This window comes from Mus musculus, chromosome 9 (assembly GCF_000001635.26).
Source record: "Mus musculus strain C57BL/6J chromosome 9, GRCm38.p6 C57BL/6J".
Taxonomy (NCBI): Eukaryota; Metazoa; Chordata; class Mammalia; order Rodentia; family Muridae; genus Mus; species Mus musculus.
The window spans coordinates 83,544,614-83,616,166 of NC_000075.6; the positions used below are offsets into that span (position 1 = coordinate 83,544,614).

The 71,553-nt window shown below is 44.7% G+C and overlaps 1 protein-coding gene and 1 long non-coding RNA gene across 2 annotated transcripts; one reads left to right on the top strand and one right to left on the bottom strand.

The window, feature by feature from the left end:
• Positions 1-3,724: 3,724 nt before the first annotated feature.
• Positions 3,725-55,679, top strand: Sh3bgrl2 (SH3 domain binding glutamic acid-rich protein like 2). Its single transcript, NM_172507.5, has 4 exons — positions 3,725-3,890; positions 32,823-33,008; positions 50,045-50,125; positions 52,612-55,679. The coding sequence occupies exons 1-4, from the start codon at positions 3,846-3,848 to the stop codon at positions 52,621-52,623; spliced, it is 324 nt and encodes a 107-aa protein (NP_766095.1). The 5' UTR covers positions 3,725-3,845; the 3' UTR covers positions 52,624-55,679.
• Positions 26,947-28,538, bottom strand: Gm39384. The gene is made up of 2 exons (XR_870963.2): positions 28,421-28,538; positions 26,947-27,433 (listed from the first exon to the last, which is right to left on the bottom strand). It is a non-coding gene; the product is annotated as a predicted gene, 39384 (long non-coding RNA).
• Positions 55,680-71,553: the final 15,874 nt, after the last annotated feature.

The following is a 71,553-nucleotide window of genomic DNA, read 5'->3' on the forward strand; positions in this document are numbered from 1 at the left end:
AAGGAAAAGATCCCATCTTTGTTTTGTCATTGAATAATAACTAAAGGACACCAGTGCCTTGTCTTAAGCATCTGAGCGGTCTGTAGTAGCAACACTTATGGCTTTGTTACTAAGATAAGTCTCAATATTTTCCTGTTTTCAGATTGTTGCTAATGTCTTAAATGTTTCCCCATTATTACTTCCCACCCATGGTGGCTACCTGTTCTGGCAGCAGAGCTTCTTCCTGAAAGCAGTGACAAGGAAGCATACACCTGTACCAATGTGTGCTTAAGATTCTGATAACCTTTTTCCATAGTAGCCTTTCCTCTGTACTCTGAAACACCATTATGAACATTTCTTTTTGAGAAAGGATCCAGGGACCCCTGGTTTTCTCCTTGAAATGCTGACGATCTTGGCAGATGAGCTAGTATGAGTTCTGAGGGAGATCAAGCCCAATGTGACACGGTTGCAACTCTGATATACTTGGTTTCCTGAGTCTTGTCCTCAAGTTTTACCTGACTGCTCTATCAAGAGATCAGACTCTAGGGAGCTCCAAGGTACCCTTCCAGTTTGTTTTCTAATGCTGGGTCTCTACTTTCTCACTTGGTTCCTGGGTTGAGAATATAGTTAGTGTTGCATATAATCTCTAGACACCAATTTTTTAAACAGAGGTAGAAATAAAAGCAGAGTTGTTATCTCAATGATCTTTAAGTCATCCTTGGACTATTACAGACTAAGTACAAAATTGTTTGGGTTCTTTGTGCAAAACAAAAGCCATTTGTGATGGCTTAAGCAAGTCAGAATTTATGATATAGACAGAGGTGTGTCACCAGTCTGTGATAACAGAACAGGCTAAACCAGAAATGGACTAGCAGGCTTTCTCTGTAAAGGGTGACTAGTGAAAGCAACAGACCAGGAGGACCATGGAGTCTTTTCTTATTCTGCTAGTAAGCAATATGGAATGTGTGCCAAATAAAACTTTATTTGTAAAAATGGGTGGAGGACAAACTTGACAAGATGCAGGTTGAGAACCCCTTAACTCACAGCATAGCCAGGGCTACTGTTGGTGCAGCTGTCAGTTCCTATTTGTGTTACTGCCCTCCTCTTACTGGTTTGCTCCTTTAGCACCTCTGGCTCTTATGAAGCAGACAACCAGACTCGGCTTCAGTTACAGCTAGGATTGTGAACATCTCCCAACAGCTCATTCACTGAAGCCTTGGTCTCCAGTCTGTGGGGGCTCTACTAGGATGCAGTGGGACTTAGAGGAGGGAAAGCAAAGCCACTACGGACTCTGGAGGCACATTGAGATCCACTTCCTTTTCTCTTCCTTTGCTTTCTGGTGTCATGAAGTCTGTGGTCTCGCCTCCTCCAGACTTGGTCTCCCAAGTGGTGGGATGCAGGCCTGTGCTACCACACCTGGCTGACCTTTGCCCTCTTTAAGTTATCCCAGGTTGTTGAGAGCTTTTGGTGCGACTTCTAGGAATTGGGTATTTGTCACTGGGCTTAGACAAGGAAGTAGGCCTAGATAAGAGTAACAGTGAGCATGGGGCTTTGTTTACTATTTTGCTGAATTATTTCCTTATGTGATCTTTTTGCATACTACTCTGCTTAATTACTTTCTTGTGTGATCTCCTTGTTTACTACTTCGATCCATTACTTTTGTCTTGGATATACCTAGAATGATCTGTGTGTGTGTGTGTGTGTGTGCATATATATATATGCAGGCTGGAGAGAAATAACGCTGCTTCAGCCTCCGTACAGGCAGGAGTCAGGTTATAATTTTGTCTAACTGTTTTTCTTCTTTTTAAATCCTCATTCCCTCGCTTGAGACCCTGTTGACTGATTGAGCTGGCTTGGTCACCAGGTGATTCGTCACAACAACAGGAAGATGACTAACACAGTTCCTCAGAGCCGTGTGTTCTATGTCACAGCTCCGTGCTGCCTGACTTCCCCAGTTGCAATTCCAATTTGCTGACTGAGGAAATGACTTAGTCAATTTCTTTTATCCATTTTCCTCAGAGCGCTTCTGAGTTCTACTGTTAAGCTGTTTATCTCCATTGCTACATTAATTCTATACTTTGGGGGGGAGGGAATGGTTCCTTTTGTAAAGACCCATATTTATACAGGAAATAATGTATCTACTTCTGTGAAAATTATTTCACATTTTATATGCCTTCATTTCCATGTTTGTGATAGCAAAAGCTAAAGAACAATTGCAGAGTGTTATAGCTACAGCAGAACTTATATTTAAGTTTTTAACATTAAAAAGAAATAAAGACCCACCAGGATTATATATTCTTACTCTACTAAGTTTAAAGAGGCCTATGACAAAAGTGGATTAAGATAAGCAATGAAGGGGCCACTGAGATGGCTCAGTGGGTAAAGACACTTGCTGCTAATCCTGACCCACACGGTAGAAGGAGAAAGTTGTCCCATGACCTCCACAAGTATGCTGTGCTAAATGGATCTACACAAACAAAAATATACATACATACATACATGCATACATACAAATAAAACTATTTAAGACATAAGCCACAGGAAAGGTTGGCAACTTGAAATATTAGTAAGTCTAAAAACCAAAGTCCTTCAAGCAACCATTTGTGCCAGAAACTTGCAAACGTGGGAGACTTCATCACACAATTTTCTTCTCTCTAGAATTAATTAGCAGCATTCCCTGAACGCTGCTAAAGTCCCTTGGTGAAATGAAGAAAGTAAATACAGTAGTGTGAGGGAAACTGGTTCACTTCCACAAAACTAGGAGTGGCTTGAGCCTTAGCCAAGCCAATACAACCTGCTAAAGCACTACTCGGAACCTATTAGCCACTTCATGAAAGCTTTCTCTTTAATGGTATCCTCCTGGGATACCGCGTTGGAATGCACAGCGATTTCGAAAAAGACACAGATTTGGCTCAACTGTAAATATCAGTAGGTGCACAGAGGCAAAGGCATTGTGCGGGGTAGGGGGTGGGGAGGGAGGGTTCTGATTCCCAATGTTGATAGGGGGATTTTCATTTCTATCAGTACTTATTCTTTTCTACTACAATTACAGTTTTGCAAAGAAAAATAAAATATCGGTCTTGTTCTCATTTGGCTTTCCAGTTTTCAGTGTCTTTAGAATAAAGTGAAAGCCTGTTTCATTTACCAAAGAGATTCCCTTTGCAAACTAGGCGTGGTGATGTATGCTTGTAATACCTGCTAGGGAGGGTGAAGTTGAGTTCCAGGCCAGCCTGGGCTACATAATAAAACCGCCTCCAGGAAAAATAACAACACTCCTCTTCAACAGTTTTTCAGGGTTGCAGGAGAAACAAAACACCAAAAGCTCAACCCACTGCCATGCCTGTCCAAGCCCGTGAACTGCCAAGGTCTCTGGGGCGAGCCTTTGCGTGTCTCTAAAACAGTGGGTCGCCTCAGCTCCATGGCTGTTTCTGATAGAGGATGCTCCACCCGTCTCCACCGCAAACAAAACCCAAGCTTGGACTATCCTCCACCCAACCCTTTGTCTTGTTTGCTGTGTTCTTGTAAACTGGCTTCCCGCCAATTAGCTTGTCCCGCTTCCGGGTCCTTCCTAAACCACCTGCGTGTACGATTAATTCCCGTGAAGCAGGCGCCGGACAGAAGGAGCGCAGTGCCTGGTCACTCTGGGCGCCAAGGAAACTACAACTCCCGTCAGCCCCCGCGGCCGCCTGGCCCCACCCGCCTCTCGCTCAGCCCGCGGCGGAGGCGCTGGGCTTTCATCCGCGGAGCGGCGGGAGCCAGACGCGTCGCTGCGGTCTTCTCCGACGGTCGCACGGGAGTCGGCAGCTACCTCAGTCGCGTTAAACTTCTGTGACCGAGTCAGCGGCGATCCCTGACGCAGCGAGAGGATGGTGGTCCGCGTCTTCGTCGCCTCATGCTCAGGCTTCGTGGCGGTGAGCCGAGCGGGCGGGATCGCGGGAGACGCGCAGCGCGTGCGCCCGTAGGAGACGCGCGGGCAGGTGACCGCCGGGCTCGGACCCGGTGGACACGCAGGGGTCACACACCCCGCACTGGCAACTGGCGAGGGGACCCAAGGGAGCCAGTCCCCTGCCGCAGCTGTCGGCTCCAGGGGCCCTTTGCTGAGTTTAGAGGTTCCGGACTTGGGACACCCCGTCGGCTTATGTTTCCTATGGCAGTTTAGACTACTTTGATTTGCTGACCTGGCGTCTGGAGGAAACCCATTTTAAAAAATTGCTCTACATCCTCTCGTCCCCAGCAAGTCCTTTTTAGTTTTACACCTGAGCAAACCACACTTGTCCTGTTAGGTCGCAGTTAATTTATTTTCTTTGTTGTTTTTTAGCCTAGGGTGTTACAAATACTTTTACATATGGTCCTTCCCTTGTTCCTCCAGTGCTGTGGTAAATTTCATTTTAAGAATAAATTGTGTTTTCTATTTTTAGCTACTCTGTTTGTCGAGTGTTGACTTCTTTTAGGAATATTGTTCTTTAGAAGAAGTTAAATAACTAGAAATAGTGCACATGTATACTAAGACACATGTAATGCGCCTGTAGTGTGTCAGTTATGTTTCATGTGATTGCTAAGACTTGATTTCCTTAGCCAAGAGTTAAACTACATCTCCAAAAATCTACTTTGTCAGTTACTTAATCAGATATAGAAAAAAGTACAAGAATGATTGGTTTAAAGTTTAGGCTGGCTGGTTGCCTGCTCAGTAGGCAGACTGTCTTAGAATTTAAGTGGGTGGGGTAGAAGGCGGAATAAAATACTACTTGGAAAATCCCCGTAAACTACTGAAGCTCTTAACCCAATCTTTTTTGATACAAGGACACAATAGCTGGGAAAATGCTGGCCTACCTGTATGTGCAGGCATGTCCTGGTTCTCAAAAATCCTCCCTTTTTGTTATTGCTTAGTCATAGGTGCCTTTAAAAGATTTTTCCCTGTTAAAGCTGAGCCTCATGAAATGTACTATCTCCTAGATAGATTTATTGAAATGAATTCCTTACTATAGAGCTTTTGGTCTTTACCATGAACTTACCAGCTTCGGTAATTATTTCAAAAGGAGCTTACTGATTTCAGAAGCAGCAAGCTCCAATGTTGATCTTCAGTTGTGTTGGGAAAGTCACAGGTAAATTACCTGTCTTCTCCATCATGTATCCAGACTTGCATCCTGTAACCAATTTTATCAGTTCCATAAACACACATGTATTTAGTGCCTGCCTACTGTGTGACTTGAGTCTGGGCTTTAATGTTTTGTGCACGGACCTAAGTTGAGGAAACAAGTTCTTGTGTGCTGCCTAGTGTGGGGACCAGTGGTGCCCGAGCTCTGCCCTTCTCTCTCTCCTGTACCAGGAAGGCTTTTGAGGCCCTCACAATTGTGCTGTCCTTTTAAAATGCTTTCGTCAGTTGAGTAAATGTGGGTACAGCTCATACCAGTCTATTCCATTTGAACTGCAGACTGGTGAACTTCAAAGTGCAGTCTCTCCACTTTGGTTTTTTAACCGCGTCTCAGATCCCCATGGTCTGATGTGGTTGCATTTGGTTGGGAGCTTATGCTCAGTTCATAGGCACAGCACAGTCTGTAAACACTCATTATTCACTTTGCTCTGCTGTTTGAAAACATACTCTTTTCGGGTCATAGAAACACCCATCGAGCCCCCCCCCCCCAAATTTTGTAATATCTCCTAGTTCATGTACAATTTTTTTTCCTTTACAGCAATATTGACATTTTAAGTTATATAAAGTTTATGCTTATCTGCCAGAACATTGACTTCTTAGCCGTAATGAAGGTGAGCTCTTGGTTGGGGAGGCTCATGGGACTTACAACATTAAGCTGTGTTAAGGTTTTGCAGGAATGCTGTGATTTTCTTCTGCTGGTGTCCGGTTGACTGGTGGCACTTTTTTTTTTTTTTTCCTATACCTGTCTGTGACCAGCAGGTCTATAGCACAAACAGTGTTAATGCCTACCTCAGTTTAATCCTGTACCTGTCTGTGACCAGCAGGTCTATAGCACAAACAGTACTAATGTCCACCTCAGTTTGGTTTTAGCTAAAGCATATAAAATGAAGGAATGTGGCAGGATTAGACCTAGCTAAGGAAATCCAGGCAGCAGGACATTTATGCAGTGTTGAGGGAAAACCCTCCTCTCCTCTGGTTCCCTGGGGCTCAGGAGCTTCTGTGGTAGCAATGACTAACATGAAAGGGGTGGGTGCCTCTTCATCCTCTCCAGCTGCAGGGGGAAGCCTGCTTGTACTAGGAAATAAAAGTTAGAGCACATTAGACCATGGGCATGTTACTGTTATAGGGAGGCCATTTTATTCACCTCTAAAAAAAAATAGAGCCGTAGAAAGGTCATTTAATATATGAATTTATTATGTATGTGTGCCTGACAAGGGAGGTCTTGGTAACTTTGTCCAGGAAATGTGTTAATGCAACTTTCAATTTAAAAGGTTATTTTCACTCTTGTGCTAAACAGAATTTGCTTAGGCCTGCCCCTACCCTACCCAGCTCTGCCCTTGATCTTGGCAGGGAAGCCTAGGAGATTGTAGGGTGTGGTCTCTGTTCTTGAGGAATCCACAGACCAGGTGAGGACATCAGCTAGAAAAGGTGCAGCCTTCAGTAACAACTCGAAGCTCAAGGACATGCCTCTCATGGGAACATTCTTACACGGCAGAAATGCCACAGGCTGCGGAGGGATGCGTTGTTGGATGTAAGATTCGGAGAGAATACGCTAGGATCATAAAATATGCATGTGGAGGCAGCCTGCAGGGAGAGGAGTGTGGGAGAGGGCTCCTGAGCCTGTTTTCTTAGGCTGGACGTGGAGGTGCATGGGGAGGAGGGATGAACAGCAGATGGCCCCTGTCATCTTTGGATGACAAGGTGGACTCTTCAAGTTCCCAAAGGAAGCCTAGGAATTCAGACTCCACAGTGCTCAGCATCTTGGAGATGTTTTTAGTATCTGCAGCCTGTCTGCTGCTTGGAGCCTTTTGTCCTTCAGGTAGCAGGGTACTGCCCTTCAAGGGGAGACTTCAGGCATGAGATTTTTAGACGACTCCTTTCCTGCTTGCCTTAGACTAAAATTTATCAAAAAACAAAGTCTTCACGGAAGCGAGATGTATGCTTTTTGCATGGATATCTTTTTTTACCACTTATTAGAGTTCTGTGGCTCAGTTGAGAGTTGGCAGGAAACCCACGTCTACAGAAGTGAAATTCAACCACACAGTTTCACTCAGAAGGAAACTTGGGCACAGAGGCGAAGTGATTTGCCCTAATGTCCTTTTTGAAGTCAGTGCACAGTGAGATGCAAGTGGAGGCTGGATTCCTGCATTGATTGGTTGATTGGTGCATGTGCTTATTTTAAGCATCGAAACCTCAGTGTCAGGCTGTGTGTGTGTGTGTGTGTGTGTGTGTGTGTGTGTGTGTACCTGTGTGCTGCTTTACACGCCAGTCTGCACAGGCCAGAGGAGAATATCAGATTATCTGATTGCTCTGTTTTATTGTTCTCCACCCTATTTCTTTGGGATAGGATCTTATCCTCAAACCTAGAGCCAGTAACTGTCCTGTCTCTCCTGCCCATAACATTGGGGTTACAGGTGTGTGCAAGGCATCCTTTCCTGGCTTTTTAGATAGGTGTTGAAATTTAAACCCAAGTCCTCATGGTTGTGCAGCAAGCACTCTTCCCCACTGAGCCCTAACTCTTGTACCAAGTCAGGTGGTGTTAGGTGCTCTATACCAGGATGGTCAGGAGAATGGACCAGGCCCAAATCATTGCTCTCTTCATCAAGCTCAGAGACTTGGCATGCAAGCCGTGCTGTCAAAGAGGACCAATGGTGGCTTGAGGGATGCTTTCATCAGTCGGGGAGATAGGCAAGGTGACAGTATATTATATGTCTCTGAATGCTGGAGAATCACCATTTGGGAACAAAAGAGAAGAGTTTGGAAAAGAAGCTTGGAAGTGGAGAGTTTGCTGTGGCCTTGTGTTAAGGTGAGGTGGGTGTGAAGATCTTGCTGCGGCTTTGTGTTAAGGTGAGGTGGGTGTGAAGGGGGAGGACAGACAGACACTGCTCAGAGTTGCCTAGCTCTCTGCAGCTGTGTACCATGCCTTTGTTGCTGTGCACAGTTGATTATTATCTTAAGCATGCAATTAGCAGCTCAAGCTGCTGCTTCCCAGTAGAGTGTGTTCAGGGAAGCTCTTCAGTCAGAAAGCCTCAGAAAAAAGTTCTAAAGAAGTCAGGACGAGATCATGCCCAGTGACAGGACTCCGGGCTCGTTTGCTTGACTCTCACAGGAGCTAGCATACAGATGTGTGGGCTCTCCAGGACCTTTAACTTCTTGGATCTTCACTGTCCTTTGGCAAGACAGTTATTGCTGTGTCGCAGATGAAGAAGCTGAAAAGAAGTGACGTAAACCAGAGCATGTTCAGTTGCTGTCCTGACCTGGAGTCAAACCCCGTTTGACAGCTGGCTGGCTCCTAAGTTTCTAGAACAGAAATTCTCCTTGTGGTCTCTGTCCTCATGTACATTGTACCCCGAGAGAGAGGGAGAGAGAGAGAGAGAGGCACAGATACAGACACAGAGACAGACAGACAGACACATCCTGCAGTTTGCAGGTTAATCTGCGCAAAGAGCTGCCCTGTGGGTCGGTGGCTCCCTGGCCAGAAGCACCGCTGCAGGGCACTGGTGGAGGAGTAAGGAGCAGGCTTCAGGACGAGGTTGTGCAAGGAGTACTCAAAAGAGGCAGCAATAACTTGAGGGCCCAAGCGGGTGGAGGTAAGGAGAGATTGTGCGCTTGTTTCCTAGGGCTGTGGGCCTTGATTGTATCAGAATTAGGTTTCATTCTTCTTGCTGCTGGAGCTTAGAGGCCCTAGTGTTGATCTTCTGAGAACTGTAAGGAAGAATGTGCCCCTCGGATCTGCTGGCAACTGTTGCCGTGTCTTGACCTGTAGACATATCACCCAGGTAGCCTTTTTATGTATTTATGTGTTTATGTGGCGTTCTCCCTGTGTGCATGCCTATGGCTTGTTTTTTTTGAGTCAGGCATGTTGCAGTAGGGCCTACTCTAACGACCTCGTCCTAAGGACCTCATCTGCAAAGATCCTGCTTCCAAATAAAGTCACATTTACAGATACGGGAAGTTCGTACTTAAGATCTTTGAGGTGCGTTTAATTCAGACTAGAGCCATATCCAGTCTGAGGGTTGAGCTGTACAGGCTGATAGAATTGTTCGCTTTAACTGGAAAGATTCTGGGCAGGTTCTTACAGTGTAAGTTAGCAGATAGCAACTTGCATGGACGTGTAGTCTATGTGAGGTTTTTGCTGGGAATGGAGATTTCTTACTATTGAAAGGGAAGTCCTGGCTTCTGGTTTTCTGCACATTTTAATGTTTCCCAATTTTGGCCATTCTACCAAAAACATTTAAATTTGTCCAAATGAGTATAAAACCAAGAGCATGGGTTCCTCTGTGAAAATCGGGACTTTTTAATCCATTTGTGTTTGGATACTTAGAGTCAGCATTTCAAACCATCTGGCTAAGCTCAAGTGTTGGTCATAGGAAATTCAGGGTGGTTTCTGCACTCCAGGCAGAATGTAAGACTACATCATTCTTGTTTTGGTTTTCAGTTTTTTAAAAATAAAACATGGGCTGGAAAGATGGTTGGTCGGTCTGTTCTTCCAGAGGTCTTGAATTCAATTCCCAGCAAGCACATGGTAGCTTACAACCATCTATACTGGGATCTGACGTTCCTCTTCTGGCATGCAGGTGTACATGTGTAGATAGAGTACACATATAAATAAAAAGATAAATAAATCTTTAGAAAAACCACACAAACAAGGAGAGTTAGTGTGAAAAAGACTCAAAAGTTCAGTGGGAGCACCTAAGAAAATGGGACTTTGTGTGTGTGTGTGTGTGTGTGTGTGTGTGTGTGTATGTGTGTGTGTGTGTGAATGTGTACAGGAGTTCACACACACAAATGTGGATGACCCCAGGTCATCCTTGGGTGTCTGCCTTTATCACCCCCACTTACTGTTTGAGAGAGGGTCTCTTACTGATTGTGAGCCTGGCTAGGGAGGATCAGGGATCCTCCTGTTTCCTCTTGACTCCCGTGCACTGGGATTGCAGGTAGTAGTCAGATTGCCTGGCTTTTTTGACACAAGTGCTGGACATGCACACTTGGGTCCTCATATGTGCCCAGTGAGCAAGTAATCTCTCCAACACAGTTAGGGTTTTGTTTTTTTTTAATATTTTATTTATAAAAAGTTATACTTCTCTCAGATTAAAACAGAATGACAGAATAGAAAGTCTATATTTGCCAAGAGGTTTTGCTGCTTAAAGTGAAAATTGGCCTGATTTACCAATCATTACATACACAGAAATGTTAAGTTTTTTATATTTTGAAATGCAGATTTTAGAAATGAGATCAAGAAATTATTCACCTGCCAAAAGTCAGTGTATGAAAACTCAGCAGAGTGTTGGGAAGAGGAGGTCACTCTCGTCAGTGGTACAGCTACGGGGTAAAGGCCCGTGCCTCAGTAAATAATCTCTGCCTGCTGCTACACACACACACACACACACACACACACACACACACACACACGAAAGGAGAACCTGTTGGGAGGAAGAAAGCATTCAGCAAGAAGTACAAGGGGATCCCGTGAGGGTAGTGGAGGGTGCAGCATGTGATCAGAATATCTTATATCCATGTATAAAACTGTCAAAAGATCAAATATTTAAAAACGAAAACCAACTGACTGTCTAAGCACACACAGAACACATAGGTTCATTATAGTTCTAAATAGGTTTGGGAAAGCAGCCTGACTCTCCTGCAGCCGTAGCCTGTCCCAGCGATGTGTCTGGCCTTTCTTTTCAGTTTATCGAATGCCCTATCAGCTTCTTGATCCCCAAACCCTCCTTCACCCTCCTTTCTAATAGATATACATGATAAAAATCCCACTTGTTTGTCTTTGAATTAACTACCCCATCTTTCAAATCCAATTCTTAAAATCATCTTTGGAATACCTAGGGAAACAAACAAACAAAACCATAAAATGGTCAGTTTGTAACTCTGAGCCAGAAGGCGACCTTCCTGGGCCTTGGCAGTCCTTTGGTGAGAACTGATTTCCTGGGGTTAGGGTTACTGTGGCTGCAGAGTGAGACACTTACATTCAGATTTAAATCACGCTGTGCATTCATTAGTTTTCTTGGATTGACCTAATATTGCCTATCCATTATGCAAAAGAGAACTTTCACTTCCCTAATTAGAAATTCACTGAAAATCTGCTTTTGGTGTTTTGTTCTGCTTTGGAATTTGATGTGTGTCCCTAAGGCTGCTAGAGGTGATGGGACTTAGTGAGAAGGGGTTAAATGGCCACTTGGGGGGTGGTGCTAGGAAGGGATAAAAGAAGTTGTTGTAGGTCCCCAGTTTGTTCTTGTCTTTACCTTATGAATTCTCCCATTTCTACCATAATACCATGATGTGTCAGAGAGAAGCAGACCTTGTTATAGGGTTCTGAACTGTAGGGACAGCCTGAAGTAGGACTTTAAGTATTCAAACCTCTAAGCAAATATGTGTATACACACATACACACATATATAGTATGTGTATATATATATATATATATATATATATATATATATATATACACACACACACATGTCTATTTGTATGTATTTACACTCTTTGCTCTCACAATGGGAAGCAGACTAATATATATGCAAAACAGTAAATTAACACTTAGGGAACATTTCTGCTTCTGATTATGGACATTTGCCTTGGGGGATGGGAGTCGTCTTCCTAGTTGTAGCTTAACAACCTGCCATAGTTTATAGTAGTGGTTTCTGGTCAGTGATCCCCACGTGCCTGGGTTTAGCGGATGCTTGGTGAGAGATGGGAGGGAGGGAGGAGAGGAGACGGGAGGCCTAAGCTAGCTAGCTAGCGACTGAGTAATCAGGGTTCCAGCAGCTTCCCTCTCTCTCCTCCCTTAACAGGGGCATCTGCTGGCATCTGCTGCGGTCTTAGGAGCTGGCTATCATTTGAAAGTTCAGAAGTGTTATCTCTTGTATATTAGGTTATCCTCCCACTCCCCAGTTCTAAAATAGAAATCAAACTTGGAAAAGCATGTAATTGAATGTTTCCTTTCTGGACTCATGACAACTTTGCAGTGGGACCAAAAGCTGAATTCCAGGCCTGTCTACCTCTAAAGGCAGTTTGTGAGGGTCTGTGTTGTCCTGCGATGTCATGTGCTGCCCCCTCCCCCAAATCTGACAGTTTTGGCTGTCCATCTGTTACCACTGACGACAGCTTATTCCTGAGGGAATCTGACTGACTGTTCAGGACTGGCTCAGTGCCTGGCCAGTCCTGAGATTAAGGAGAGGTTTCCTGGAACTGACCCTGGTCAGGCACAGGGTGAGGTGTGCATCAGGGTGTGTCTACATTGTTGTAGACCTTGGTGGCCCCGGACCAGCACTACTTTGGATCTCCCAGAACAACAGCACAGTGTTGACCATGACTGAAGCAGCCAATTCTGACTGCCTAAGGATGTTTCCCACTGGGTGGTGGCCCAGTGCTTGCTTGAAAGTGGCAGGTTTTTTTGCCCTGTTGGATGTAGGGAGCTGGAGTGAAGGGCTGAGAATAAAAGAACCAGTGAAGTAGCTTGCTTGACAGGTCAGATCAGTGGTGTTTGGTAAATGCCATATGTAAGGCAGCAGCTACTGCTGCATTCCAGCCTGAAACCAAAACAAAGCAAAGCAACTGTAGCCAGCACAGACAGCAAAGCCAGCCGGTTGTGTTGCTTTGAGCGAGAATTGACTCCTCCATAAGTTTGGAACCCTGATTGACAGGAGCCTGAGTTACATGGTGGTGGTGGTGAGGGGGTTGTGTTCACATGGGTACATATGTGCATGCCTGTGTGTGTAAAAGCTATTGAGGAATGGCCTCCAGACGATTCGCTAATGGGGCATTTCCTAAATTGCTGATTGCAGTAGGGGGATCCGGCCTGCTCAGGAGTGTGGGCCTGAGCTGTATGAAAGGAGCTGAGCCTCTCCAAGGAGGAAGCGAGCTAGTCAGCAGCATTCCTCAGACTTTCTGCTTCAGTTCCTGCCTCGAGTGATAGGTTGCATCCCAGAGTTGTAAGATCAGAGATGAAACAAACCCCTTCCCTCCCTGGGTATTTTTTTGGGGGTGGGGGTTGGTAGTGGTGGTGGTTAAAGTTTCGGCACAGCAATAGAAAACAGACTAATGTAGTTGAGTGACATCAGCCGTTCGTTTATAAATGTAGGGTTTGTGACAGATGAGATTGATGCTGTGAGAGTTACCCCACAGAGGGCTTGGATGATGCACAGTGCTGGTCACTGTCATTCTCGTTGTGTTGCCCTCAGAAGCGATGGAGTCGTGTAATAGGTGCGATAGAAAACCATGACCCTGAACCATGTGAGCTCCTTAAGCATCCCCCAAGTGGTGGGCAGGAGTAACGCTAGCCTGAGGGTGTGTTTTGAGATAATTTTAGGAGAGTTTTGTAGTAATTTAAGTGTAAAGGGTTTTCTGTTTGAACTTAAATTACATATGATTTGGACACGTCCCCTAAACAGACCAATTACGGTGTCCTGCCGTGATTTTTTTTTTCACACTGTTAGGTGATTCACACGTTGTACCGTCATTTAGACCATATCTACTCACTGTCCCAACATGCTTATTGCTATGGCAATGGTTAATATGCCAATGAAATATCTTGAAATGTCCAGCTTTAGAGTCCTGGTTTGACTTACAGTTTCTGAGACTTTGTCCTGTTTCTTCCTAAATGACGTCAAGGCTTAGGGGCCAGCGACTTCCTAGAGCGCTGCTAGAGTCTTGTCTGTGACGAGCAGGATGGATGATTGCTGGTGAGACCTGCAGGCATAGAGGAAGGAGGATCTGGGCTGGGTCCCAGCTCTTATTCCCAGGTCTCAGACTGCATTTTCTTGTGTCTTTGAGAGATGTGTAAACAGATGAGAGCATTTCAAGTCTATCAGTAACAGGGAAGAGAAACGCGAGACACAGGTAGACTCGATGGCCAAGTGGCAACAGCTCTTGTCTCACACCAACGGAGGCGTTTTTCACAATTATGACTCTGAAGTTGAGATGCCTTTGTAATTTAGGGTGGATACTTTCAGCCCGGTTAGATGGGCAGGTAGGTGACGGTAAGAGAAGTAGAGAGTGGGGGGCTTTGTGGAGAATACCACAGAAACAGGAGGAACGGATGCCTGGAATAGTGTTCTGATTTGCAGAGCCTGTAATGTTTAAAGGATAGATGAAGAATTAATTTTCACCTGAACACAGCCATGTAGTAGGCTTCCCCCTGCCCCCAATCCTTCCAAGTGTCCTCTAAACTGATTATTTTAATGCCAATTTTATTGATGAGAATATCAAGGCACTGGGTGGTCACATATACTGGTATCATTCAGCTCATTGGTTCTAAGCCTCACCTTTAATTTTGTGTCCTGTGCTTTTCCCATTACCACGTTACCCCCCCCCCCCAGAAGAGCCCCTAAGTGGAGACTAGGAGAACATGGTCTGTGTTAACCCATCAAGCTCACTAGAGTAACTGGAGCGTGTGGTCTTGAGCTTTCCAGTGGGGTGGAGCAGCGTTCTCAAAGGGCAGTTCCAGCAGGGTTAGTGTTAGGGTTAGGGTTAGGGTTAGGGTTAGGGTTAGGGTTAGGGTTATAGGCACAGTGTCTATAGGGCAGGAGAAAGCAGAGGTTCTGCTTCTGCAGGAACTGGCAATTGTTGAAAAGGAATATGGTTTAAAGTGGAAAGGTAAGACTTCCTAACAGTCATAGTGCCTGCCATTTATACTACATGTAGGAAGTCCCTGGGGACTCAGTGTTTATTATTTGTATTCCTTGAAGTAATGAGGTGTAGTTATCATGCTATTTCCTGTCTCTATCCTAAAGGAAGAAGTCAGATTAAAGGGAAGGGAGAATAGCTTAAGGGACTGTTTAATGCTTTGTTGAGTGGCATGAAACTCAAATGTGTGATGTGCTTAAAATATTGTACTGCTGTGACAAAGTCATGTAGAACTGACTTCATGTGTCAAATTGGAGGGAGATAGGGTAAAAGGGGAGAAGAGAGATTAAAAGGATGTCTGGAACCCAGAGATGAGGTCAGGGGTAGAGATATTTGATATCGTGGGGCCTCTGATCAATAGGAGAGCTGCTGGGTTAGGTGGTGGTGGAGATCGGTGCCCTCTTCTTTTCTACTGTGGACCTTCAGTTCCTGGGAGAAGAATGTTTGTGGCCTGGCCACTACTCTACAAAAACAGTATCCAGGGGTCAGTATCAGTGTGCTGCAGCCTGCAGTGGGAGTTCAGTGCAAGAGAGGAGGCAGACCAGACTATTGGTGACTATTGGGCTGAGGAGAGAGTTCCTGTGGTAATCCAATGATGATCCAGAATTAGGTTGAACCCAGCCAGCCTCAGGAAGACCTACAGCTAACAGTGCTTATTAAAGCTAACGTGGACTAGACTCTGCAATCAGATCATGGTTTGAAAACCTTGTTGAGTTAACAGAGTTTTGGAAATATTGAGCAAGTGTATTTTAGGTTCTGTAAGGGATCTGTGTCACAAAAACACACTCAGGATGGCCTCTCTTCCTGAGGCGGGTGAAGAAGTCCTGTGGTCCTGGCACCTCACCTCAGCATGGCAGCATGGTACAAGTCCCCCAGAGCTATGTGGGTGGTGCCTTCATCAGGAATTAGTACCCTTGAAGTCTCCACAGCCCCCTACCCTTCCCCAGTTTCCCAACTGTAGACTTTGCTATTGAGCTTGTTGTGCCTTTTTTTCTTACAGTAGAAGTGGACATTTGTGTCTGTCAAAATTGGGAAACTGAAGTCTGCATTGATATCAATGCATGATCTGTGAAGACGGGAGCCAGTTTCATGAAGGAAGGAAATAAGACCCCCAATTGCTTGTTAGACGTCGGTGGGCTTCATTGCTTTGTTTTGACTACCTGACACCCTGCCAGTTACGCAGAAGCAGTGTGTTCCCAGCTTGTCTGGGTTGTTGCAGGAACAACAGCGAGTGCTCTGAGATTGGTGCTAGTCAAGTGCTGGTCTCTCCGTCATACCAGCTATAGAGCTGCTGCTCTGACAGACCCTCATCTGGGTTCTCACTGTGGCGCTACTGATGTTTTGGGCTGGGAAGCTCTTTCCTATGTGACAACTGTCCTGTGTGTTCTAGAGAGAGTGATGTGTGTGAATTCTATCTGCTTCGTCACCCTTGGCCCTAGTGCCTGACAGCTAACATGTCCCAGACGCCCTGACATGCGCCCTGGGAGGTAAAAGCTCCCATTTCCTGTTGAGCAGCACTGGTCTGCCTAAAGTACCACAGGACAGATGACACTGCAACATAAGAGGACTCAGGTTGCTCCAGAATGAGTGTTCTGGGCTCAGTGATGCACCCTGTTATTGTTATCCCAGGGCCCCAGAGGCAGAGGCAGGGGGATCTTGAGTTTGAAAACAGCCCTGGTTACCAGGGAGATGCTATCTCAAAAAAGGGGGGGGGGAGGAAAAGGGAGTGTGTGTGACTGTGAAGTGCCTATGTTGAAGGTTTCTAGCTCATAACACTGTCCTGGCTCTTGTAGAGGCAGCTGCTGTGGGTGCCATGTTGTAGCTGCAGTGGTCTCCTTTAGTCAGCTCTGAGTCTTGAACAAGATACTTAACTCCTTAGAGCTTAGACTTTGTACGATTGTTTGTTTGTTTAATTAAAGTGTAACACACATTCTGCAAAATTCACCTTTTTAATTTGTGCACTTAAGTGATTGGAAATGTGTTCACTCTGTTGTGCAACTATTTCATTTCAGAATATTTTATCACCTAGGAAAGATAGCTCATGTCTCTTACCAGTCACTCCCCTCTCCGTCTTTCCCCTCGCTACTGACAACCACTGACCTGCTTTCTAGCTCCCTGTCTGCCTTTGCTGACATTTTGTGGGGGTACAATCATGCAATATTGGGCCCTTTATGTCTGACCTCTTTCACTTAGCACAGTATGTTCAAGGTTTGCCCACGCTGTAGAATAAGCCAGCATTCTCTCTGTGGCTGATGTTCTGTTACTGTATATAAAACATTGTGTCTGTCCATTCACCAGTTGATGAATATTTAGGCTGTTTTCACTTTTTGGCTATCATGAATAATGCTTCTGTGAACACTTGTAAGTTCTTGTGTGCACATACATGCTTATAGTATACTGAAGCATAGACTCGGTGAGTCTAGGATGCGTCTGTGATTTTATGTTTTTCTGGCACAGCCATATTCTTTCCAGAGTTACTCCATTTTAAATTTGCAGTGACAAGTCTAGGGAGTTCTCGTCCCTGTATCCTTGCCAACCCCAGCTCTCAGTTGTCTGTTTGTCTTTTCTTTTTTCGTGAGACAAGTCCCTGTGTAGCCCAAGCTGGCTCTGAACTACCAGTCATGTCCACCTTTTGGTACTGTGCGAGGCGAGCACCGTAACCTCCGCCCTACAGCAACACCTACCCCTTTGATTCTGTGACATGCATTTGTCATCTACAGACTTCATGCTCAAGAACCATAAGACCAGATTTAAAACAAGAAAATCACAAAATGCTCACATTCTAAGTAAGCACAGTGACTTTTGTGTTAGGCTTCTTCATAGCTGTCCCAGGGCATGAGGCCCAGGAGGCACAGGTTCAACAGGCCCGAAGACCACATCAGCACATCGTGAAGATGGTCTTGAACTCCTCATCCTCCTGCTTCTACCTCCCAGATGCTGAGATCACAGGCATGTGCTGCCAAACAGGCCCCATCTTTCTAGTTTTAGCCCTGTTAGTGGTTGAAGGGGGGGCCATGCCAGTGTGACTTGAGTTGAATCTTCCTAATGACCAATACGGTTGGTTTGGTTTTATTTTGTTTTGTTTTTAAGAAGTACTTCTGCTTTTTCTGTTTTTTGAGAAGTTCTCTTGTAGCTCTGAGTTTTCAAATTCTTCCATTTCACACAAACCATTGTGAATAATGGATCAAGCCCGTGAGAGGTCCATATTTTGGAAGTTATTTGAGTTAATGAGTTGGTGTGTTTACGGGAACTCTTCTTTCCTAGTGTTCAGGATACAGAGTGAGTGTGAAGCCGTGATCCTTCCCCCCTGAACAACTCATGGTCTATTATGAAAAGGGAAACCAAGAATCAGAGGCAACATGGGGTCATGTGGAAGCTAAGCATACACTTACCTGTCCTCTAGGTAAGTCACAGGGCCAGATGTGTGCAGCTGAGAGAGAGCCACATTTTCTCCTCCAAACATTTTATGTAAGCTTGTGAAGTGGAGTGGAATGGACGGTGTGGGATGTGTTCTTTCTGCCACAGAGATGGCCTACCTTGCCTGCCTCATCGCCCTTTGCTGTAGGCCTGAGGTGCCCTTTTGGGCCCGTAGTCTGTCTGTTAACAGCAAGGCGGATGGAGACTGCGTGCTCCGTCTCGTGGTGACCTTTTACTAGTGAGCACCTGGTTCTAAGAGATAATTAACAGAGATGAGATGATTAATAATTTACCCTTTGAATTCTGTTTCCATTTAAAAGAAAAAAAGTCATTCTGTTAATGAGATGAAGTCTCTGTATGAGGGTCAGAGGGCCTGGCAGAGTCCCATTGGCCCTCAGTGTTAACACCCAAATGTCTGGATGCTTGACCTGGCACCTGGGCAGTCTGACCTGTTTCTGGTCTGTCTGTGTAGCTTTCTCTCGCCATAAATACACCAGGCTTCTCCTCCACCCTGGCTGGTCCTGTGGTCCTCTCCACCTTGTCTGAGGACTCCCTATGTGACATGCAGTCCCATTCCCTTCGCTCTTCAAAGCATGGGGCAGGGCTGTTTCCCCACGCTCCCTTTGCCTCTCTCTTCTTGCTGTCCAAAGTGGGAGGGCTCTTCAATTTCAGCCTACCATGCCACCTGTAGGGTGGCTCTCAGGGCCTTCTGCCTGTGATTTATAGGAATTCTAATTTCTTCTGGGTCAGGGACTGGCCTGTATGCCTTTAGCTCTTGCAGATTTTCTAGTAGAGAATTTGGCATTTGAGTGGATACATTGAAATTGTTTCTGAAACACTCTATGTATGTATATAAAAAGCTAATCAAGAGTTTATGGACACTTCAGAAAACCAACAGGAATGAATTTGCAAATCGAGTTTGCTTTAAAACGTAAAAGCTTTGGGAACATGATTTGTTTCACTGCTTCTTAAGTAAGTGGCTTGAAGAATCTGTGTTAGGAAGACAGCTTATTGCATTATTCCTTCTTTTGAGTGTCAGTCTGCTGGGGTAAAGTTGGAGTCCTGGGAGGGAGGCACAGTTGACTCACTGCCCTTAGGCCTGCCTGTTCAGCTGCCCAGGAGGGTGCACTGGCTTATATAGGCAGAGTGTTCGGAGCTACTGCTGACTCGGAGTGGCGCCGAGAGCTGGCTGCTGCATTCGTAAGGGCAGATCTGTAGACTTGTAGGGCGCGGGTTTAGGCTAGTGTGGATAGGAAAGCCAGATTTTTACCCCTAAGTGGCCTCTTGAGAATGTCAGCGTGCTCTATCAGAGCATGTAAACGAAAGTCCTGCTTGTGCCAGAGCAGATTAGATCAGGTTGGTATATTTGGGTTCAGCTTACTGGGCTCAACAATAGAGAACATATGTGGTGTATTCGGAAAGATTTTTAAACTGAGAGTGTAAAGTAAAATCGAGTAATACAGAGCCTTTGCGGTTAGGTGAGTAAGCATGTGATGGAGAAAGCCTCAGTCTCTCTCCCCCTCCTGCAGAGTTGCTCCTTGACTCAGCGGCTGCCTTTCAACCTGCAAGACACTCCCTTTTTGTCTGGACGCAGTTCATTCAAACTTCCTCTTGTGTTTCTGACGCTGGGCTTGAGGTTCTTGGCTCCCGTCACTAGCTTCAGTAACTCTCCTCATAAGGTACATGCCTTCTGGCTGTCTTGGCCTTACAGCCCAGGGAGCCTTTGTACTAGACCTGATTGGAGAGGCCTTGGTTTTGCCCTTGAGTTTTTCTTTATTTCCTAGGGCGATAAATAGAACATCCTAGGAGCTTGGGGGGGGGGGTCCTGAGACATGGAGTTTTTCTTCCTTTCCCCATTCCCCACTGTCTCTGTCTCTGTCTGTCTGTCTCTGTCTGTCTGTCTGTCTGTCTCTCTCTCTCTTTTGTTGGTTTTAATTTGTCTACTATCAAAATGGGATGGAGAACTCTGAGGCTGAAGATGTAGAGAAGTTCTATGTAGAGACCAGAATTTAGAAGCACTTGCAAATCAAAGATGGTTATTATGTCTACCTGCAGTGCAGAGAGTAGCCTGCGGGCAGTTCCCGGGGAGATTTGAGCTGGCCAGCAGAGCTCCTGGAGGCACTTTGCTCTGGAATGAAACCTCCAGTGTCCAGCTGAAGTTGATGGTTGTCGGTTATCCTCGAGAAGTAACACTAGTTGGGTATGGTGGCCCTGGCCTCTGATGCTACCACCTAGAAGACTGAGGCAGGGGGATGGTGAGGCCAAGCCAGACGACTCCCTTCATGAGGAGGGAGGAAGGATCTGATGAGCTGATGGTGGCCAACCCACAACAGAAGCCTGGTCTACACAGTGCAGGGTTAGAACACTTCAGTGCATTACATTAATTTATGCCCTCTGTGGCAACGTGAGCATATCACAGCCTGCAATTACTGTATATAAAATATAATTATGAAAATGGCCTGCTGTCGTCCCCCCCCCCCCGCGTGATCTTTCAGCTGTAAATAGTTGTTAATCAGCTCTTCAGTCACTCCTCACAGTTACCAGTTGACTGATGGGGAGAGGTGGGAACAGCAAACTCCAGAAACAGGGCTGCAGAACCACACCTCAAGCCTTTTGAAGGTGCTGCCTCAGGCAGCAGTCTTACAGTCTGCTGTGGAAAAGACCGTCGTCAGCAGGATTTCCTCCCGATGGTGGGGTTTGACGATTTTAGCAGATTTTGCTGGAACAGCTCTTCCACACAGTATCCTCTAATTAACAGGAAGCACATGTATGAGTTGTATATAATTTGCGGAGAGAATCTCTCCAAATAGTGGCATCGTAAATTCATATTTTATGCCTGGCTGCCTTTTTTCTTCGGGAAGTAAACATGTAATCTTGATAGAAAACTTAAAGACAGTAAAGGCCAACCCACCCACACCTTTCTTCCCCTGTTTCTGCTAAATCTCTTCCCCAAGTGATCCAGGTTTCAAAGAAATCGAGAGACAAGTACCCAGAGATCAGGGTTAGAGCCGGCACATTGCAGCCCAGAGGTGAGAGAGATCAGGGTTAGAGCTGGCATGCTGCAGCCCAGAAGTGAGAGAGGAGCTCCCCAGATGCGAGGTGTGGGGTGGGCAGCAATACGAAAATCCTCATCCAGACGAGTTTATGGTGAAATTGATGGAAAGGGTCAGAAGCATTCCAGTATTACTCAGCAGTCAGACCCTATGTCATTAAATGCCAGGGCGTGGTCGATGTGGTTGTAACAGGAGTTTGATGAAGGAGGTGATCTAGTGGGTAGAGGGTTTCACCCTCAGCACTATTTAACTTTAGGTTAGAAAGTTTGCAGGGGGACTAGACTGTGCATGTATGACAGCCGAAAATTCCTTTGGGCATGACATGTCTCTTTGAGATTGGGACCATGCAGTGGGGCCACCTGAAGGACCTTGTGCATTTGGGACTGAGCCATGAGGAGTAAGTAAATAAAAGATAAGGAAGGCTGAGTGACCGGGGAGGGGCGACCTGGGGAAGAGCATCCACAGGAAGACACAGGGATGTCTGAACAGCCCTCAGGAAGTGAGGGGGAGGGGAGCAAGCATGGGGACTGCGGAGAGTCGCTTGGGAACTGTACACCTCTACAGGGTAGTTCTGCCTTTGACTGGAGTGCTGGAAGCTGGGAGCTTCTGTTGGGTGTTCTTTGTTCCTATGTAGTTCTAGGTTTTCTTTCTCGTGTTATAGAAGTATCATTGTGTGGTGGGTGGGGGTCTTCAAACATAAGTACCACCAAGGTGGTTCTCTGGCGCTGAGGCTCTTGAGTGTGTGCTGGGCTGGATCTTGGGTTGGGAAGGAAGGAAGATAGGTGAGGAGTGCAGTCCAGCCCAGGGGGAGCCAGAAGCTGGAGTCATTCCACCATGGAAGCATAGAATGAGATCGTTCAGGGGCTTGGCCCGTTTTATGCCACATGTCTAGTAAATGTTTTCAGGATGAGTAAATGCCTGGGAACCCTCCAAGCAGAGGAGGACAGACCTAGGACGAAGGAAGGGTCATTTGGTGACATTTTGACAGTGGGACTGACTTCTAAAACGGCTCATGATGTCATTTAGTCTCTGGTTTTAGGTCATCTTGATTCTTCCACACAAAACTGTTTTCTTTTTCTCTGCTTCCAGTCCTCAGTGCTAGAACTTGAACCAAGAACTTTGTGTATGCTGGCCAAGTTCCTCACCACTGATCTAGGTCTCCCGCCCTTAGGGTAGTTTGTTTGTTTGTTTTATGTGTGTTTGTTTCATACATGTGTGTTCACTTAGACACGAAGGTACATTCACAAGGCCAAAGGAGGACCTTGAGCAGGCTCTCTCTCTCTCTCTTTCTCTCTCTCTCTCTCTCTTTCCTGGAGACAGGGTCTCTCATTGAACCTGGTCATTTGCTGTTTAGGGAAAAGCTGGTGGTGGCCAGCAAGCTCCAAGGGACCCTCCTGGTTTTGACCACCACTGTGCTGGGTTTACAGGCATTCGCAGTCACACTTGGTTTTCTATACTGGTGTAGTAAATCTGAACCCAGTTCCTTGTGTGTGTGTAGTGAGCACTGGTACCCTCTGACCCTTCTCCTTGGGAATGCTTTGTAGTTTCTGTCTCTTGAACTGTAAGTCTCAGCTTGGAACAACTGCTCATCTGAAAGTGATGTGTACATTTTAGAGCACAGGCGTCACTTTGTGTAGGGTCTTTTCTTCTTGAGGTTGTAAACACTTTTTATTTGGTACACAGTAACTTTGGCAATGCCTGCAGCTGTTTTTTATGGAAACAAAGAATGTTTCTGTTTGTATTCTCTCTCCATGAGAAGGGGAATGTGATTTTAATTTTTCCATCTCTCCTAGACTGGCTGGTCATCAGACTGATTAATCTGTGGCCATAGACCTGCCACTACTCTTTGGGGGCACTTATGTTGGATAGGTTCCACCTGTGACCTTTTTTTCCCTTTCTTCCCTGCCACGTTTTCTTCTGGAACAAACTGTAGCGCTGCTAAGACACCAGAGTTTTGTACAGGAGTCGAATCGGAGATTAACAGAATAATTCCGAAACAGTCATAAGACAGGCATGGTGACATTTTCCTGTTTTACCAACCAGTCAGTATTCAGGAGTTTGAGGGTTTGTGAGCTTGAGAGAGCCTAGGCTACAAAGCTAGACCTTTAACAAAACTCTGCAAACCAAAGAACAAAGTAAATGCAGCAAGTGATAGATTCTGTTTTACTTCAAAGGAAAACCAAAAATGAAGATAACAGTGGCTTCAAACACTGGAGAGCAGGTGCAGTTTTTAATACACAACAGGACCTTCTAGACATAAGCGAGAACATGTGACTCATGGCTAAGATCAGAATATGAGGCTGGAGATTTAGGGCAGTAGTAGAGCGCTTGTCCAGCCATGCACAGAGCCCTGGATTTGATCCTCAACACACAGCTGGGGAGAGAGTAAGAGTGAGCAAGAAGGAGAAAGGGGATATGAACAGTGACATCACCGAGATGATGAAATTGAAGGGACTTAAGTAATACTTGGGCCAGCCATGTGATTGATGTTCCAGGACTGCCCACATGGGGTTCTGGTGATGCTGGCCCTGCACACCACCATGCACTATCCAGAACTTACATCTCCATCTTTATCACCTCCTAGGGTACTTGTTTCCCAGCCTTGGCCCATCCCTCTCTCATCAGCCGCTCCAGCTTCCGACATCTAGTTTTCTGCTCTCAGCTTTTAATCGAGTGAGACCACGTGGTGCTTGCTTTTCTATGCCTTGTGCTTATTCACTTAACATAGTGACCTCCACTGAGGCTTGCTGTTGAAATGGCAGGATTGTATCCCTTCCTGGGGCACAGCTGTATTCTGTGGTGTTCTATATACCATGCTTCCATTATTCATTCACCCACTGCTGTGTCCTTTGCTAGAAATCAGAGCGGTATGTAGGAGCTGACATGAAGTACAGTCCACAAAGCTTTATTCCAGGGAAAAAGCCCCCTTGGCCACAGGACTGTGATCCAGGCTTGAGGTGGAAGCAAAAAAGGGAAATCCTATGAGCAGAGGGGAATATTCTCATATTCGTACGTTTTGGCAGAGTTCTGGTGGAAAGTTTCTCACTATATGATTTAGTCTGACATAGCCTATGCAACAAAGGCCAGGCATTGTGCAGGACCATACACTTGGAGCATGCTAGCCCTGCAAGGAGTGTGGACTTATTCCTCCAGGCTGTCAGAGCTGCTCTCTTAGAGTAACTAGCATTTTAAAGATGCAGGCCCATCGTCTAACACACTTACGCTGTTTCCATCTCTTGGCTGTTATGAGCAGTGCAGCAGTGCACGTGGGCATGCCCAGGCATGCATGTCTCTGGCATGTGATTTCATTTCCTTTGGATACATTCCCCAAAGGGGAGCAGCCCTGGTAATTTGAGTTTTTCTTGTTGACACTCTCTTCCATAGTTTCTGCACTGACTCTCTTCCCTGTCATGACTTTTGGAGGGTCTCCTTTTGACACATTTTCACCAGTATTTGACTCTTGTCTTTTGTGTCTACTGTGGTTGACACTCTTCCCTGGTCTGTGATTCTGGACTCTCTAAGAAGAAGTGACAGAGAGCCAGTGGTGTTGTCTTTGTATATTGATGTAGTATTCCGCAGCTTCAGTCTGTTATTCAGTTCTGATAGAGCGTTGATCTCTATAGTTAGGTCCCGTCCCGTCCCCCGACTATCTACTTAGTTGTATCAAACAGGCTTACTTTGTATTCTGATCATCCTCATCCCCCATTCCTCCTTTCAGGACTGCAGATATCGGGCTTGCCAATGTTCTATTGGCCAAAGAAGGTCATGAGACCAACACAGATTTAAGGTGAAGATAGACTCCACCTCAGTTCGAGGAGCTATGAAGAAAGGAGCTGTGGTTTCTCATTTGTGTGCAGATACGGGGGGGGGGGGGGCATATGGGGGGGGCAGGGCAGGGGTATTATTGACTTTGTTTTTTGTTTTTTTAAATCACCAAAGTGTATAACATTTTTTTATTATTCCTTCAAATTAACTTAAAAATACTTTTGATAATGAAATAGCTGAAATGAAATCCTTTGTGAATTATGGCTGTGGAGTAAGTTGGCTTCTCGGGATTACACAGTGGTGTTTGGATTAGAAAACAAATCATCTTTGATTCTGGCTCTCTCTGTGTATCGACGGGTGAGATTTGTGTCAGGTTTTGTGTGACAGCCTGTCCACTGTGGCACAGAGTTGAGGATCTTTATTCTGCTTTAGCTTCTGCTATCTAAGAACTAAGAACTTCCCCTTTTCTGGAAGCAGGTACTCTCCCATCCCCCAGCCACCTCCCGTCTATCATCACATAGCTATTTTCCCTATTTGTGTGCTCCACGCCCCCTGTAAAGTCCACACCATCACATCCTGGTCGGTCTCTCTTTGTTATCCCTGCTCAGAGGCAGACCTTTGTGTGCCCACTTTCCCAGCAAATCTCTATGCATCGAGGTCTTATTGCATGGTTTGATTTTGTGGCATCCCTTGGGCCTCTAATAGCCCTTTTGCCACAAAACTCTTTCAGTTTCGGCTGTGTGCATATTTCCTTATGTCTCTGCACCGTTATAAACACACACCGGCGCGTTTACCTCCAGATATGGCCTACTGCCTTTATTCCAACTTGAGATAAATCAAAAGGCCTTAATCAGTCCAGCATCCACTCCAGGTTAGGGGAAGGAAGCTGTGTGTTTGAACTGTGGAAGTAGGTGAGATAAAGACCTCTTGCATCAAATACCTACCGCCTTTGAAGCCACCTGGTGAAGAGTCAGCCTGCCTCCACCTTATGCTTAAAAGAGACCCTACAGTAAAGACCAACTAGGTTTATTCCTGTTTATGATTAACCCTGTGTTTCTCAAGGATAGGGCTATGTCCCACCTGTAACCTTAACTTTAAAAACAGTCTTTCTGTGCTGCAGGCATGTCTCTGTTTCAGGAACTTGTTTATAACCGTCTTGCAACCCTACCTTTGTAGGTCTGCTCCTATAACCCCGCCCATTTGGCCTGCCAAATCCCCCATTTGGAAGAAAGCCTGTCTTTTCCACATCCAGTGCTGACCTCTCAAATCCCACAGTATAGTGAGGCAGCCTGTGACATGAAGAAAGGCTTTCTTTAATTAATCACTTGCTTTAATTAATTTGTCCATGATGACTTGGGTCAGTGATCTCCCATCTTTGGGATTAACACTAGAAGTCACTTGATGGTTTGGGGTAAAGTCACATCTTGGGCAAAGAAAGAAAAGCAAGCACGCTTGAATGAAAGAAACAGTCCAGCGTAATCTTAACTCTGTCACCCTTCTTCAGTCCCCAGTGAACCCATGGACAAAGGCCCTGGGCTCATCTCACACTTCAGGCAACTGAGGCTAGGAGGGATGCTAATTTTCATGAGACTCTCACCCTGCAGGACTCTGATTACAACCAGGCCAGTCTCTTCCTGCCCTGCCACCCCAGGTGTCTTCCCTGTCCTCTGTGTGTGCCTAATTTGTCTGTAATTAAACTCGCTTGCCCACAGTTGTACACATTAAATCTCAATTAAAAACAAAACAAAACAAAAACCACATCTCACTTAAATTGATTATGCCTTGTCATTTACAAGTGAGACCAGAAGTCCCGTGAAGCCACATAAGCTATGCACACTTGGAACTTAAACAAAAGATGACATGTCTGGAAGCCCATGGATGGACTCTGACAGGGCTGCTTAATCATTTGAATTAACTGGCACCCCCCTGGGAAAGAACTAGTCCTACAAGAGAATGGAATTTATTGGAGGCCACTGCCACAACTAGAATCTAAGCCTCAGTCCAGTGCAGTGTGATCTGTTTAGCCTGTCTTCTGATCCACTCCATAGAGGTTGCTGAGGCCTATGAAAACATCAGGCATCTTTACTTCGATTTACACAGGTCACTGAGTGACCATGGCTCATCAGCAAGCTCATTGCACCATTGTAGTGCAAGTCCAGACAGCTCACTGCTGAGGTGCCTAGGGGTGTGTCATTAACACTGGGGTGTAGGCATCAGGGAGCTCTCTGCAGATCCTAAGATGAATAACTGAAAGGGAAAGGTTTGCCATGCAGTGGTCAGGAAGGTTGCTTGCCGTCAATCATGTCTCAGGAGATGGCTGTGGAGTCTAAGATGGCGAAGGGTAATAGAGTCCCAGGGTAGCAGTGAGAAGTCGGTACCACAAAGCAGCATACTTCCTTGATACTCTGTTAGCATCAGTTTGCCAGTCCAGCTACAAATTAGTAAAAACAAAGCACTAAGTTATGTCCTTGTTTTTTAAAAAAATAATTAATAATAGAACTTAAACAGGAAATGTTTAAACAGGAGTGTTATGTAGTTAGGACTGACTTTTTCAGTAACTGTCAGTTAGAAAGAAGTACTGTGTTCATTTGTAGACCAGATAATCCCTGAATCCATTGCAGCTGTTTGTAGTTAGGTAGAAGGCCTTCTAAATACACTGCCTTTAAATCCACAAAGTCTTAAAATTGAGAAATCAGAGTGTCTGAACCATTTTATTGGGTTGGCTTTCAGTTAAACTAGATGGCTGTTTTGCTTTAAAGAGCTGCTCTGCTGTACAGAGCTTGAGTGGAGATCTGCAAACTTGCAGTCAGTAGTTCTCATCAAAGATGGACTGCAGGGACAGTCCCTGGGTTTGTAGAATCTGTACTGTGAGGAGCGGGCAGACCAGCAGTAAGGGAACAACAGATAAAGGTTAGCACACGTAGGTTATGAAGTGCCCATACATGGTTAGAGAGGGCTGAGTCCAAAGGGCTTGTGTGGCTGTGTAAGTAGTTGCTTCTAGCTACCCATGAAAACTTTGTGTGTTCATTAACAAATAATGCACTGTGTGTATGCCTTCTGTATGTAATGTGCCATGCACCATGCTGGGGACAGATCAGGCAAAACTACCTGTCCTTGGTGAGTTTATATTCCACGTAAAGGGGCAAATGTGCAGACATAAAACAAGTGCTGGCTATGGGGAAAAAATGGAGGACTTCAAAGGGAATAGAAAGTTCTAGAATGGCTGGTTAAAAACTCCAGTGGATGAGAAGGGCTCACTGGGTGAATGAACCAGAAATTTTATTTTATTTTTTAAATGTGGTCTTTGAGACAGTCTCATTATATAGTCCTGACCAGCCTAGAACTCTCTGTGTAGACCAGACTAACCTCAAACTCAATAGTCTCTTTCCCTCTGTCATTCACATACTGAGTGGCTTACCTTATTAGGGCTTTGTTTGTCTCAGATGGAAAGTTCAGGGTAAAGCAAAGGCTGGGGTGGCAGCTGTAAGATGTCACCAGGGCAGAGGCTCCTGCTTCCCCTTTCAGAGTCCCTAGCAGGTGGTATTTGTGTTCACATTTGTGACGTGTTCTCTGTATCTCCAGGTAACCGTGTTTGCTATCAGGTAAGGAAGAAGGGAATGGGGAGGGCATCCCACTGTGTAGCCCAGGCTGGTCAATCTTCCTTTCTTAGCCCCCTGAATGCTGGGCTGGCAGCCAAAGCCACCCCTAGCTGGGATTCCAGCACTGTGTTGGGGATCATTTCCTGCTCCAAAGACTCCAGGGAAAGCTGCCTTCTGTAGCTGAGCAAGGGCTGTCCTGAAGCAGACTTCTGTTATTAAAAAGGTGGGGTTGGCTATGAGTAAATAACCACTGTTTGCAATGGCTTCCAAGTGTATTTGAGTGAAAACAAGTGTGAGCTGCCTCTACCTTCTAGCTCGGATGAAGTGACACAGGTGGCATCACCCACCATAGTCCTCCAATTTACCCCTCTTCTGTTTGCCCAGCAATGAAAAAAAAAAAATAAATGCTGCTTATAAGATTTGAATCTTGGAGAGAACAAAAGGCTTCGTGTGGAGGACAATGAATCCTGTTTATATTGGGATTCCAGTGTCCTGACCAGCACTTCCTGCTGTCACCTGGGGGCCACCCATCAGGCTAGGTGTTCTCTGTGGTGGCCCTGCCCCCCATACAAGCCAGGGCTCCACAACTCCACACCACCTCTGCAGCTTATAAACAGTCAGCGTGGTGTTACTCATCTTCCTTCCTGCAGCCAGAGTCACATCCTCTGGGATGTGGTCCTTTGGTTAGATTTTCCCTACCCTGAATATTTGGTTGATTGACTGAGCAGTGCAGGCTAATCTTCTACAGTCTCACCCCACCCCCACCCCCCCCACCCCCCCCCACCCCCGCACCCATACACACCTGCTCCTTCTTTCATGTTACTGAAAGTAACCCGGAGATCAATGACAAAAATGCCTTGAGATACCTTCTTATTAGTTGGGGAAACTTTACTGCCCCCACCCCGACAGTTCTCTGTGAGATTCTAGTCTGTCCCTGAGACAGTCTCTTAAAATTAGTTTCTTCTCCTTAACGTTTTGAATAGTCACACCTCGGTAATGTCCTGAAGACTTTAGAGTAAAGCCCTGGCTCCCGTCATCCTCACTGCAGCTCCTCCCATGCTCCACGTTGTCCCTCGCTTTGTCCTCAGGCTTCCAGCACCTCCTGTTAGTTTCCTACATGACCTTTAAGAGTTTTTCTTTTCAATAGAACAAATATGTTCTCAGATTTCCTCATTGCTTTTCTAAAAAAGGAAGAGAAAAGAGCCAGGTCTACAGGTTTTAAACCTATTGGTCAGTCTTGTAGATCTTTCCAGGATGGTGTTAACAGTTCACAACAGGGATGCCTCTGCCTCCGCGTCACGTCTGCTTTGTTCTTAAGCTGGACTAACTAACACTCTCCTTGAAGCCCAGACCTGGCTGTGCTCCTTTATAAAATACAAATCATCTCTGCGCTGGGTAGTTTCATTTCAACTTGACATAAACTAGAGTCATCTGAATTAGTGATTCATTAGTGATTGATGGGAAAGAGCCCAGTCCATTGTAGGTGGGGCCATCCCTGGGCTGGTGGTCCTGGGTTCTATAGGGAAGCATGGTGAACAAGCCAGTAAACAGCTCCCCTCCATGGCCTCTTCATCAGCCCTTGCCTTCAGGTTCCTGTCCTGACTGAGTTCCTCTCCTACTGCATTTGCTGAGAGTGTTTTATAGAACTGTGAGTGAAACACACCCTTTTGCCCCAAGTCCATCAGTCATCTCTGTTTGGGACCTATCCCTTCATCTCTGAGCATTGTCAGTGTTAATGTCTTTAAGTTTTAGTGGTTTGGGTCATTTCACGCAGCTTTGAGGTCCTGGCCATAGGAGGAGGGTGTTAAAAGCTGGACACTCTTGAGGCACTGCTTATAGTCCTGTGGATGGCTACAGCCTTGGTAAAAGCAGATTAGCACGGGTCCATCAGGAGCCTGAAAGCTATCTGTGCAGTTTGACAGTTGAATGCTACTCATCGTGCCTGTTGTGGTAGCACATGCCAGTTAGATGTGCCAAAAGGGCAGAGGCAGGGGGCTCATGAGTCTCACTTGTAGGCTTTTACCTGGAGTAGTATTGGGACATGCACTGGGAGCCTTTATAAAGATGCTGCTGTGTGTGGACTGTTTGTGTCCCCTCCAATGTATGTGTTTAAATCTGGTGTCTGATATGATGGAATCAGGAGGAAGCTGTTGAGAGGTGAGGAATGAGATTAGTGTCCCTAAGGATAAGGCCCCAGGGACCTGACTTGTTTCTTCCTCCAAGTGGGGTCATACAGAAGGGCTCCTTCCATCCGTGACCCAGGAAATGGTCAGATTTTGATCCTGGGCTAACATTTTGATCCTGGGCTTCTCAGCTTCCAGAATGAGCAGAAACAGACTTCCCTGTTTCATAGGTCACCCGGTCTGTGGTGTTTCATTACAGCCACCACTACAGACTGAGACAAGATTTCATCATTCATCATGTGGTACTTTTCCAGTAGCAAAGGTTACAAATACACCAACAAGATAATGCTCCTAAATATATTACATGTACGAAATATAAAATGTGCCTCTCGTAACACACAGTATTCTCCAGCCAAGGTGCTTCAGGCAGCATTGGTCAGCCATGAGTGTTGTGATGAGAGCATTCTGTTCAGAACCTAGGATGCAGGGACGTCATGCCATACCTCATGGATGAATGCTGCCACCCCAGGCTCATTATATGTTGAGTTGGAATTAGTATTTGACCTGTTGTGAGTTCAAAACCTGTTACTGTTTTTTGCCACCCCTACCCCCTGACAGTTATGGGACCCATATGAGGGTCAGGGCAGTCTTAAGAAGCTGAGCTCCATTCCCACTCCTCTGGATTCTGACACGTGCTGCCTGGGTTAGCAGGACTGTAGGCCACTGCTTTATGATCTCAGAATTTGGGGCTTTTTACATTCAGGAAGTGGATCATGAAAGCCCTGCCCAGAAGTGTGCATGGTCCCTCAGGGCAGAGGGAGGATGACAAAAGGAGGGTATAAGGCAGGAGAGTGGCACTGAGTGTTTTAACAGCACACCAGCCGTCAGACCTCGATCAAACACTGGGGAATCACTCTTGACCTTGGCTTTCTTAACTGTAAGACAGAAGCAGTAAAATCACTTTCTTAGTTTTCACGCTGAGTGAGTAATTGTTTTTGCCCTCAGGTTAAAGTTTCAAAACAATAAAAGCACATTTCTGAAATTATGCATCCCATGTGAGGGAAAACAGTCTCTTTTTTTAAAAATGAAAGATGGCTTCATTTATAACACCACACAGGAAGCTCAGCTTCATGTATGTGGGCTTATCAATGTGCTATTTGGCAGCACTTTATCTGCGTCTGGAGAACTGCCCCGTCCTGTTAGTCATTCTCAGACCCGCTGATCAGAGCCATTTTATTATAGCATATTACAGATTTCCAACCTCAGAGTCACATACTGCTGGTGATCTCTAAGGGGACCTATGGATGGAGGTAGAGGAAATCTGTGTGAGAGTTTGTTCTTCAGGCTTTGGGCTGTCTGTTCATTCCTTACATTTTTTTTTTAAATTGCTGCTTCTTTGGTCACTTAGAAAAGGCAGCCATGTTTTATGTTTAATCTGCTTAAGACATGTTTAACACAGTGAATACTGGCTTCATCCGAGGACATGCTGATGCAGCCGAAGCTGCTGAGGAGCGCAGCTGACCCCTAGTGACTGGAGAGGGAACCTTGGAGAATCAGAGGAGGAATAAAAAGGGTTAAGACAGAGTTGGCTGAAAGATGCTTTGTGGCTTAGTCTCACCCTCACAGAAGTGAGGAGGGAGTCATGTTTCCTCTTGTGAATTGATAAAAGAATTATTTCCTGGTCATGATTGTAGCTGTGGAAAACCCAAGAGGAATAGCAGGGTTGCTGCTCTTCCTTGGTCACCGAAGTGTCCATCTCAGATGGGATATGCATGGCTTACAAATGATCCTACAAATGGTCCTAAGCTGTGGGGGCTTACCTGATTGTAAATATCAGCTTTCAGAAGGATGGGGAGGTGGAGAGTGGCCCATCCCATCTCACCTGTCCCCTCATCCTCTGTCCTTGCGGGCATCAGGGTTGAGCCTCAGCCTCTTGGGTTGTCTAGGTGTGGGAGTCACTGCATTAGAGCTGGTTCTGTCCTGGCCTAGACAATGAGAGCAGTGTGCATATCCCCTCGGACCACAGGGAATCTAGAACAGGCTAATCTGCAAATGTGTGCACCAGGTAAGCATCTCTCTTTGTTTATCTTCTCTCTAGATCAAGAAGAAGCAGCAGGATGTGGTTCGGTTTCTGGAAGCCAACAAGATAGAGTTCGAGGAAGTGGACATCACCATGTCGGAAGAACAGAGGCAGTGGATGTACAAAAACATTCCCCCTGAGAAGAAGCCTGCGCAGGGCAACCCTCTGCCACCTCAGATATTTAATGGGGATCGATACTGTGGAGTAAGTGGCCGCACCATTCCCATACCACACTCTTTCCCTCTGTTGCCCATAACGCTGTGGGTGTGTAACCCAGGGTACATTTGGATCCTTTACAGTAAAGGCAGTGCCTTCATGCAGCACTTTTCAGGGCCGTAGGCCTAGCAGAGAGTGGAGCTCAGAGCAGCTGCAAATTCAGCAGCACAGACGGGGGCCGTTAGAGAATTGTGTGGTATGTAATGGAGTTCGAGGGTGCCTGTCAGTCTTCCATCCTGTCCCTCTCTCTGCTTTGGAAGGGAAGAGGGGAGCACGCGCTTATTGTGTTCTGACTTTTTAAGCATGTTTCTTCATTAAAACGTCTGAGGGCCAGACTGGAGAGGTAATTATTCTTGAATCATTATTCCCCACTGATAGCTGATTAGAAAACAGAATTCATATTTAGAAAGAAAAAAAAGATTATCAGCAAGGGATTGCTGTGAATATCTAAAATCTGTTTTGGTGCCTTCCTGCTGGGTGGTATATGAGAAAGCGAAGTCAGTTTGTCTAGTTATCCACCTCGCTTATTTCTTAGGTTAAGAAACAAAATCTTCCTGCTGAGTCGGTTGGGATTTAACTTTTACCACAGCTTTAAATGCCACACACGTGTTTATTTTGGGACCGCGGTCCTTTTAAAGAGCACCAGTGCAGAGAACCACAGATGCTGTAAGTGGCTGGGTTGTCATTAGGGTGGAGAAGAGGTAATAGTATGTTTTGGTGGGTGTAGAGGCAGAAAAGAGAGTGAGAAGCCAGGCAGGAAGGCTTTGAACCACCTGGGCATAGCTGCCATGGTCCTGTGATATAGAGTTCTGCAGCCATGATAGTTGTCTGCTTCGTGTTGTCCATGTCGCCTGTGGAAAGTTTCCCATCGTCTTAAGCTCAATTCTGTGGTCCTTAAACTCACTCCATTCTGAACTCTTCATCTTGTCCAACCCCCAGTCTGAGCTTTCCCAGTTTGTGCCCTCATCTGCAGGTGAACTGCCTCAGAGCCACACGTCAGCTCTTAGTTTTCAGCTCTTTGAGCAGGGTTGTGACTGTTCCCAAAGCTCTTCTTATATAAGTCATGACATGAAGAGAAAGGCTAGGAGTTGTTGTTAGAGCATTAGGTGTTTGTACTTTATTAGAGATGGGTATAGAAACAGAGGGTACATACTATTCATGATGGCCAGTGCTGATGTTTAACATGTCTCAGTGACCAGAGTGGGGGACTAGTAGAAATGCATATAAACTGCTGTTCAAAATAAAGCTACAGCTATTGGGTTGACCCAAAAGGAATTGCAGGTTAGGGTATAAGTTGTAAGTCATTGTGACTAGGCTCAAGTATCTTTATTAATCAAAATTAAAACCACCGTAATTAGCTCATTTTTGCCAATAAGAAATGTTTACTTCCTCCTGTAGTGTAAAAACTCTGCCTTGGGATTTAATGAATTCTTAGAAAACTTTCCTTATCCTGCTGCCCCTAGAAGTATTTTCCCTGTAAAAAAGTCGTCAAGAGCCTTGAAGAAGCAAAAGTCAAGTTACTAGGATGGATGGGGCCAAACTGTGTAGCCCAGTTAGATCAGCCTCTGAAGCATCGGGTATGTGACAGGTGGCAGGACATTGCTGTGGGAAACTGGATCCTTTCTGTGGACAGCACAGGGACGCCTTCAGCTCCACAGGCATCTCATCCATTTCAGGTGGAAGGGTCGCACCCTGTTCCATTGGAGTGGATCAGCTGGGCAGAGACCACCAGGGACCTAGTGTCTTCCCAGTCCAAATGCTGAGCTGGCCATCACCACCTGTCAGTCACCCATGACAGTCCAGCTGGGAAATGATTTGTTGTTACTTCATAGAATTAAGAGAGGGCAGTGGTTAAAAAAAAAAACACTCTCTCTCTCTCTCTCTCTCTCTCTCTCTCTCTCTCTCAATCTCTCTCTCTCTCCTCTCAGTTTTGAGGCACCTACTTAGCATGCTTTTTCATGTTTCCAATTAGCTTCAGTGCCATTTGGTCCACACGAACCTTTTCTCTGTGATAGTAAGAGGATAGGCTTTAGCAGTCGCTCTCAACTGCTCATTCTCAACTCCTGTGGCCTCCTCTTCAAGGTGCTAGTCTCCTTTGCAAAGTTTGTTGAAACATTACCTAACTATATATTCACTAGCAGTCCCTAAACAAATGTGTTCCTGTGTTCAGAGTTATCTCTTCTCCTTAGCCATCCATTTTGATCTCACATAAGAAGTCCCCTGAATTTGCTTTTAACATCACTTCCATGTTATATAATACATGTAAGATAGACATGTGGTAGTAAATCATTAGCAAACAAAAGGAAGAGAGGAATGGATGTTAAAGGTATGTGTAACATAACCACATTTACTTAAAAATGCACTCCAGGATCAAATGAGAAATTGTAGCCATGGAAATAACTGCAGTGATTTTCACACCAACCTAATAAAATAATACGTCAGACTGCGTAACACAAAAGCCAGTGAGTGTTTCTCCCCTGGGACAGTGCTGGTATGAAATGGCCTTTGTTTTGTTTGTTTGTGGAGTCCTTTCTAGACGTAGAATTCTTGGTGGGGAAGAACTGTGGCTGCTTCATTCTTGTCTGGTTCAGGGACAGATACAGGTGTCAAAGGCCAGTCCTGTGGTCCTGTGAGTGTTTGTCAGTTTCTGCTGTGCAGAATTAGAAGGCTTCTTGCATATATGTGTACTCTAGAATGAAGTATTTTCTAAAGTTCCATGGTGGGTGCTCAGGAAATTGTAAGCACACTTTGTACATACCCTTCCAATGCTACCTTGAAAACATCTCCCTTGCCCCATCTTCTTGGGTGCCCGTTAATTTGGATATCGGCCTTTAAGACTGACTATATCCCATGTTTATCTTTTCCTCCTATCGCCTGCCTCCTTGACTTTTTGTTTTCTGGGGAGGTTTCTTGAATTTGTGTCTTAATCTTTGTAGGGTATGTTATGTCACAGATGCACACCCTGTTTCTTGTTCCATTTCTTTCCCTTTTAAGTGTTTTGTTTTATGGTACAATGCAAGGTCCTAACTCAGTAAGGGCAGTCAATGCAATTTCTTTGAAGTTTTCTTCTGTAGCAATGCTTGTCCTCATCCACACTGATGTTTCCTCCTCCCCACCCCCTTCCACTCTCCCCTTCCTCTTCTTTTCTCCTCTCCTTCCCCCCACTTTTTCTCTTCTTTCTCCTTATCTTCCTCTCTCCTGTATTGGTGCTGGGATTGAGCTGAGGGCACTGTACCTCCTGGGTCAGTAACTGAGGCGCCCCAGGTCCCCAGATTGTTTGGCCGGCTTTTTTTCCCAATGCTTAGGTCATGTGCAAACCTTTCTGTTCATGTATAGAAGGCCGCACGTGTGTCTTCATATGAATGCAGCTTCTGGACAGGTGAGTGATGTAGAGTGACCAAGCAGCCTGGTAGCCACTTCCTGTGGGTTCTGGGCAGCATCTGTAGGGCTTTTCTCAAGTGACATCCTAACTCGTCACAGAATGAGCTCTCAGTCTCTTGTTTTGGGATGCGTCCTCCTGCCTGTAATGCTTTAGCCCTGGCCAAGTGAGGGAGTGGGAAGGCCTTTGTCATTCATTTTATGTCACATCTCTCTACCCACGCTCTTCACTGTCCATATTTGCAAAGCCTTTGCTTGTAGGAGATAGGTCTGTTCATTATCTCTCCAAACTCCTTAGAGGAGAGCGAGGCACCTTGGTAACTGGACTGCTGTTTATATAGTCTTCCCATCTCTGCACCCCAGGCCCTCCCTAGTAGCCAGGGTATCCACTAACTGTGGCCTGCACTCTGTAGTTCACTTCTGATATTGCTGTCGTTGCACACTGAGGCACTGATATTCTGCTCTGTAACATCTGCCACCACCTCCCCATTCACGGCCGGTTAGTGTTGAGGTTTAGGTTGTTGATGCTTTGAACAGTGTTGAAAAAGAGCTTCTATTTCTGTTTGTGTGTTTGTGTTTCTGGTTTGGTTTTTCGAGACAGGGTTTCTCTGTGTAGCCCTGGCTGTTCTGTAACTTGCTTTGTAGAGCAGGCCAGCAGAGATCCTCTGCCTCTGCCTCCTGAGTGCTAGGATTAAAGGTGTGCCCCACTGTGCCTGGCTCTCTTTCTACTTTCAATCTCCCTGTGTTATTGACCTTTTGAGAGAAAGGAGCTGGAGACATAGTTGTTTCTGTCTTGGTAGAGCAATCGGCAAAGGTTTTAGAACAGGGGTTTGAATCGGGTGAATAAAAGACTGCAACGTTGTAAAATACGGTTAATTTTATTCTTTTTACCTCTTTCTGACCTCTAAGCCTTTCTGTCCCTTTGCTCCACAGAGTGTGTGGGACCTCTTCAGGCAGACTGTGGAGGAGTTGGCTTTCATTGGTTAAACTGCTGGATCAATGGCTGCTCCACTGCCTCAGCAGCAAAAGTCCCAGGATGAGGTGGCAGCAGCTGCTGCCTGGTGTCCTGTCCTCCATTTGCTGGGACAGGAGTATTAAAGATGATGTCTGCTCCTTTCTAGGTCACATAATGATGACCTTCAAAGAACATCTGCAGGGCAACTAACAGTAGCGTCCATCTCTCTACTTACCTTTTGTGTACCTTGCTTCCTAGTGCTGGTTAATGAAGGTCTCATTTGTTATGTTGCAAGTGACAGGATTCAAACAGTCTGTACAGTGTGCTGTACAGGATTCCCCAGAAATGTCTTACTTGGTTTTAAGTGGATGAGACCTAAAGTAAGCTAAGCTCCCTGGTGATCAGTATGGACATGTGACTCTCCTCTTTTTAGGATGTGGTTATCCTGTCCCCTCTGCTTGAACAAGCTCCCGTGACAGTGACAGTCATTTTCTCCCTCCGTGGAATTGAGGGAATAGTAGAGAAACATGGGTGCTGTCAAAGGCTCATTGTAATAGTGCCTGTGCCTAATGCATGGAGCCTACTTAGCTGGGGCTTTGATAGCTGACCTGGGTCGAGACCTGAAGGTGTTTCTTGCCTACTGGGGCAGCAAGAATTCCTCCTGTTTTTTAAACTGTTTGTCCAGCTGTGATGATGGTATACCTGGTGGTACACCTCCATAATCTCCTTCCAGCAGCCAGCAGCCTTGTCAAGTATTACTCCAAACTGGTGTAATTGCTAGCTAGCTAGCCCCACTGCTTGATGCACTGAGCATCTCAGTGTGAGCAGGAATCAGGGGGTGAGACCTGGACCTCCTGAGCCCCCCTAACACTGAGGCTCTCTGGTACGTTTTAATGCCTGATTGGATTCTGGAAAGCTTAGCCCTTGAGTTCGAGGTTTTAAGCCTTGTTCACTCTCTGAGCTGATGTGTGTGGAATGTGCTGAACACGGGCATGCCTCTCCACAGAAGGAAAACATCCCCTCTCGTGCATGCCCTGCCTCCCTGTTAGCACACAGGTGGTTTGGATCGTCACATATGTTTACTTCTTGTTAAAAACCTTTTTGTGGAGTGAAACACATAAAATTTACCACCTCGGCCTTTTTCAGGTTTGTAGTTCGTTATTGAATTTACTAGAATTGTCCTTGAAATAGACCCTGGAGCATTGTGCCTCACAGAATTGGATTTTTCAATCCCTTGGGCAGCAACTCCTCTTTGCACCCTCCTTTAGGCCCCCCTAACTATCATTCTTCTATATCTATGAATTTGACTATGTTGTAAAACTCCCATGCATGGGATTATGTGGTATTTAGCTGGTGTTCATCCGTGCTGTGCTATTCTAAGACTGCCTAGCATTTCACTGTGTTTATGTTCCAGCTTTGTTTATTCATTCACCCATCATTAGTCTCTAGATTGCTGTTATTCCCGTCCTTTAGAATAGTACCAATGTGAGCACACGCACTCAGATACTCTTAGTGTGCGTTCAGCTGCTTTGGTTTATAACAAGAAGTGGGGTTGCTAGATCACATGGTAGCTTTGGATTTATTTGTCTGTCTGTCTGTCTGTCTGTCTGTCTAGGGAAACAGCCAAGGAGTCATTTCCATCCTGTTATACCAACAGTGCCAGGAAGTTCCAGCTTTCCAGTATTCTTACCAACATGCCTTATTGTGTTTTTTAACAACAAACATTCTCATGGGTACAAGGTGATCCTCACTTTGGACTTGATTTGTATAACTGATAATTAATTTGCTGACTGGTGATGTTGTCTGCTGTCTCTTTGCAGATTGACTTTTAAAGGGTATCTAGTCAATGCCTTTGCCCCTCACAGTCATTACTAGGTTTTGCCATTGAGTTAGGGGTATCCATTATGTGTTCTCGGTCATGATCCTTCAGCGGTATCTGATCTGCTGGTGTTTGCTTTGCCTTTTCATGGTTTCATGATTGTGCTTTTCGGTGAATGAGAGTTTCCCAGTTTGATGGACCAGTTGTCTGGTTTTTGCATCTGTCATCTGTATATATCCATAGCTCCTCCCTAGGCTTTCTTACAGGAACCGTAAAGTTTTGGGTCATAGATTTTAATGGCCTTTAATCTTCTAAGCTTATTTGTGTCTGTGCTGGAAGAATGGGGTCTAATTTTATTTTAGTTGCACAAGGACATCCAGTCTTCCAGTATTGTTTATTTAGGAGACCATCCTTTCCCTACTGAGTAGCATGTGTTGTCATTAGAGCATACATTTATGGTTTCTTTTGGGCCTCCCTGTTCTGTGTCACTAGTTAATATATTTTCCTTTCCATCAGTGGCATACTGTTTCAGTTACTGTGGCTTTGCAAAATAATTTGTTCAGAAAGTCGTTTTTTCTAAATGTGTTGGCTGACTGAGCTCCTCTCACATCCCTTGGGAATTTGGTGGCCCTTTATTTTTATTTTTTCTGTTTCTAGAGATAAAAAAAAATACTATTCTTGGAATTTTAGTTGAATTTTACTCCAATGGTATTTGCCAATGGATGGTAGTCACGCCTTAACAAAATTAAGTGTTCCAGCCTATGAACATGGAATTTATAGTTATTGTGTCTCTGGTTGCTTTCATTGCTTGTTGTAAATTTCAGTGTACAAGTCTTCATCTTCCAGGCTAGGTGTGCTGGGAAACACTGTGTCCTTCTGAAACTGTTCTCCGCCTTTGTCCCCAGCCCTCCTTTTTTCCTGTGTAGAACGGCAGATGATTGCCAGTGTGTAGAAATGCAGCTGGTTTTGTGCCCAAATACAGCCAATGGTATACACAAGTGCAGCTATTAGTATATAGAAGTACAACTGAGTGTTCCTCTGTGCAAATGCTGCTGACTGTTCTTGTATACAAATGCAGCTGACAGTATAGAAATACAGCTGATTGTTCCTGTATATACAAATGTAGCTGACTGTTTCTGCGTACAAGTGCAGCTGACTGTATACACAGGTGCAGATAACTCAGTGTATACAAGTGCAGCTGACTGTATACACAGGTGTAGCTGACTGTTTCTGCATACAAGTGCAGCTGACTGTGTACACAGGTGCAGATAACTCAGTGTATACAAGTGCAGCTGACTGTATACACAGGTGTAGCTGACTATTTCTGTGTACAAGTGCAGCTGACTGTATACACAGGTGTAGCTGACTATTTCTGTGTACAAGTGCAGCTGACTGTATACACAGGTGTAGCTGACTGTTTCTGTGTACAAGTGCAGCTGACTGTGTACACAGGTGCAGATAACTCAGTGTATACAAGTGCAGCTGACTGTATACACAGGTGTAGCTGACTGTTTCTGTGTACAAGTGCAGCTGACTGTATACACAGGTGTAGCTGACTGTTTCTGTGTACAAGTACAGCTGACTGTATACACAGGTGCAGATAACTCAGTGTATACAAGTGCAGCTCACCTTTTTGTGCTGATTTTGTGTCATGCAGCTCTGCTGAATTCATTTTTTCCCTTTTTAGCAAACTAGCACATAGAAATTCATTCAGGATTAAAATCACAGTAATCAGTTTATGGCTTAACCATCAAGGAATAAGACACAACAGCATTCGCTAGTTAAGACATATTCGTGAGAGCCTGGCTGCAGATGTCCTCGCTCGGTCAGGCATCTGTTGACAGTAGGAATATGGAGTGGATGTAAAATACTGCTAGTTACTCAAGAGTAAAGTCCTTTATTCATGTTGGATCTTAATGACAAAGGACAGGCGACCTGAGATACAGACAAACAGGCCTGTCTCATTAGACATTTTAAAGGTTTTTTTCTATTTATTTATTTGTTTATTATTTTATCTATTTACATTTCAGTCATTGCTCCCTTCTCTCAGTCTTCCCTCCCACAGTTCCTTTTCCCATTCCTCCTCCCCCTTGCCTCTGAGAGGGTGCTCCCCCCATTAATGTTTAAAAACTCTTTGTTGGCTTTTAAAAAATACTTTATAGATGTTATTTATAATGTTAAGTATATGCATAAGCACTGGGCACATTGCTAACCAATCGTGGATGATAAGCTTTTGCCCAGTTTGTTTCAGTGACTTGGGGCCCACTGTGGCTTCCTTCCCACACACTGCCTTGGGTATTGAGGTGGCCGTTACCTGAGGCTGGTTGAGCTAGGTAACTGTCCAGCAGTGGGTGGATTACTATCCCTAACTCCCTTCTTCCTATAAAAGGAGGTGAGCCCACACTGACCACAGTGGAGCATACTTGTGTCTGCAGCTTCTGTGGGTCTCAGGTACAGTGTGTCTGCAAGACCAGGTTACGTTTCCATTTTATAAAGCTCAAAGCCAAATGCATTAAAGGCAAGTTGACCGAACCTGCTTGTAAACTTTTATAGTGGAATCCATTAAAATCGCCACCGTTAGAAGCTCACCAGCTCACACATATTTTTCTGGCAAACTTTATATTATTTTAAAGTCCTGCTGTATTTCAGCACCATCTGTGAAAGACAAATTATCTAACAGTGAGAGTCTTCTCTACTGCTGCTTGGCTGTACATGATCGTCTGTGGCACCCTCCCACATTTAGTGGGGGACCGTGAAGGAGTAGGGTATGATTTTGATTCTCGCTGCTGCCTGTCGCTCAGCAGCCGGCATTGGTATTCCTTGCAGCTTTCTCTTCTCTTACCGTAGTTTTTATTCCACTCTCTATAAATGTTTAATCTCCCATTTTCACCTCACTGAGATGTTTGCCTCAAAACCGTGCGGTGATGAATCCCTGGGATGTGACTGTCATGAAGATGCTGAATCGTACTGTGAGAGCCGAGAGCCTCCATCCTGAAAGTTTGAGGCCACCCGTGTTGGCCGGCAGTCATCTGAACTGGTGTCCAGACAGGCAGTGTCCTTGCTGTTCACATAATTCTTCTGAGCCATCTGCAACTAAAGGCAGGGAAGAGAGTAGAGCTGTGCGGACAGTAAGGTCGCACCAGCATCAGTGTTGAGACATCAAAGTCTGCTTAGGAGAGGGTCAGAAATGAAAGTTCCTTCCCTGCCCGGCCCTACAGGCTCCCTCCAGGGCAGAGCCCAGAAGCTACCTCCTCAGGAAGCTTCCCCGTTTTCTGCTTTCTCCATCTGTGCTTCATACACTAATCTATATCCTTTGATTTTAAGATTTGGATGGTATTTATCTTTTCCTTTGAAAGCGAGGGGAAACTGGCCTTCTTACAGTTTCTATTCCTTCTCCATCTTGATGCGTAAATACACATCTGTACATGATGCTGCTGAAGGCGGCTCCACGATCTTCTGGCTGCTGCATACGTGTGTCTTATGTTGATGTGGGTCTGTAAATACTGTTCGGCAAAGCTGTTTAGCAGTGTGAGCAGCCACAGGGAAGGACGTATAATCCTACTATACTAAGTCCTCAAAGCTTACAGAGAATGACACAAATCTCAGCATCAAGGAATTCGGGTCATAGAGCTGAACAAAACCCACACCCAATTTGTGAAGATGCGAGGAAGTTACCTTTTCTTATATTTCTTTATATTTGCTTAGACTTCTGTCTGAAAAAAAAATCCTTATAGCATGATACACCAATCTTGTAAACATTCTCATTGTCTTTTTTTAACTTTCATTTTTACTGGATAATTACATTGGCTGCAGAATTCTAGATTTTTAAAAAATTTTTTATTAGGTATTTTCTTTATTTACATTTCCAGTGCTATCCCAAAAGTCCCCCCATACCCTCCCACCCCACTCCCCTACCCACCCACTCCCACTTCTTGGCCCTGGCGTTCCCCTATATTGAGGCATATAAAGTTGGTAAGACCAGTGGACCTCTCTTTCCAATGATGGCTGACTAAGCCATCTTCTGCTACATATGCAGCTAGAGACACGAGCTTCAGGAGGTACTAGTTAGTTCATATTGTTGTTCCACCTATAGGGTTGCAGATCCCTTTAGCTCCTTTAAAACTATATTTTATCAGGACAGGCAAGTTCATTTTCTGTATTTCCTGCTCTGTTAGAAGAACCCACGTGTGCTGCAGTAGATTCCGGTTGCTCTACCTCTCTCGCAGACTTTCAGGTTTGTGTCTTTGTTGGTTTTCTTTCTCGCTTGACCTCTGAGGTGTTCTCATCCGCTGGGCTAGGTCCCTTAGCTTGGCTTAGTTCTGTCTCTGGAAGCTTTTCCCTTGAGTTTTTCTGCTTGTTTGTTTCCTGAGTTGTGGAATCTCCTCCTGAGAACTTTGTGCTGAGCTATTGGTAGGATTTTTCAGTCTGAACACCAGTCCCCTCCTTTGGGGAAGTTTTTTTTTATTTCTTTAACTCTCTTCATTCTTTAGTGTTTGCCTTCAGGATTCAGTTTTATTTGTTCAGTGGTCTTACCTACAAAAGAAAGAAAGGAAGGAAGGAAAAACTAGTCATTGCATCTCTTGATCTTGACGCTGTTCTGTGCATGCAAGCAGTATTCTTGAGTTTATTTTCTAGGTCACTAGCTGGATGGAATTTTATTTTCAGCTCTACATTACTCTGTTTTTACATTTTGTATTTAGCAGTCAGCTTTAATTTCTAGGAACCCCTTTGCATTGTTTTATTTCTCCTTTAAATAATGTCTTGTTCCTCTTACATAGATATAGCATCTTAACTCTTTCCAAGGATATTGATTCAAAATACATGGTGTAACGATTTTTCCCATGGCCTGTGCAGCCCCAGCTCTGATTCCAGCTGTTGTTTTATGACTTTTTCTTTTAGGAGCCAGGGTGAAGCCTACCCCTCTATCCTCAACCCTGGGACTTTCACAGACCTGATTGCTTTGGGTAGGAGAGCAAAGGAGATTGTATAAGGGCTTGGACCCTCTGGGCTGCTAACAAAAGAGAGAGTTACAAAGGCGTGAAGGCCAGAGTAGCTCTTCCAGGACAAGGCTTTCCATCTCTCTGTGTCCTTGTGTACAGAGTGACCAGCTGGCCTTTCCCACTTCTGGAGCCTGATACGTGTTCTTCAGAGAATCCCAGTCTTACAGGCGCACCAGGACAGACAGATTGACCCCCAGCCTTTGCACGTACACCTTGTGCTGCTTTGGTCTTTTCCATCATTCCTTCCCCATGCACTGTTAGCTTCTGAGGCTCACAGTTTCTACAGGGGGTTGTCCTACACCTTTGTTCTTTGGGATTTATTTTTTCGCCAATGTTTTCTCTACCAGTCCAGTTGTATCTGCTCTGCATTCTAGGAGGTGATTAAATTTTATTGCTGGTTGCCTTCCTAAGCATAACTCTGTCCTGTTGCCCCAGCCCCTCCTCATTTCAGATGGCATCCAGACAAGACAGTAGGTGACTCACATGTCCGCACTGTACCCTGAACCAGTGTGGTCAGAAATATTAGACATGATTTCAGAGCTGAACATCCTCCCTGTCTAGTGTAAGAATTGCTGACTGGAGCTGTTTTGAGATGGCTGTAACTTACCTATCTACCCTGCTAGGATTGGGCCTGCCAACTTCTTTTTTTTTTCAACATCAAAGTTTCATAAAATAGAATATAGCATTAATGACCCTTAGTCTGAAATTCTGCTTGGAGGCTACCCTCAGGCTTGAGAGGAAAGTTTAAGCAGGAGCTTCCATCTGTCTTAAACAGCAGCAATTCCAGTGGCCTTCAGAAGGTGGGTTTTTAAACAGTTTCTTCTGTTTGGATAAGCCCGCTTTGACTTACATAGACTGCCTCCTGCCTCCGTTTCTTTGCCCATGTGTTGTGTTTCCAGCAGCCCTCTGTGTGCCTAGGCCCTTGGCATGTGGAAAAAATACGGTGCCATCTCTTACTTGCCATTTAGCTGAGTCAGGGAGGCCGGCCATACAGCGTCTCAGAGTGGCCACCGTGGGCTATCCTAACCACTCTCTTAGGGGACACTGAAAAGGCAAAGAACTTGAAGATCTTGGTCTCCAGTGCCTATGTAGTCCATAATGGTCTAAGCAGAGCAGGAGGGCAGTGTCCTTCCCTGGGCTTTTTGGAAGAATGAGGCCATTGTTAACGCTGCCTGCTGCAGATTTTATCACTGGCCTATAAATGTCTCCAACATTGGTTTTCACTTGACCGCAAACAGAAGTATAGGCTACCTGAGCCTTTTTTCTTTACCTCTTCATTCAATTCCTCCACGCCTCTTTAGCCTTACTCTTCTTAAAAGCATTTAGGAAGCCGTCCCCTCGGTGGGTGAGAAGTGTCCGGTGTGCTTGATCTGTGAGGCCCAGGCTTTCCCCGCCTCTTCAGCTGTTGCCATCAGAAGCAGTGGCTCTTTTCCATCCTTTGTCTTAACTGTAATGAAAATGTATCAGCTGTCGAAAGCAGGCACGTTCACACTGAATATGATTTCTGCGTTTATGCCCTTTGCAGAGTCAGTATTAACTGATCTTTATAGCCAGAAGTCACAGAGCAGATTATTCTGTGCAGTGCAGTGCAGTGCTGGCTGCAGAATGTATTTACAGACAGCAGCTTCAAAGGGTGCCTGAAACTGTAGGGAATTCAGTGGGTGTGTTTTAGAAGCCTTGTGTTTATTTGTAAACCATAATACTTTTCACCTTTGGGAGGGACTCTCTCTTTCTCTCTCCCTCTCTCTCTCTCTCTCTCTCTCTCTCTCTTTCTCACACACACACACACACAAATATATATTTTAAATGACAAGTGAAACACATTTGATAAGAAAGCATTCATTCTTTTTCTCATTAGAACACATGACCTAAGGTTATACTGTAAGAAGGTATATTTTAAGGGAAAATTATTTTTTTAATTCTAACTCTGTTACTCTTAAATGATTTCACATCATACTGTTTAAGTGTGAAAGGAATATTAAACAATTAAAATGTTCTAGTTTTTAAATTTTCAATAATTCACTTTATCCAAACATGACCAACAACATATTTATTTTTGTATACTTTAGGATTTGGCAGGACTCTCAGAAGCCTTTGGATGTCAGAAAGCAAATGTTTTTATACTGTTTTAGAATAGGCAAAATGCTAACACATGATATATTAGTCAATAATTAACAAACACCATTGATACGTTGACTTAACATAGGTTTTACTGGTAATCCGAAATGTGTCTGGTACTAGCCAAATGCTGACTTTAAGAATTACCTTCTGGACTAGCTCGATAGCTAGGCAGGTCTGAAAAGCCTGATGACCGTGCAGGTCGGACACCTGCTATTTGGTCCCTGAAGCTGTGCCTAAGAGTTGTCCCCTCTCTGACTTTCCTTGGGTACGCTGGCATGGCCACGTCTCCTCTATACCCACACATATACACACAATAGTAGTATATATAGCTTTCCAATGATTCTAAATTATTCTGCTTTTTAACTATTGACTTGGATATTTGTCACTTTCTCTTAAGGAGTTAGTTATCTTAATGAAACCTTGTAAATTCTACTGAGGAGTCTAAGTTGGCCAGAAGCCCCCAAGCCACAACTACATGGTATTGAGCAAAAAGTTGATTAAATAAGGATCGTGCGGGCTGGAGAGATGGCTCAGGGGTTAAGAGCACGGACTGCTCTTCCAAAGGTCCTGAGTTTGATTCCCAGCAACCACATGGTGGCTTACAACCATCTGAAATGAGATCTGGCTCCCTCTTCCAGAGTGTCTGAAGATAGCTTCAGTGTACTTACATATAATAAATAAATAAATCTTTAAAAAAAGAAAAGAATCGTGCTTATCACTTTTGCAAAGACATATAGTTTAGGAATGTTTTTTTTTTTCTTTTTTATAAGTTAGAAACATTATCCCGAGATTTCTAACTATCTGACATTTGCAAATACCCTTGTTGGTGACTAGCACTTGTAAGGAAAGCTTCATTTCAATATAGATAAATGGGTTATTGATACTGTTGTATGTTTTTCCCACCTCTAAATATTTTTTAGCTGTTTCTGAAGTTTGCATGTAAGTTTGTTTTCCGTTTGAATTTGTGGTTTGGGGAATTACGATCATTTTTGAGGTTTATAAAGATTACAACTTGAAGTATAACCATTAAACCCCATTGCCAGCCTTTTTACTCTTTTATGTAATGTTTCCGTGTTGCCACCAACCTCTTTTGAAAGCAGAAAGAAGGAAGTGGCCAACTATTCCAGTAGAAATCTGCAACCACAGCACGCCCAGGAGAGCCTTGCTTCAGTCTGCCTCCAGCTGCTCCCTATTTCCTAGGAATCTGTAAGTCGAGTGGACTGCAGTCGCATGCAGTGTAGGGAAGAAAGCTGGAGACGCATAAAGGACCAGTCACATTTGTTACTTGACGGGTTGCATTCTGCCCAGCATCGTCCATGACTCAGCCTCTTAGAGTGAATCTGTGATTACCAGTCAGTTTAGGGTAGACTGCCAACTGAGGGGTTAGGCAGAGTCAGGATGTTCATGGCCTTCAAGGCCATGCTCTTTCTCAGGCATACAGTATGAGCACCAGAAGTCTTCAAGAAGAGGTATGACCACAGGGTGGTAGGGTCCAATTGGCTTTTAGAAACCTATGTGTCCCTTGACAGAATATGACGTTGGGTAGAAATGGGTGGGACTAGGCAAGGGCTGATAATGAGGCACTGTAGCTAAGATGCTGAAGGCAAATAACAGAAAATGGAGGAGGCTTAAGGGATGTGTCATGTAGTGGAGGGCAGAGAAAAGGCCTGCAGTACTCATTGGAGAGCTGCTGTTTGCTGAGAGGCGCATATTGGAGACTGGATCCAGGGATCTAGAATGTAGCAGAGATCAGAGCCGGAAGCGAATTCCAGTAGAAGAGATGCCCTTGGGAAAGAATGTACAAAGAGCAGAGGCAGAACATGGAGAAAGGGTCAGATGATTGCATTTTCCCCAGTGACTGACTGACTGAGTGGCTTATATCCAGCCGTGATGTAGCCTCACCCTCCCTCCTGCAGGATGTTGTCCTCGGGTCCTCAGAGGGGATGCACACCGAACAGGGCTGTTGAGCCTGGATCAATGAAGCAGTGTTCACATGTCAGTAAAAGGCTGAGCAAAAAGATATCTAACAAAAGATCAGCAACTTTTTACTAAAATGTGTAGTGGTCTAGTGCCACTAGCAACCTTCAACCCCTCATCTGCTTCAGTCAGGTGTCTTGTGTTTCTCAAACAGCGTGTTCAGCTCAACGCCAGTTTCCCCATCCTGGGAAAGCCAAGAGCCGCTGTACTTCTTACTTCCCTGTCGCCTCCACATCGCATCCAAAAACAACCCTCACTTCCTACTTTTTGGACACGTCTCCTGCCCACAGCCCTGTCCGTTACCTCCACTGGGATCCTGGCTGGCCTACATTACCAAGTCAAGTGCCCCCTAACTTTCTCTCTAGTTTTCTCAGCTCTCCCTTTCCGAGACATTCTCCAATGCCTATTGAGCATTGTCGTGAAAGTAACATCATTTTATTTTCTTGTTCAAATCTGTTACATGGCTTCCTTTGCATTTAAGATAAAACTGAATAAAACGGAGCCAGGCGTGGTGGCGCACTCCTTTAATCCCAGCACTCGGGAGGCAGAGGCAGGCGGATTTCTGAGTTCGAGGTCAGCCTGGTCTACAAAGTGAGTTCCAGGACAACCAGGGCTACACAGAGAAACCCTGTCTCGAAAAACCAAAAACAAAAACAAAAAAAAACCTGAATAAAACCCAGCATAACAGCTGCCAGGTGGCCTGCCAGCTCCCACCTTCCCATGCTGCCCGTGCCCAGTGTCCTTGTATCATCCATTGGCATGACAAACTCTATCGACCCCAGAGACTTCTGCTCGACATATTGAGCCAGTCTCTTCAGATATGTAACTCCTCGGCCGCAGGAGTAGCCCCTGTAAAACCAAGATGGCTGCAGGTTAGAGTCAGAGCTATGTCTAAGGCCATGAGACTCACTGATAGGGGCTGTGCGCAGAACCAAAGATGATAATCCAAACATTTTTCATCAAATGAGGCTTTCTGAAGACGAAACTTCTACAAGTTGTGGACTCATTTAGATTTCAGGTGTTCTTAAAAGCCCCTTAATAACATTGGCTCAGTCGTGCCCAGGGACCAGGACGCATGTGGCGATGGCCAGGTTCCTCCTGGGCTGATGCTGTCCAGAGTACAAAGAACATGAAGTTCAAGGGTATTGCTGCAGACAGAAGTCAGCTCCCCACCCCCAACTCCCCTGCTCTGTAGCTGTCCTGCTTGGCCACTGTGTTTCTTTTCTCAGAGCCTGTCCACAGGAAACTGCAAAAGCAGAGCCAAAGCCTGCCACTAAGACTGACACCTGCAGACCCTTGTGACTTTTCGGGTGACCAGTGATTGATTTCTTTCTTTCTTTCTTTCTTTCTTTCTTTCTTTCTTTCTTTCTTTCTTTCTTTCTTTCTTTCTTAAGTCTTGGATAGCAAAATATCAAGCATGACACTGGGGTGTGGCTCTCCTTATTAGTGGGTATAATCTAAGATCAGGGTGAGCACGTACAGATAAATTCTAGTTTGACACACAAGGAAAAATGAGTGTTTGCTCCTTTATTTCTGTTGCCAAATCCTGTCCTAATTCTGGGTTTTAAAATAAAAAGAAAGAAAGAAAAGACTTGTTACAACAGGCCCTTTCAACTACACACTGAATCCAGTGGGTGCTTGTAGGTCTTCCTTGGCCTTGACCGAGCAATGGTACATTGTTTTCTTCCACGCAGGATTTTTATGAAAGCATCAACTGTAAAAGTAATTGCTTGCCGGTGCTCACTGGCTTTATCTTCCTCTCTTCTTTTTCTAGGACTATGACAGTTTTTTTGAATCGAAGGAAAGCAACACAGTCTTTTCATTCTTAGGCCTGAAGCCACGGCCGGCATCCACGGTAGGTTAACCTTGTGTATTTGGAGGTAGGCTAACCCTCTGTACCGGGCTTCAGCACCCATGGTAGGTAAGCCCTCTGACTCTCGCTTCAGAGTTTATCCTGCTGGAGCAGACCTTAGGGACTGAGGTTGAATGGGTGAGAGGCATGTATCTACCCTGCTAAACTTGCAGTCTCTCGGGTAAATATAGACTGCAGGGATACACACAAAAATTTTAACTTCTTTAAATCAAAATATTAGTTTACTTTTAATTGATAGCCCTGTTCTCTGAAGAGGAATTTAAGGTAGCAAAATAGGTAGCTAGTTTTTATTTAAATTATAAATTCACATTGTGTTTTACCCCTGTGTCTGTACCTTTCACGTTTATGATTTGTTTGGTCACAGATGGGGAATCACATCTGTACTGATCATGAAAAGCTTTCTCCTGGCCTTATTTCTCTTTTGTTTTTTGTTGCTGTTTTATTTTTTCATTTTTTTGAGACAACAGTTTCTCTGTGTCATCCTGGGGCTGTCCTGCACTCTCTGAGACCAGGATAACCTGGAATTCACCAAGATCCACTGGCCTCTACCTTCTGAATGCTGGAATTAAAGGCACTCGCCACCAAGCCTGCTGTTGTTTCTTTTGAGACAGTGCCTTTCTGTGGCTGACTGTCTTAGAACTTATTATGTCTGTTGGGCTAGCCTTGAACTCCCAGCGATCCCCCTTGCCTTTGCCCAGGGCTGGGCTTTCCTCTCCTCATTTCTTAACACAGCATCACACCAGTTTGCATAGATGTCGTGATTGAAGCATCCCACTCACCTGGAGATGCTTTGAACCATGGTGGGGCACAGAAGTGCAGGGGCTGTGTGCTGGAGAGACTAGAGAATGCGGGGGTCCTGGCAAGGATGTGGGATGGATGCCCCACAAGGCCAAGGGGCAGCAGCTTTATGAAATGGCGGAAGCAGAGCCACATTTGAGAGGCATCTCAAATCAGACCTGAAAGAGGTGTCACACTTCCTAATCCAACCTGAGTATTTTTAAAGCCTCGTATCGCATCATACCTTTTGGAAAATGTGAAGAACCTGAGTCTGTTTTGTGCAAAGACTTAGGAATAATGAATATTTTCATAGCCATATAAAGCACAAGATTTACTTTAAAAATAAAAACCAAGTAAGTTAATAGTTTGGTTATTTCATTTAAAAAGACTGGTTTTGTGACTAGAAAAGTCAGTTAGGCTTATTTTTTTAAATTGTAAAGAAGTAAATATGTGTAAAATAGAATATTAAACTCACTAGCCAGAGCCAACCATATTGACACTTTTCCAGTGCGCCTTACAATCCTCATAGACATACACAGTAACTGAGGCTTGGCTATAGCTCAAGTGGAGGCTGAATTCTAAAGTATCTATTTTAATGCAGCCGAACCTGCAGTGCATTCTGGAAGCTTTGTCGAAGTAGCGGGTCCTTTGAGGCTGCCTAGGACAGGTACCATCTGAAGCCCCTGTGAGAGGAGACAGAGGCTTTCAGTAATAGTAGCCCCGCTGCAGCACCTGCAGCAGAGCCTCCACCATGAGAACACGCCTTGTTTTACATCAGCAAGCCCGCAGATGGCTTGTGGGTGGTTCCTATGCACATGGTTTTTAGCAGAGGCACACCCACACAGAAAGTATTTACAGGTTCTTAAGACTATTTTTATGCCAGTCAGACATTTGAATATTTGTTAGGAAAATTAGTATTTATATAAAATATTCCACCCAAATATATTAAACAATCCAGATTTATCTTCAGAGAATTGGGGGATGGGGCAGTGTGTGTGGTGGGGAAAGCCTGGGGCAAGGATTACCTTCCAGAGGCAGAAGCCAGTAGGCTGTGTCAAAACCTCATAGAAGATACTGAGTACACACCATCTCTGGTCTCATTTTCTCCAAAGGCACAGATTCTTTAAAGATTCAGCAGCTGGTATGGAGACTTTTGCTCCCAGGTCACTAAGACAAGGGGTGATTTTCAGAATCCATAACTGCTGATTGCACTGCACACCCTTTGGCTATATTGGAGCAAATTGCAGTGGCTTCTTGGTGACACTTGTTTAATTGGGTCATGGGGACAGACAGAGTGGCACTTGGACAACAGGGGTGGTGATGCGTTATGAATGATGTGGCCATTCTGATGATGTCATTCATCCAGGGCCACCCTTAAGCAGTACCTCTTCATGCTCCTGGGAGGTCACAGCCACCTGTTGTGAGCTAATAGCACAGCAGTGTTCAAAGAAGGAGACTTGGTGGCTGCAGAGAGATGGAGCTTTTCTTTGCTTGTTTGCAGGTTGGGTGGGTAGGACTGAAGTCGAGGCTCTGGCTTAAAAGCCGAGACTTCGCCCTCTCAGTAACAGGGTGAGTCATTATAACCTCCCTCATATCTGTTCCTGACATTTCAAAAACAAAACACTGCGAAAGGCAAGCGTTCTTGTCGATGCAGTGTAATGACCGTGCCTTTCCCCTCTTGTGTTTAATAGGCGGAACCTTAGAGGTAAAAAGTAGAAGGTGATGGAGTTGCGTTTGGAGCACCCCCTGGTACTCAGCACTCGCCTGCTTACCTGATGCATCACTGTGACAAAGCCACACACACAATCAGTAACTTCGTCTGACCTGGAGAAGGTGTCTTTGGAGGACATGGGAATAATGGGGACTGCATGATTGCTCTGAGCCAATCAGTTCTGTGGTGGTGGATCCTCTTATTTTCTGATTCGTCTGCAGTTGCCTCACTCACCTGAAAGTACTCTCCCCGTGATAGGTCAACTTCCTTAATGACTGACAGGTAATTGGGCGACACCATCAGGGAGAAAACGTTGAACCTGCCCTATGTTTTATTAGAAACTGGCCTTGCAGAAACCCATTCCTCTCTAAGCTGCCTGCGTCCCATCCTTGAAACCATTTTGCCAGGATGGTAACGTCAATTGAATCCAAAAGAAGAAAGCAGTGCCGACTGACATTGACTCTGAGGGTTCTTGTTGGAGAGTCACAAATGTCACTGCTCTGGTACTTTGTAATAACGCCTGCTGGAAGAGCTGGATGCTCTCAGCTCCGTTCTGTGATGGAAACCCTCACCCCTATAAATTCTCCAGGCTTCTCCAGGTGCTTCCAAAACCTCCATTGCAATATCAAATGATCACAGCCAAGTTACAGGGCAGAAAAGAGTTGCTGTTTTTGGAAAATGTCTCTTTTATCTCTTGCAAGGGGGAAGTTTCACTGTATGCATAAGACTACTTGAGAGATATATTTTAAGAAGTGCACCGGTTACATATAGTAAGTTAATAGAGTTTGCTCTGTCAGTATGCAAAGGCGTTTTCAGCTCTTGTAGTTTGCTTACACACACATGCACATATATTTTTAAATGCAGCTCCCCAAAGTAACAGCTGCTTGTTCTATTTTGTGAAGGGATTATATTTTTGGAGGAAGAAAATGCTTGGTTAGATATATTTTGTGAACCGTTGGCGCCAGCCCTGCGAGGACATTTGCATAGCACACACAGGTTCTGCATTCAGCTCCAGCATACTGGGAAGGAAAAAGAGACACCACGATGGCTGCCTAGTGTCACTTCCCATGTCACGCACCTTTGTCTCTGACAGTTGACAGTCTTAGGCTTTTCAGAATAACACAGACACACATTCTTGCTTGATGTAGGAGCACGTGTGAGATTTCAGAGCAGCCCAGACAGGAAGGGGCTGTCTAGAGCATGGTCCTCAATGGTTCTTAAGAAGCAAAGTCCCTGCTCCCTCTGGGTGAACACTGGCAAACACTGAGGTTACTCTCCTGTATCCTGGCATATTTAGAGTTAATCTCACACATAGAAATAATCTTGAATAGGATAAAGGGCTGACTGAAATCTCCACCTAGCCTGCACGATGCTAGGCCTTTCACTCTGATTCTGAAAAGGAAATGTTTGAGAAATTGAAAGATCCATCAAGCAGCCCTCTCTGCCACCTGCACCCCAAGCTTTGCTAAAGGTGGGCTGTTCTGCAGTCTTTTTTAAATGCTGAAGCTGAGAGCTTGTTGCAGTCCTGTTGCAACAAGGAGAAAGGCGAACACCTTTCTTTATGAATGGACCAAATGATTGATGCACAATTTTCTTCCCAGGGAAAGCTTGTCAGGTTGTGGGCATTAGTGGGCTAGTTGGTGTTAAGCCCGATCCACGTAAAATTCCATTTGATAAATCCCAGGGAGTTTCCAGAGTTTTGTGTGTTGTGTTGTGTTTTGTTTTGCTTTGTTTCCACCTCCAGCTGGATATTGTGCTTGAATTTGTGAGTCTTCTGACAAGACACATTTCTCTTTAAAATAGAGTGATTTTTAAATTGTCTTGTGAAATCAACCCAGGTTACCTTGAGCCGTTTACTTACATCAAGTCTACTCTTGCCAGTGTGTGCCAACAACCAGTTTGGCAAAGTGAAATCTTAGCATGTTTTGGATGGTAGGAGCACTAACCTTACAGTGTTGAGGAGACAAAGAAAGCTACCAAGATTTGTCACATATCTTTTTAATTGTCCATACCATACCTACTATGACTGTGTTAGACACACCACCGAATAGATGGTGTTCTTAGCATCACTATCATAGTTTCACATCATTTCCTTGCCATGGTTCTTCTAGGGAGCACTGGGGAGTCAGCCAAGAAAAATGAGATTAGAGGTAGTGACTTGTTTTAGTGTCCAGAAGCCCAGTATGGAGTGGACCACAGTCCCCGGACAAGTGTGTGTAGAGCATGCTGGCTCTTGTATGATTCCCAGTCTGCCTGTCTGCCTGACTTCTCTTCCTTTCCCTCTTTCTCTTTGTTGTTGTTTGAGACAGTCTTGCTACGGAGACCCAGGACTCACTTCTGCTTCTGCCTCCCAAATGCTAGGATCACATACTTACTGAAATCGTGTTCTTCCAATTTCCTTTAATTAGCTTGCTTTTAGATTGGCTCGCCGCCATCTCTAAAGCCTAGGAAAGAAGTGCAGACTTGGCTGTAATGCCAGCAGCTTTCAGGCCATAGTGTCGACTTCCTGCCTGCTTGTGGACAAAGGAAGTATGCTGCTGATGCCCAGACAGTGCCATTTGAATATTAGGTGACCGTGAAACACCATACTGCCAAGTGTCTGCAAACCAGAAGACAGTTTAGTTCAGGAAATATTTTGCCAAATTCAGGGGCTTTATTAAAATCAAAGAGGAGAAAGAGGAAATATTTTGTCCTTAGATGCTAATATGTTTTAGGCTTTCTTTTTCTGTTTTATAAAGTTAACCCAGTATTTACATTTCCATATTGTGTGAATTGAACCATCTAAATATATTTTTCTTTTGTTATTGAAAGGTACCAAAGGCTTTTTATGTTTTGTTTGGTTTGTTTGATTTTATTGTAGGGTTTGTTTTTTTTTTTCTAGAAATACCTTTTATATAGACTAGTCCCCAAGTGTCTGGGTCTACTTCAGTCTGTGTAATTGGTTTTTACCTCAGTTCATTTGTATTTGTCTCTCAAGGCATTGGTGAAATCTCAGATTTTATATTCTGCTTTAAAGGGGAATAAATTCCAGAAAACATGCATTATAAAGCTGGAGTTGTTTCTTCCCATTCTCTCTCCTTTTCCAACTTTTATCCTGGAGTTAGCTTGGATCCTTCCTGTTGCTCTAGGAAGCTGAGTGTCTGCTCCCATCCGTGAAAGGGTTAGTGAGTTGCTACAGAGCTCCCACAGTGACACATGAGAAGAATGCATGTGGTTTTGTCTGGACGCACTGGGAGGAGAACAGAGCCCTCTCTGGCCACCCAGGACTGAGGTGGGGATACTCAGCGGTTGGCCTAGGTGTGTCATGTCCTCTTCCAGGCACACTGAAGCCACTAGCGGTTTGTCCCATACTGGCTGCAGAAAACACCAGAGGTGGTCACAACTCCTCTCACTTGGGCTTCCTGTGATCCACATTTGGAAGCAGAAGAAAACATTTCTGAAGGCGAGGGCTAAGGCTGAACTCACCAAGAAACAGTTGCAGAACTCAAAGGCCAAGACAGATGGAGGGTGTGGGAGGGCTCAGACACAACAAGCTCTAAGATGGCAGAAATATGACCGCTCACAAAACCAAATCGGCCAAGAGCCCTGCCTGCGTGTGACCCAGATTCCAAAGGGAGGGCTTCCTAGTTCTAGACATGTGGGCCAGATTAGCATTGGCTGTCTTTTCTGCCAGCATGAATTAAGCCCTCATAAGGTGATGGGTCCTGTCTGAGGATGAGGGGAGCAAATGAGCACAGCAGGGACAGCCGCAGTCAGTGGCGGGCCAGGGAAGGTGTCAGTGCTGGTACAGCTCATTATCAGAAAGGTTAAAGGTTTTTTCCTACTAAAACCATCCTCACTTTTTATACATGCAACGGACTGTACGCGTATATACATACATATCTACTGTAGTTTAAAGAGTAATAATAATAGCCCCCATATGCCTCCAGCCTGCCATGCTGCCTTTCTCCCTAGGCACCCCATGTGCGCTTCCCTGACCTTCTCTTTCTCCCTGTTGAATATAGAAAGCCTCACCCTGTGTGTGGATCGAAGCCTTCCTGCCCTTTAGCGGTTTGTCTCCATGTATGTATTCTTAAAGAAAAATAAACAGAATTAAGCCAGATTCAGTTTTATTTTTCCTTCTTGCAATGGGAACATTCATTGTTGAGCATTATTCCACTGTGTGAATATATAACATTTTTTTTCTCCAGTTGTTGACAGTTGAACATCGCTGTGGATATGTTTTCATTTGACTTCTGATGCAAGTATGAGACTTCTTACATAAAAGTGAGCCACACCTCAAGTAGTATTGCCGGCTGTACAGAAAGAACATGTGTTAGCTTTAAGGACAGAGACAGATAGCTCTCTCAAGCTATGGTACTGGTTTACTGCTCCCACCAGAGTGCTAACATTTTTAGAACTACTAATCACAAACAACCTGTGTGATTGCTAGACAAATTGGTACCAAGAGTGTAATGTAAAATGGTATCTTGTGGTTTCATTTGGCTTTTTTTTTTAATCATTAGTAAATTGAATATGTTTATTAAGGGATTCCTTTGTCAAACTTCTCTGCTACTTCGATATTTGGATATGTTTTTAGTTCTTGAATGTTTTGTTTGTATTGCTGGGGATTGAGCCCATGGCCTTGCATATACACTCTACCTCTGAGACATCCTTCCAGCCCATGAGTTAGTTCTTAAAGTGAAGAGAAACCAGGAATTAACAGTCCTCTGAAGCTTTTTCCAGAAGTGGGAAATGCATGTGGATGTTTATTCTGTTTTTAGGAAATAAAGGTAAGAGTGTTGATTGACAGCCCGTCTGTCAGCCATGAGATGTGCTCGGGATGTCTCTAGGACGCTTTTGCCTCTGGAGGGATCTGAAGGCTCACTCGTCACTGTTGTTTAGCAGGAAACCAGTGGGATTTATGCTCTGATTCAGTTTGCTTTACCAGATTTCACCAAAAGAAACTCTTTCTGCAGATTTTATGCTCGTGTGTACCAGTTTGCTTAGGATGTCAACATATACAGTGGGAGGCCATGGGCCAAACAACAGAAAAATCTTTGCTAGGTGACAGAGGGTTGTACTGAGCTTGGGCTCAGCCCTGGGTAGTCCCCAGGCTGAATAACGGTCCAGGCGGTCCTGAGCATAACCCAGTGAATGGCAGAGGCAACCGTCTCCATGCATGTAGAATTACAAGGGCCTGGAATGCAGACTGGAATGTTCCTTCAAAGGAACAGGTTCAATAGACTGGACACTGACATTTTAAAGTGCAGTAACAAAAACTTGTTCCCATGGATAGAATGAGAATTGAGAACCCCTTATAAAACAGATCTCTACACTGTTTACATACTATGTGGCCCCATAATAATAAAAATCATTATATCCAAATCTTCCCCTGAAGAAGCTTTAAAGCAAATGTCGGTGTTCACCAGTGTTAAACAGAATGAAGCTCTGTAGTTAGAATGGTGCTGTCCACCATCTGAACCAAGCAAGCCCCATGAGTCACCAAGCCGTTGGAATGTGCCTGCTGGGGTTTGTGACATGGTTTGAGTATAAAGATATTTCAGATTTTATGTTTATTGTAAATATTCAGTTGAACTCATGGATGATTTTTGTATTGTTTACACATTAAAATATTCTGACTACATTATGTCGAATATTAAGATGTTCACATGTTAGCTGGGCAGTGGTGGCACATGCCTTTAAACTCAGCACTTGGGAGGCAGAGGCAGGTGGATTTCTGAGTTCGAGGCCAGCCTGATCTACACAGTGAGTTCCAGGACAGCCAGGGCTACACAGAGAAACCCTGCCTCGAAAAACCAAAAAAAAAAAAAAAAAAAAAAAAAAAATGTTCACGTGTTCCCATAAGTGTGGCCACTGGGATAATTTAGGTTTCATATGCAGTTTTCATTATTTCCAGTGGAACAGTGCTGCTCTATTATCACTCTTTTTGCTTGAATTTACAATAGAGAAATAAATACATTTGAAATATTTTTAGGTCTTGATAAAATGTGTCCTTTATTTTTAATACTGAAAGACGCTGCAAACATCTTTGGGAGGATAATATTCTGATGCCACTTCCAAGATGACTTTCTCATTCTGCCTTCTGGCCCTGTAGCTTGAAGCTTTTTTTTTTTTTTTTTTTTTTTGAGTGAAGGAAGCGTCTTCTGGACATTGGCAGTGCCCTGTGTTGTCAGAATGTGTGACATCTCTCTCTGCAGCCTCCTGTTTCCTGTCATCTCACAGAGCTCATGTCTGGAGTTGTCCTGTGTCTGAATTAGGTCTCAGTGGAGTTTTGTATTTTCTGTTTTCAAGTGGGGGGGGATGTAGTGATTCACACAGATGCCAGCTATAATCTTCAGAGCTGTGGTGAATGTTCCTGGGGCATAGCCCTCGATTCCTATTATTTGCAAAGCTAAAAATAAAAGTATATGGATAATCTGCCTTTTGGACATTTCTTTCTGGCCGTAGTGCCAGAGATTAAAACAGACCTGCCCAGGGTTTTAAAGTACTGTTTGCTATTCTCTTTGAATACTAATTTGAGGTAAACCTATAGTTCTCTTGCCATTAAAATAATTAAGTGATGGATTTTTCTTTTCTTTTCTTTTTATTTCTTTGGGAATCTTCCCTGTAGTGAGAGTGAATGAGCTGAATAGTTCTTGCAAGCCTGACTGACAGATGCCGGCTGTCTGCATTCTTTTGAGCTCCTAGTCCTGTTGCTTTGGGGCCCATAATCTGCCACGTGAATGGACTGTGTACTTGTGTGCAATTTTCCTTTCTTGGGTGGACAGAGCAACAAGTTCAAGATACATATTCTTCTTGTTAGTCAACTTTATGGTACTAGTGCTATGACCCACTTCTTTCATCTGCCTAAGTTCTCTGGGTTTTCTCCCTGCCGATCAGTTTCATGTCACACTCTAATGAAATCACATTAGTAGATTTCAAAGATTTGGGGTCTAGGGCAGTCCAAAGCATGGCTCCATGGCAGATGCCAAGGACAGTCATCATGTCTGAAAGCCAGCAGTTTGTCAGTAAGAGGGCATACCCTCTCTTTCTTGTCTCGCCTCCCATCTTTGTGATAAATCGCTCTTGGTGTGCTCTCAGAAATGTGGGCACCAACTACCTAGGGTGACAGCATGTTGTGATAGCAACAGAATTCCCATCTCCAGCATGGGAACCTGAGTACTCTCACGGCTGTCCTACTAAGTGTTCATTACCATTCCAGCATCCACCCAGTCTTTATTTAGCTGCTACAATGACTATAGCATTTATGCCTGTGTACAACTTCTGACCAACAGCAAGACTCTTTCCCCAGTCAAGACTCACCTAGGCCACCATGCTGCCTGTTAATGAAAGAGGCCAGTGGGACCAGCTCTCCTAGTACAGCTTAGCTTGGAACCCAGTGTGCAAATAATTGCATCTGCAGTAAGCACAAACAAACACCGCTGGAATCTAAACAGCTGCAAGAATTCTGCCAGACCCATACAGTGATGTGGAGGACCAACTAAATGCGGAGGGTAAATGTTGGTCAAGGTCAGTTTTCTCTTAAGGTTTTCCCATTAGTAACAACTGCTTATTAGTGACTTGGCAAGTGGCTCTTTCTTGCTACTATTTTCAGTATGTTATAATTTACATTCTGGTGATTTGCTTGTGGAGTTGGTATCATACAGTCCTTTGTACTACATAGCAGAAGGGAAAGGGGCCTCCAAATAAGGTGTGCAGCCAGGGCCTGAGAATCTGTGTTAAGTGTGTGTGTGTGTGTGTGTGTGTGTGTGTGTGTGTGTGTGTGTGTGTGTATGTGTGTGTGTGTGTGTGTGTGCGCGCGCGCGCACGTGTGTATGTATGTGTGTTGTTGTTGTTTGTTGTTGTTGTATTGTGCTGGGATTGTGGCAGGGCTTCACACATGGCTTCAGGCACTTCTACCATACAACTATGTCCCTAGCCTTTGAGCATTTTCTTCCCTTTGTACTTTGACATATGTCTGTAAGTTAGTGAGCTTTCTAAGAAGGGGGTGGGGGTGAGACAAACACTCCTTTCGCTCTTCAACAATGGCATGTCACCAGTTCATGCCCAGATGCATTTAGTCGAAAGACCAGACCCTGCTCATGTCTTCCAGGACTGTCTTGTGGAGTTCGCTGATGCGAAGTTGAATGCTTAAGTCTGTATGCTGTTGTTGGAGAATGTCCAGTGCTTTGGCTATGCTACTGTGAGTATGAATGTTGATATAATATACTGTATAATATTGCAGACATCGCTTCTCTGGTGTATTTAATTGTCTTTAGTTTGCCCTGCTTTTGTACAAACAGAGTCATTTTGTACTTGTGTGTCTTCTTTTTACTTGTGGGCCATAAATTTGTCACGGAGCTGACTGTCAGATGAAATACGTGCAGTTTTAGCGTGTGCAACAGTATATTTGGTAATTGACTGTATGACCATGTGCTAAGAAGTCCTGATTTTTTTTCCCTTACTTTATAGCTGGAAGTTTGATTCCTTATCTCTCTTATTTTTTTCTCCTGCTGACAGCTATAAGTTTGAAATATGTTATGTTAGCCTAAGACCAATTAAGAGATAAGAATCACACAGTGATTTAAACAAGGCAGATGAATATAAGGAATTGCTGAACTCTGATTTAAAAAAAAAAATTTAAGCTTGTCAGATGTGAGAAACCCCTGGGGGTGATGGAGACTATCCAAGAAGGGGAAGCATGAAGGGAGGCTGCCCTTCAGACGTCCTTGAGGGAGATACTGTAGCAGTTCCTGGATGGTAGGAAGTTCGCAGGTCAAAGAGGAAGCCACCCATAGAGCACAGGCTAAGGCCTGGCCTGCTGAGCTAGTGAGCAGCCATGCTTACAGAAGGAGCAGATGGCAGTGCCAAAGGGAGGCCTGGTGCAAATAGCGTCCATGCCAAAGGGGTTATCACATTGCTCAGGCCAAAGGTGCAAGGTCACTAAAGAACTATGTAGACACAAGCTACCCACACTGCTGACCTACTGTGCAGCAGTCAGGCACAGTAGGAGAGCCACGTCTCTCGTAGTATCCCTCCAGTATACCTCTACTGAAAAGGCTAGCCCCTGGCCCTTCAAGAGAACAATGATTAGTGGAATGCTCTCTCTAACCACAAAGCAGCAATTGAAGAGAGAATTCGCAGCTACAAGAAAATAAATCAGTGACTGAGACATGCCACCAAGGGATTCCATAAAAGGAATCTCTAAGTGACATCTGGAGCCAGTCACTTTAAGAGCTGAAGGATGAGACTGCCAGTGTTTTGTAAAACCTCAGTCATTTAAGTAAAAATGGCTTACAGGAAATATGTACGCCTTGTTGGCCTGACCTCACTGGAGAGCTAGCGATTTGTTAGGCTGAGGAATGGCCTTGTCACAAACACAAGTCCATCTGGAAGACAGAGTTTAGGCTTGAGCCGATCCTTATTTTGATTGTGTGGCCGATTTCATTAAGCTGGTGAAATTTAATTTCAGCCTGTGTGTGTACACACACCTGTGATCCCAGAACTCGGGAGGCTGAAGCAAGAGGATGGAAAGGTTGGGGTCAGGATGGGCTACATAACAAACCCCAACCTGTATTTGTTTGAGTAGGAAAAAAAAGGAATACTATGGTGCTGAAGTATATATGGAAAGCTTATGATGTAATTTCTCATGTGATCTGGGATTCATGGTAAGCAGTAGCCTGTTTTTAGAGCCTTAGCCTTAGCCTAGTCCCTTGACTTCCAAAACAGTGAAAAATATATATATATATATATGTGTGTGTGTGTGTGTGTGTGTGTGTGTATACATACATACATATACATATATATATCACAATAATTCTAAAGGCCCTGGCTCTTACAGCACGTGCTTGGCTGCACTTGAATGTTCTCATCATCCCGCCATACACACACATTGTTCTTACTCCTGCAGCAAGTAAATAACTGAAAAACAAACAAACAAACAAAAAACCCTTCTCCATAGCATCTAACCTGTTTGCCCAGAAGAGGTCGTCTGAAGTGAAGGACCAAGCGAGTCTCAGGAAATGGCAGGTGATGGATGCCATGCGCCCTGACTCTCAGTTCAAGGTATCCAGTGAGTCGCTGAGTGGGTAGATGGTTGGATCAGTGATCCTGCCACAGACCCCCCCCCTTTATTAACTCTGGGGAAATGCAAAGTCAAAGAAAAATGACTAACAACCTAATTGGTCCTGAGTGATGCCTGGTCAGTGCTGTGCTCACCAACGCACTTGAGCCTCTGTCTGTCCCTGGTCCACGTTTGGATGTTCTCATGTGTACCTTGGGGATTTGTGTGCCACTAAAACACGCTGACCAAGTCAAGAGTAGCAGATCCAGATTCAGAAGGCCAGTACCATTCTCCGCCTCGATGAGCACTTGAAAGCCACTCCCAGCGTGGCTGCTCACAGCGCCTTCCCCATTGCACCGGCCAGTGGGCCTGGGAGAGGCATCGTAGGAGAGGCGTCTGCAGTGGGCCCTTCTGCACAGTGGGCTCCAGCCTGTGGATTATGTGCTGTCCACAGGCAGGCCTGAATACCGCTGTTGGCTGGATGCTGACCGCCTTCATCAGAAAGCCCAAGTTTGTCAGACATTAAGTGCAGTGTAAGCCACGTCGGGAGATTTGGGACCTTGATCTTAGCAAAGTGCTAATTGAAGAGCCTGGTTTTTCTTTTCAGTAGCTAAGGAAGGCTTGCTGCTGCTGCTGCTGCTGCTGCTGCTGCTGCTGCTGCTGCTGCTGCTGTGCTACACAAATACAGCCAAACCTGAGACCTTTCTGTGCTATCCATTTTCTCAGTATGAACAAAATTCACTTAATTTCATGCATATTTTGCAACCCTTAACTACCCAGTCAGTTTAGACAGTGACAACTTTTGGGTTGTTGCTCTGACTGAGGGGGAATAAAAACAAAAAAACAAAAAACTCTGGCCTTCCTGGGTTTCTTACTAGCCTCAGTCCTGGAGTCAGAGATCAATAGGTGCTGCTTGTAGAAGTAAGACAGGAATCTGGCAATTTAGAAGTTAACTAGATGTAGCCCTTAATATATGAGCTAACGGCTGTTCAGTAGTTTTCTTAGGTAGAACAAGTGGGTGGATGATAAAAAACAGTGTGTTCCCTTGTCTTCCAGTAGCTGTGATTACAGTCAAAGTGAAGTTCTGTGCCTAATAATAACTTCAGTTACACTGAAAGCCAGTGGGAAGTGACTGCACATAGATTAAGTGTAAGATCAGGGAAGCTCTCATATTTTGATTGATATATAGACATATTATATAACATATAATATATAATACATATATATGTATACATACATATATATATATATATATATATATACACACACACACACACACACACACATACTAGCAGATAATTGTCTCAAGCTTTAGTTCTACTGAGTTGCAGAGATAAAGCCTAGAAGTATCTTTCAAAAGGCTGTTCCTGTGTCTTAGCCGGCCGACATTGTCTGGGCCAAGGCTATGAAGCATGACCTTCAGCAACCATAAGTTACAAAGTCAGTGTAACTGCAGAGAATGGCACCCAGACAGTGCTGAGGGGCTAGAGAGTTGGCTCACCAGGTAACTGTGTACAAAAGACTCGAATTCCGTGCTCTGCATCTGCAGCTCACCTGGCCTGTAATCCCAGCTCCAGGGGATCCAGTGCCTCCAGCCTCCACCTGCAATCTTGTGCAAATACCCACACACATGCACGCAGCTAAAAATAAAATACATTTTTATTTGAAGTGAGTGATGCTAGTGGCAAAAGGAATGGCTCAGCCAATGGTGTTGGAGGAAATTGTCACATTTAGCATTGAGACAGCGTCCCTGCATCTGGTCATATGGAGGAAAGGGTGAAAGGTCACGGAAGGTCATGTGGGACAAGATCGTTCTTGATAGCAGACTTGTCACCTATCTCCAAGGCTGTGCTGGGTACTTTTTGTCAACTTGATACAAACTAATCACATGGGAAGAGGGAGCCTCAGTTGAGACTTTGCCTCATTAGAATGGCTGGTGGCCACATCTGTGAAGCATTTTCTTTATTGATGGTTGATAATGGGACGGCCCAGCCTACTGAGATCGGTGCCACCCTGGGCAGGTGATCCTGCCTGAGTTCCCACCCTGACATCTCTTCATGGAGGACCATAAGCTGTAAGACAACACAATGACTTTTCTTCCCAGGTTGCTTTTTATCATGGTGTTTGTCCCAGAAACAGAAACCAAAGTAGAACAAAGGCCTTCTAAGTTCTTTTATGTAGCATTCTTATTTCAAAATAGTTTCTAATGAGCAAACTCTTAGACACGGAAGGCACCAGCCTTTAAGTGACTCGAGGTTGGCCATGGTGTTTCCAGATCTCTAATGAACTCTCTGATGCCTTCCCACGACCTTGAAAAGCAACGTGACTCACAGTTGATTCTAAAACCGCAGATACATCTAGTGGGAGGGAAACTACTGGCATATGCTATACAAAGGTAATCACTTCTGTATATAGATCTGGGTATACTTTTAATAAAGAGGTAGTTAAATAACATATCCAGTCTGTGTGATGGCACACACCTGCAGCCTCAGCTGTTTGGGAGGTTGAAGCAAGAGCATTGCTAATCTGAGGCCATCTGAACAGATAAGCAAGACCCATCTAACAAAAGGAGCCTGGATATTCTAGTGCTAAAGAGGAGCATAGAACAAAAGGGATGACATTTACTGGTAACCAGGTACATGATTTCATCCCTTTAATTTTATACAGAAAGGGAGAAGAGTGATAATGGTCTGTAATTCACACACACACACACACACACACACACACACACACACACACACACACACGCTGGATAAATCTTGAGAAAGCAGTATGTATTGAGCAGGCTGGCATTTGTATAACAGGGCTTGGGCAGCAGCGACACCTAGAGGCCTGATGTCTAGATGCAAGTAGAGGGCTTCCTGTTCATTTTAACCATTACCAGAACAAATGAAGAGAACCCTGAAGGTGGCAGTGGCCTTTTCAGAAGCCTTTTGCAGCATGTGAATCTTTACACGACTTTAGATTGCCTAAGGCGTCAGGAAACCTCATTCTAGAAAGATGGGGGGGGGGTGCTCCTGTGGAGGGGAAAGTCTAGCCTGAGTGGAAGCAGACCTGCAAAGGTTTACCTTCTGCAAGCTCACTGTCCAAGGATCGAGAGTTTTCTCTAAAGTAAATTATAGAACAAGTCAGATTCTTCACGTTATCAACCACAGGATCTCATATGCTTTGCAATAGAAAATCTGTAACTATGATGCAGGCTCTGGGGGAAGCCACACAGTGCCCGGGGCAATAGAAAACTTTACTTGCTGAACCAGCAGAAAGTCAGGAGCAGAAACACTATGGGTCGGAAAGCCACAGTGATCAGCCCTTCCTTTGCTGCTAAGGAAGAGGAATTACCACACAGGAGAGGAGGGAAGAGAGGCACAGGGGCGCATCTCTGTGACACTCTCCACAGCAACATTAATTAACACTGCAGCGACTCCCTGCTGCTGACAAGCCATCTAGATGTGGCGGCTCCCAACATGGATGCATGTAAAATTCAGGCTAGAGGTCTCACAGGCTGATGCCAAGAGTTAAGTGGGATGGCTTCTGTTTGTTCCAGAAGAAAATCAGCTGCCTCGTCTTCTCGGCCCCTTGAGGCTGCCTGGTTGACAGTCACATCACGAATCCTAGCATGCTACTTCCTGTCTCTTCCTTTTGCTCAGACACTCCTCCTCATTCTTGAGAGGACCCCAGTGATTACCTTGGGTCACCATACATAATAATCCAGCGTAACCTCTTCATCTCCAGGAGCTCCCATCAGCTTCCTGCTGCCGCCAGGGTGAAGTAGTGCATCCGCGCACTATCTTTAGCCAAGAACATTATCCTGCCTACCTTGAGCATTGCGCGCGCTAACCCTGTGATCCAGGCTAAGGATATTTAAAGTCCCTGACTCTAAAGAAGAAAGGATGCGGATGAAGCAAATAAATCAGATTTCTAGCAGCGTTAACCAGGAGGAGGTTAGTTCAGATGAGGCAGTTAGTTCTATGTCTGACCGATAAGGAAGAGTTAGCCAAGTGAATAGCTTTAAAACAGAGCAAATAACAACATGCAAAGGTTCAAATGTACACATACTTTATTAGTTGCTATGATCAATAAGATATTCGATGATTTTACTAAAAGTGGCAGATGAGGTTTAGCTATGTTATGAGAGAGATTCTCCTACGAAAATATCTCTCTGGGGGTGGGGGAGGGAAGGGAGGGAACAAGAAAAGAGAGGGAGAGAAGGAGGGAGGGAAAGGGGAGGGTGATTTCTCACAAAAGCATTACTTCTGTGTCCTATAGGAGATTGTACAACCTGGCCAAACAGTCAAAGATTTCAAAAGTATTTTAATCTACCTCTTTGTTAGCCATGTCTAATGATAAAAAGAAACTATAAAGCTAGAACTGATGACCCAGTGAAAATATTAAAAGAACATTTCTAGAAAGATGTAAAATATATATTTTTTTGTGAGGCTCTTTCACAGTTCTGTTCTCTTCCCGCTAGCCTCAGGAACAATTCAGGGAGATTTTCATTAAGTTTGAAAAAAAAAATCTCCATGCTAACAACCCAAGTGTGAGTTGTTAAGACACGTGAGACAATTGTGATATCATTGAACCATTTCACGCCAAAGAGCTTGTGAAACATCCCTTCCCTACTAGTTATAGAAATGGTCTTTGATGTTGAACTCCTGAATGTGGCCTCATCCACAGCCGGTGCGTACATCACAGGCTATGGAAAGGGATGTGAAGTGTGGCCGGAGACCTGGGAGGGTCAAGGATCAGCGCACAGCCTGTGAAGAAGGTTCCCTTAAAGAAAGCGGGATGAACAATAAGCTCACTTTGCGCCAGGCATTGCACAAAGGTTCTCGTGATAGCTGACCTTGGTTATCAGCTCGACTACATCTGGAGTCAAGTAAAACCTAAGTATCTGGGCATGCCGTGAAGAGTCGTTTGAGGTGGGGACATCCACCCTAAATCTGGGTGGCACTTTCTGGCGACAGCCCACATATGACACAGAAGGATACTTGTGTTATTTGCCTGTGTGCCCTCGCTGGCAAGTTTGTACTGAAGCATCCCTTTGCTGCCATTAAAACCTGCTTCTTTGGGATCCCAACATAGATGGATGACCATCAGCATTCTAGGACTCCAGCCAGATCGGGACAATAGGGACATCACCCGGTCCCGTGGACTGAACAACTACCAAACTCTTGGGTTTTATATTATATTAATTCTTGGCCTAGATAATAATTTTACCAGTTCTGTTCCCTGAGAGAGAACGCTGACTAATACAGTTCCCCACCCCGAGGGAACCATGGGCCAGCTACACAGTAAAGATGAGAGACAAAGGTGTGCATATCATTCTGCTACTTTAAATATTACGTGACTACTTCAAAGGGGTCCACTAGCAGGCACAGCGGCCTGCTCTCTAGCACTGAAAACAAACAAAAAGGACCCAGAATAAAAGTGCATAGAGGGGGAGCTTTTTAACCCCTTTCTGTCATGGACAGAGCACCAGAAATATCACGTTAGAGGAACTTATTTGAAAACTCGAATTACGATCCATAGAAAGGAGTTTCTCAGAAGAGCCTCCATCAGCAGTAGCAGCCTGTGCACAGGCCTGGGATAGAATAACGATTTGGAACCAGCACAGGCAACCAGGTGTTCTGAACAAGGGCCTGGTCATAAGGGGACTGGAATTTCATACTATGAGATTTGAATCTTTAAGATCTGGCTACTGAAAGCGTGGCCCAAAGATCATCTCTGTGGCGGCCACTCCAGTCAGAATTCCATTTTGACAAGGTCTTTGGGTGATTCACGAACACGTTGATATGTGAGAATTGTTGTTATCGGCTCAGGGAAACATTGAAGGATTGCAGTTAAGAGTACCAAATAATTATGTCTGGGTTTTAAGGAAATGAGTGGATGGCAGGTGAGGGGTCGGGGTGAGGGTCATATGAGGACAGAGGTCTATTGACTAGTTAGAAAGTCACCTCAGCGATGAAGACTTGACCTGAGGTCACAGCCATGAAGATGCTTTGTTTCCTCCTGAGGGAGAAGAGAAAGGAAGGCACGAAAATGTTAAAACTCAGCTAATGGATGGTATTAATCCAAGTAGGGAAACAGGCTGTTTTGAGATGCAGGTGAAATGGCCAGTGTAAGCACATAGGCTCACCCCGTTGACATCCTGGTGGCTGTAATGAAATAGCCCATGAAGTCCCAGAGGGCAGAAAAGGAGATATTGGCCAACATGAGAAACCAATATTCACCATTATAGGAAAAGGCAAGGGGGAGAGAAACCATCCAAAAGTCAGGGCAGGCGAACACGAGGACACAACCTTGGGATTGGACTCAGTGGAAGTTTTTGGGCGAAGTGCTTCAGTTTTCCCGAAGTCCTGAAATAGTAAAAAGAAATGAAATAGATCCAGCCATGCCTGAAGAGAATTACTAAGGACAAAAACAAACAAACAAACAAACAAACAAATGTAAGTTTGGGCAGGTGGACTTCTAGTAGCAAATGTGCCGGCACCCCACAGAAACACAGGGGAACCCAGAAATCACGCAGTGAAAATGAGAACAAGGAAGACAGAGGTGCTGGCAGCCATGCGGAGGTGTTCACAGACAGAAGACAGAGGAGCAATTCAGACGAGCTGGTGGGCAGTGGCTGCATCCTTAGGAGCATTTTCAGCCTTGTACAGGCTTCCTGATGGCAAGGGCCCCTTTTAAGCCTTCCTGTTGGCTTAGATAAATAATGGCTTCTCAGCCAGCTGGTCAGGCTTAGCCATGGGCTGGAAGCACTCTGTGCAGGCCTGTCCCTCTTTGCATTGCACTAAGTATAATCCCTTAATGCACTAGAGACTGGAAGGGCTTCATTAAATATAGTCTTAAAGTTATCATAGTCTCTGGGCTGCAGATTGCTGTTTTGTGGTACGTTGGTTTTATTTGTTGGCTGGTTGGTTTTGTTGTTTTTTATTTAGGGAGAAAAAAAATCCATCCATGTGCTTTTGGGGATCCTTTCTACACAACACAAAGCTTGGAAACCTTGGCACAGACTTATGGCAAACCCTCCAGACACCTGAGTGACCAGCTATGCTACTGTCTGCTAGCATAACGCAATAATGAACCTCAGTTTGAAGATGCCCTTTTATTTCCATACAAATTTCCCTCCAGGTTTTTCTTAATTAAAGTTAAAATGAGAGAATAATGGTTATGTCTGTAGGAGTCCTAATTTTTATTCAACCATTGTGTACAATGACTCTTCCTCTAAACCAATACTATGAAAATTTTTCTTTTAATTGCCTACTAATTGATTTAGTTCAGTTATTGACCCAATGGGGTGGTTTCCCGTATATGGCATGCATTTCTTTAATGGCGTTTAAGGGTAATAATTTCTAGTTTATAACCTTCATTCCTCTCATTCACCTGGTACTAAGTCCAGCTTCCAGCCTTATAAGCCTACTACTGAGGCATGGCTGAAAGACCAGCCACAGGTCATGGGATCATCACTTGCCAGACAAAGGCCAAAGACAACTGAGCTTTGTCCCATAGAGAGAACCCATCTGTACAGAAGGAAAACCGGCTCCAAGAGAGATCCAAGTGGTTAAACAAAGGACCACATACATGTCAAGTATCAGGGAAGGCCTTCACCAGCCTGTGCCATGTGCCTGTGCCTGTGCCATGGGACAGATGACCAGAATTGGCTCCCTAAAGGACTGTGGAGGGCTTTTGCCTAGTGATGGAAGCTATGCTGCTTAGATGATGAATATTGGAGACATCTGCTGCATCCCAAATCCACCATTTGTTCTGAGCATGGCTACAAAGCAAAGCAAAGTGAACTCTGACCTTGGGAGAAACAGCTTTGTTCATGGTAAAGTCTATGATGTGATGTCATAAGAGATTGCAGCATCAGATCAGAAGTGGGGGACAACAAATGGGCAGTCCTCTTTATAGACAAAGAACAGTAAAGTATAAAAATTGTCAGCAACCCCAATAAGGACCTGGATAGAATAATGCAGGTACTCTTAAAAAATCCACTGAGTGCCAGGCAGTGGAGACACATGCCTTTAATCCCAGCACTTGGGAGACAGAGGCAGGTGGACTTCTGAGCTTGAGGCCAGCATGGTCTACAGAATGAGTTCCAGGACAGCCAGGGCTATACAGAGAAACCCTGTCTTGAAAAACCAAAAGAAAAAAAAAATCCACTGAGCACATCTGTTCTAAGCAAGTGGCTATCCAAATTTTTGTTTTACCATGACCCATATGGAAAATGTATATCACACATTAAAACTAAGTATACACACATGTAATATATAATTAAATTTTATAAACATTATTTTACTGTACAGAGCTCATAGACATTGCCTAGTCAGTCTTTCTCATATTTCTAAAATTTATGCATATTTATGTTTTGAAGGTCCTACAGTCAAGGTGTCAGCAGAGTTGGTGCTAATGGGCATCTTGGAGTGACTATATCCAAATTTCTTCTCTTTAAAAAAAAATATTTATTTAATGTATAAGAGTATACTGTAGCTTCAGATACACCAGAAGAGGGCATCGCATCCCATTACAGATGGTTGTGAGCCACCATGTGGTTGCTGGAATTTGAACTCAGGACCTCGGGAAGAGCAGTCAGTGTCTTAACTGCTGAGCCATCTCTCCAGCCCCCCAAATTTCTTCTCTTGTAAGGACTCTAGTTATACTGGATTAAGGCCCACCCCAAAGACCTCACTTAATTATGACCAAAGCCCCATGAATCATAGCAAGACCTGATCAGGCTTTGTAACAAGCAAAGCTTCAGTTAGCAGTGTCAGGGACAGGACAATGTCTAATGCTTTATCCCCGAACACAGAGACATTCCAAGACACTGAAGGTCATGGTTTCAGTGTCTAAGTTTTGGTTGAGATAATAGTGTCATAC

Bases quoted from the DNA above. Each gene is read 5' to 3' on its own strand.
- Sh3bgrl2 (NM_172507.5), top strand. From the start codon at position 3,846: ATGGTGGTCCGCGTCTTCGTCGCCTCATGCTCAGGCTTCGTGGCG. The intron at 3,891-32,822 runs GTGAGCCGAGCG...TCTTCTCTCTAG, and splicing joins CATGCTCAGGCTTCGTGGCG to ATCAAGAAGAAGCAGCAGGA. The intron at 33,009-50,044 runs GTAAGTGGCCGC...TTCTTTTTCTAG, and splicing joins ATGGGGATCGATACTGTGGA to GACTATGACAGTTTTTTTGA.